The 64,500-nt window shown below is 44.2% G+C and overlaps 1 protein-coding gene across 2 annotated transcripts; it reads right to left on the bottom strand.

The window, feature by feature from the left end:
* Window positions 1-17,322: 17,322 nt before the first annotated feature.
* CORO2B (coronin 2B) lies at window positions 17,323-59,744 on the bottom strand. 2 transcript variants are annotated; one of them, XM_088452894.1, is made up of 12 exons: window positions 59,638-59,744; window positions 27,353-27,553; window positions 26,749-26,865; window positions 22,356-22,505; window positions 21,921-22,085; window positions 21,249-21,365; window positions 20,615-20,719; window positions 20,258-20,354; window positions 19,874-19,986; window positions 19,661-19,751; window positions 19,219-19,358; window positions 17,323-18,274 (listed from the first exon to the last, which is right to left on the bottom strand). In XM_088452894.1, exons 1-12 carry the CDS (start codon window positions 59,650-59,652, stop codon window positions 18,143-18,145), a joined length of 1,443 nt encoding a protein of 480 aa, XP_088309020.1. In that variant the 5' UTR covers window positions 59,653-59,744; the 3' UTR covers window positions 17,323-18,142. The 2 variants fall into 2 exon arrangements, with proteins under 2 accessions (XP_088309020.1, XP_088309021.1); XM_088452895.1 differs by lacking the exon at window positions 59,638-59,744 and adding an exon at window positions 58,986-59,073.
* Window positions 59,745-64,500: the final 4,756 nt, after the last annotated feature.

The following is a 64,500-nucleotide window of genomic DNA, read 5'->3' as shown; positions in this document are numbered from 1 at the left end:
TCAGTTCCTGAAATACATCTTTGATCTGGATGAGGTTTTTTATTTATCTAATAGAAATGTGGTGGCCTTGCTTGTGGAGGTTCTGCTAAATAGTACACACTGTAAACAGAAGTTTTCTTTGTGCTCAGGGAGGTTGTTAGGGATAATGGGACCAAGACTTGCTGTTTACATCAGAGGAAAGCAGCCTGTAGGTCTCCAGCTCAACTACAACTCCCAGCATCCGTGCTGTTTGCTGGGCCTGCTGGAAGTTGTTTATCAACAACGAGTGGCGTGTCTCAGGTTATGTCAGCCTGCTTTACGCATGGTATGTACCATGTAAATATGTATGTGACTAATTTACACAACTAATTTTTGTAGTAAACTTATTTGCACTGTATTGCACACATCCTGGCAGGAAGATGCTCTATGCTGCTACTCATATTTCTGGTCTCTCGCATGACACCCACCATCTACATTATCCAGTTATTCCACTTAGAGTCACCTACATACAAAGAAGGCAGGTGTTTATTGAGCTGAACTGTTATTTATAACAGCCTATCAATTCACCAGCAACCGGTTGGGGGAGCAATGAAAAAAACTGGGTTAATTTGAAAATCTACCATGTTTTGCCCACCCAAACAACTTGGTGGTTCAGAATTTATTTAAAAAGTGAAAGGGGCATAAAGGGGACAGGTACTGTTATTAGATTTGTACACAGCTATTTCATTGGGACAGGAAGCATTGTCTGTGGCCATAAACATCTCTGGACATTTTTGGCATTCAGCAACCGCATGTCAAAGACTTCAGCGGCTGTGGCAGTTCAACTTCCAACATGGCACATCAGGAAACAAATGTTTTTATTAATCAAGACTGAGGCCTGAGGGAGTTGGAGTATGTATGTAGTTTAAGGCAGGGAAAGGAAGGGTTGATTCGTGGTAAATTGAATTTAAGTTTTGGATTCTGAAGCAAATTTATAAGGGAGGAGGGGAGGCATTTAAAAAAAAATATTTTAATCATTCACTTCAGTCCTTGTCCCAGTTGAGCTCATTGGTGGTTCTGCACTCTTTTTTTTTTTTTAAATGAAAGGGGCATGCAGGTGATGCTGTCTGTGGCCAGGATGGCAGTTTAATAAACTATAACAATAATGTTTGTCATCTACACAAAAAGACAGCCCGCAATGCCCCAAACTTCACATAATGCAAAGAAGAGGTGCAAGATGGAATTGTCCTTGGACCCTCCCAGAGCCGGATTTAGACCTCATGGGGCCCTAGGCAAGATACCTGTTTGGGGCCCTCTTCCCTCAAACAATCCTGTGCATATATTATAGTAGATTTTGCTGGAGCAATAGACCCATATCATTGTATACACACACACACACATAATATATATATATGATTATCCTTTATTTATATGGCGCCACAAGTGTTCCACTGCGCCTTACATAGTACATAGAACTAATAGGTGACAAAAGAAACAAGTACTTTACAGTACATTACAGTGCAGGACAAGCACACGAGTTATATACATTGCTGCAATAGAGATTAAAGCACTCACAATAAGCAGCCGGGAGTTGGCAGAGACGTGTTAGGTGCCCTTATGGGGAGCAGAGAGTAGAAGAAAATGTAAAGAGAAGCACATGAGGGAAGAGGTCCCTGCTCATAAGAGCTTACATTCTAAGGGATCTGTTCAATTAGACACACTTACTGGCAGATAGTCACATACAAATGAACATAAAAAAGGCACAGTATAAACAATCACAAACATCAAGAAGCACTAAACCCCACAATAAGAACACAGTGGATTACACTGTAGTATTTAGGAACCAAGCAGTGGGTATTAATGGTGGAAGCTTTTCACTCAGCAGAAAGCATCAAAATACCAAACGTTTTGATTTAAGAAAAAATAAGGACAGTGGAGTTGGTTCAAAAGGAGAGCGTTATCTAGAGCACAATTGCCTACAATAGCAAACATGCAGTGGAGTTCAAAGCATAACATTTTAATGTTAGAAAGTCCCTTCCCGTAACTAATAGCTGGTTATCTGCTGCCGTTTGGGAGATTATTTCCCCCGGTCCCTGTAAATTGCAAGTCTGATCTCTTTACATTGCCTGAGAATAGAAGAAAATGTAAAGAGAAGCACATGAGGGAAGAGGTCCCTGCTCGTAAGAGCTTACATTCTAAAGGATATATACAGTAATATGAAGTGTGTATATTGCTCCAGTGACACCTACTGTAATATATGCTCAGTTATTACAGAAGGTGTTACTAGATCACATTATGTAATTATATATTTATACCAGGCTTGCCTACCTTCCCGATTTGGCCGGGAGCCTCCCGAATATCGCGTGGCGTTCCCCGCCCCCCTGAAAGGCAGGCCCCCAGCAGAGCAACTATAGAAACCCCTGCGGGGGAGGGGGGGGCGGTGATGTGATTTGCGCTGAATCGCGTCATCATGGCCCCACCCCCTGCTTCACAACACCGTTTATTCTGGCACTGTGAAGAGGGCGGGGCCACAATGACGGGGTCACGCCCCCAATACGTCATTGGCCGGCCACGCCCTGCGCTGTAAGCAGACATTCAGCTCCCTCCCAGAAGGAGGGAGCTGAATGTCGGCAAGCATGATTTATATATACATGGGACAGGGGGACAAAACGGAGACGGGAGGAAAGGGAGAAAAATAGGGCGAGATGAGAGGAAAGGGGGATGGACAGAAGGAGATGAGAGGAAAGGGGGACGAACAGGGAAACGGGATGAAAAGGTGAAGAACATGGCGAGACAGAAGGAAAGAGGGAAGAACAGAGTCAGTGGCGGGCTGGGCCGGGGGGCAGGGTGCCATCTGCCCCCCGGGCCGGTACAATAGTGCAGCACTAGGGCCGCCGCTGCACTCTGTGAGTATATACCAGTGACAGCCGGGGAGGTTCCTGTGCCTGCCTCCCAGCTGTCACTCTCAGGCTGCAGCAGTGCAACTAGATCGAGAAGGAGCCCAGCAGACAGATGGGCACTGGGGAAACTACAGGGTGGTCTCACGGAGGTATGTGCAGACTACATATGTGACTCAGCACATACACTAATGGCTCTGAATCTGCCGGAAAAAGGGAGGGCATGGGCGGGTGGGAGGGGTCTTAGGGGACCACCTGTTGAGCCTGAAACATTGAGAGATCTTTGCTTTCAGACGGGGGCGGGGTGGAGCGGCACTCGCTACTCCTGCCACGCCCACACCGACAGTATGGAGGCACTGGTGATGATCTCTCAATGTAATGCAGGCTCAGCAGGTGATCCCCCCCCCCCCCCTGTGTGTTATGGGAGGGGAGGATCTATGTGTGGGTGAAGCACTGTGTCAGCATGGTGTGGGGAGAGTGTGTGAGGGGGGATCTAAGGGGAAGATCTTTGTGAGGTGGGGGATCTGAGTGAGGGGGATCTGTATGGGTGCAGCGCTGTACATGTGTGAGGAGGTGATCTCAGTGATTGAGGGGGGGTCCTAGTCCCGATAATTATATTTTCTTGTTGCCAATATTGCTTGTGTGTGTGTATATAAATGGATATACAGTATATGCACCATTCCAAACTGTAACTTGTCTCCAGGTGAATGGGATGAACTTACGCAGTGCGGTGTTGTTGGATGTTGTATGACGCAATCGCAGTTTGTCAGAGTGAAGAGGAGCCGGTGAGGAAGCTGAGGAGCTGCAGCCAGCGACACAGCGCAGCAGCCAGATGCTGGTAGGAACGCAGTTACACTGTTAGCAGGACAGCTGGAAGAGAGGCAAGGGTGTTGTCGCCAGCTGCTATAGGGGTGGACTGCGTCTGTGAGGCCATGGCATTTACTAAAGGTGCCCACACACATAGCGATGTGTTCTCAATCCCGCGATGTGTACGATTTCCCCTGAACTCTCCCCAGGCAGCTCCCCGGCAGTCATGGTCACGATGTGGAGTAAAAAATGTCCAATCTGACTTAAGATCCATCGTGCATCCAGTTCATTGTGTCCCAGATTGGCAGATCTGCCCTACAGCACGGCAGATCTGAAGATGGAATGTATGACGAGCGGGGACGCGCATCGGCATTGTGATAATGAGTAGAAACTCACGATTTGGGTATATTTTACACGATTTGTCCTCAGGATTCATCTAAATCGGGTAAAAAAAATCACTGTGTGTGTGGCCAGCTTAAGTCCTGACAGTAGCACTGGCAGCAGCAGTCATCTTCCTCACGTCTGTGTGTGTCTTCCCTCCTGTCTCTCTAATTTCTATCCCCCTTCTGTCTCTATCAGCTGATATGATATTATATATATAAAAAATAAAATAATGGTATGTATCCACAGTCTCCCTACCCCCAAAATGTGTTACATGCTCCATTTCTTCCTTTCCTTCCTCTATGTCAGCGATTTTCAAACTTGACCCTTGGGACTCCACACAGGTCACATTTTCCAGGTCACCCAGCAGGTGCACAAGTGTATTCATTACTCACTTGCACATTTTAAAAGATCCACAAGTGGAGCTAATTATTTAAATTGCGATTCTGTGAGGAGACCTGAAAACATGCACTGTTTGGGGTCCTGAGGACCGAGTTTGAGAACCTGTGATTTATGTGCTCCCCAGATCCTATTTTTCTATTAGGAGTTGTGGCCTTTACTTGCCAATTGGGTGCAGCCAAACAGAGAAAGCAGGGTTGAAATAAATGTAGTTTAGGGATATAGATGTACACTGTGTGCCCTTTACTAAACTGAATTCCTTAACCCAATTATTCCCAACCTCGGTCCTCAAGGCATACTAACAGTCCTGGTTTTAGTGATATCCATGATTGTGCACAGATGGTTCAATCAAAATAACTGAGGCACTAATTAAGTCACCTGTGCTCAAGTATGGCTATCCCTAAAACCTGGACTGTTAGTGTGCCTTGAGGACCGTGGTTGGGAACCCCTGCCTTAACCACATACGGTCCCGCTGCTAAAGGAGCCGTTTAAAGAAAAAAATCTCAATTCAGGAGTGCTTTAATGCACAGGCAGTGTGACTGCATACTGGCCTAATAAGAACAACTGAGAGACGGGGTCAGAGGAATGTGCCTCTCCCCTTACTCTGGCTGTCCTGGTGCTGATGATCCATTTCAGCAGCGCCGCTATGTCAACAACGCCATAAGTCATTGCCGATGCCCATGTCTTGCTTATAACATGGACATATTCAGGTGATCTGTAGTGCTTTTTTACAGAGGGAACCACCTTAGCAGGTGGGTATGGCTGCCACCAGTGTAAGCCATGAGCAGAAAGGCATAACGCTATTACACTGCTTTCTGGTTTGGGTCCTCAGTGCACGCAGTGCATGCACGGCTGTTGGTCACTGCATATGTCACTGGTGGCTGACGGAGAGGGATCCAGAGCACCCCTCTCTGGAAGAATTTGCTAAATAGTAGCCCATAAGCTACTATAGGCTATTGGGCCTGATTCAGCAAGGAACACAGTGGCAAAGAGGCACGCAATAGGTCGATTGTTGCGTTCTGCGCATGCCTATGCATGAACTAGCAATTGAGATGGAAACTGCGTTTGCAGAGGCTGTTCAGACCCAGAGCAGAGTGATTGACAGGAATTGTCGTTTGTGGGTGGTGACGGGGGGTGGTCGGGCAAACGCAGGCCTCCCAGTGCGTTTCAGCGCCGTTACATGGGCGTCCATAAATTAGCCACTGCGACACATGACGCCTCCTGAGGTCTCATAGCGTGTGCAGTCTGGAGATGGCATTACCCTATCGGGCCAAGCTCCTAAATGCTTCACAATATGCTGGTAGAAAAGCCGGGGCCACTTAATTTGTGTTTGCCCCCCAGGCTGAAATTTGCCAGCCAGCCCCTGAACAGAGCGATATAGGAAAAGGTAGGGGAACAGAAAATAAATACCTACACAATAGCTAGTGACTCGCGAATATATACATATATATGACCACGGGGGGAGGGGGGCTGGGTACACTCTGAGGGAGAGGGCTGCAATCGAGGAGGAGGCTGGCTGCAGTGCAGTCATTGTGACTGCGGTTGGAGGGGGGGATGTTGGCTGGCTACAGCAGCACAGGCTACGGAGGAGGAGCTGGGCTAGATCAGTGCATGCTGCGGAGAGGGGGCCTGGCCGCTGGCTACACTGTGGGGACGATGGAGACACATCCAGACCCTCCAACTATACCGATTTAGCCGGTACAGTACCTCTTTTTAAAGGTCTGTACCGGCAAACGGGCTGTACCGTTTTGTACCGGTGGGCAGGGCCGCCAGTGTCCCGGGCCCGGACACTAGGGGGACCCATCCGTCACTGATACTACTGCCCGCTATTACCCCCCTGACAGACAGGCAGTGACAGCCCCACCCCCGCTGCTGCACAATAGAGTGAGTAAAGTGACTCGTCATGAGTCACTTCTCAGAAGCCCTCCCGCTCTGCCTCCTTCCTTACCTATTGGCCGGCGTTCCCTCAATATAGTTTTCCTTTGATCACTTAAGCCGGCGTGGCGTGACGTCATGATCACTCCGCACCGGCTTCAGTGATCAAAGGAGAACTTTATTGAGGACACGCTGAATGAGAGAGGAGCCGCAGGGGGTGTGTGGTGTTGTGTGAGGAGCCGCCCGAAGCAGACAGAAGAACGTAGGAGCGGGTAAGGTAAGCGTGTCACTTCTCCCAGAGTCCTGGGCCATTGATTCTGAATTCAGTCGATAGAGCACAGCCCCCTGTGGACACGCCCATTTATATATAACCACGCCCCCTTTTGAATGCAGCCACGCCTCTGTACCGGGTTTGCCCTGTGAAATGTTGGAGGGTATGCACATCACGTGATGGGGTGGAGCTGATTGAGGCGAGGAGCAGGCAGGGAATGGACCCGGGCTGCAGTGCTGCTGCTGTGTGTCCAGACGCAGCCGTTCTAACACAGCGTATCAAATTCTCTCCAGGGCTGTATATAGTGGACCCGACGGGCCCTAGATGTGCGCCTAGGTTCCCTAATGATAAATCCGGCCCCGGGGCCTCCCATCGACAAGAGTAATGCCGATGTCACACCTGCCCATTTCGATTCTTGAATGGGTGGATGAACTATTAACGTGGCAGCACACAAAACTGAAGCTCTGAACAGGAACTGGGTAGACGGATTTAAAAGTCTGGTACGAAACATCTCTCTATTTGGCGCTTGAGTTGCATCTGACCAAACATGGCTGTTATGATCAAGTAAAGCCAAGCCCACCAGGTTGGTATCTACAAATCAAGGTTGAACCATGGCATAAGAGTATTTTACAAGTATACCTAAATGTGATTTTAGTTTAAATAAATACAGTATGAAACAAAAACAAAAAAAGTGATTGTCAGAGCACCGGCTCAATTGGACAGTACTTATATGGATACAGTGGGGTACGGCCTGCAGCATAATAGTGCTTATAGGGATACACTGGGGTACGGCCTGCAGCATCACAGAGCTTATATGGATACACTGGGGTATGGCCCGCAGCATCACAGAGCTTATATGGATACACTGGGGTATGGCCTGCAGCATCACAGAGCTTATATGGATACACTGGGGTATGGCCTGCAGCATCACAGAGCTTATATGGATACACTGGGGTATGGCCTGCAGCATCACAGAGCTTATATGGATACACTGGGGTACGGCCTGCAGCATCACAGAGCTTATATGGATACACTTCGGTATGGCCTGCAGCATCACAGAGCTTATATGGATACACTGGGGTATGGCCTGCAGCATCACAGAGCTTATATGGATACACTTCGGTATGGCCTGCAGCATCACAGAGCTTATATGGATACACTGGGGTATGGCCTGCAGCATCACAGAGCTTATATGGATACACTAGGGTACGGCCTGCAGCGTCACAGAGCTTATATGGATACACTGGGGTACGGCCTGCAGCATCACAGAGCTTATATGGATACACTGGGGTACAAACTGCAGCGTCACAGAGCTTATATGTATACACTGGGGTACAAACTGCAGCGTCACAGAGCTTATATGGATACACTGGGGTACAGCCTGCAGCGTCACAGTGCTTATATGTATACACTGGGGTATGGCCTGCAGCATCACAGTGCTTATATGGATATACTGGGGTATAGCCAGCAGCGTAACAGTGCTTATATGGATACACTGGGGTACAGCCAGTAGCGTAACAGTACTTATATGGATACACTGGGGTACGGCCTGCAGCGTCATAGTGCTCATATGGATACACTGGGGTATGGCCTGCAACATCACAGAGCTTATATGGATACACTGGGGTACGGCCTGCAGCATCACAGAGCTTATATGGATACACTAGGGTACGGCCTGCAGCGTCACAGAGCTTATATGGATACACTGGGGTACAAACTGCAGCGTCACAGAGCTTATATGGATATACTGGGGTACAGCCTGCAGCGTCACAGTGCTTATATGGATACACTGGGGTATGGCCTGCAGCATCATATTGCTTATATGTATACACTGGGGTATGGCCTGCAGCATCACAGTACTTATATGGATACACTGGGGTACGGCCTGCAGCGTAACAGTGCTTATATGGATACACTGGGGTACAGCCTGCAGCGTAACTGCTTATATGGATACACTGGGGTACGGCCTGCAGCGTCATAGTGCTCATATGGATACACTGGGGTATGGCCTGCAGCATCACAGTGCTTATATACCAAAATGTGATTTTAGTTTAAATAAATACGGTATGAAACAAAAAAAAAAAGTGAGCGTCAGAGCAGCGGCTCAATTGGACAGTACTTATATGGATACAGTGGGGTACGGCCTGCAGCATAATAGTGCTTATATGGATACACTGGGGTACGGCCTGCAGCATCACAGTGCTTATATACCTAAATGTGATTTTAGTTTAAATAAATACGGTATGAAACAAAAAAAAAAAGTGAGCGTCAGAGCAGCGGCTCAATTGGACAGTGCTTATATGCATACACTGGGGTATGGCCAGCAGCGTCACAGTACTTATATGGATACACTGGGGTATGGCGAGCAGCGTCACAGTACTTATATGGATACACTGGGGTACAGCCAGCAGCATCACAGTGCTTATATGGATACACTGGGGTACAGCCAGCAGCGTCACAGTGCTTATATTGATACACTGGGGTACGGCCTGCAGCGTCACAGTGCTTATATGGATACACTGGGGTATGGCCTGCAGCATCACAGAGCTTATATGGATACACTGGGGTACAGCCAGCAGCGTCACAGTGCTTATATAGATACACTGGGGTACGGCCTGCAGTATCACAGAGCTTATATGGATACACTGGGGTACGGCCTGCAGCATCACAGGGCTTACATGGATACACTGTGGTACAGAAGCATACACTGGGGTACAGCCAGCAGCGTCACAGTGCTTATATGGATACACTGGGGGGATACGGCCTGCAGCATCACAGTGTTTATATGGATATACTGTGGTACAACACAAAAAAAAAATCTACTTTAACTTTTTTTTTACTTTTTTTTTTTTTTTTTTTAACTTCTTGACTTTTTTTTACAGCCTCTGAACGGACAGCACACCCCTGGATGGACAGCACACCCATGGATGGACAGCACACCCCTGGATGGACAGCACACCCATGGATGGACAGCACACCCCTGGATGGACAGCACACCCATGGATGGACAGCACACCCCTGGATGACAACACAGGTCCCTGGACAGAGCATAGCACACCCCTGGATGGACAACACAGCCCCCTGGATGGAACACTGTACACCCCTGGATGGACAACACAGCTCCCTGGACGGAGCACAGCACACCCCTGGATGGACAACACAGCCCCCTGGACGAAGCACAGCACACTCCACGGACAGCACAGCACAGCCTGGGACTCAGCAAGGAAATGGTGCCGATCACCGTGGGGAGGGACTTACTGTATATACAATCCAAAACCTGCGAGAATCCGATGCGGGATCAATGAAGTTTTGAATCATTTTCGAGTCATGTGAGAAACCCCAAGCAGGACTCTGATCCAACTCGGAATAGCAATATTCGGGCAGGTCCGGTTCTTTGAGAACCAGACCCATTCAGCTCTAGTATATTGGGATCGCAACTAAACAAGGTATGAGTTTTACATAGTTCTGTACTTAAATTCCATAAGGCTTCTAGCACAGAACTTTAAAAGATCTATAAATCAATGCAAATTTAGAGCTGATTACGCAAAGACTAGAGAATTCTGGAGCACATTCAGACCTGCTCGCTAGATGTGTTTGCTCGCACACAGCGTAGGCAAATCCTGCGCACGCCCCGCAAGGCAGGCGATCGCACGGCAAGGCATTAGCATGCCCACTTCCCGATCTTTCGCAGTGGTTCGCGCACACGCATTGCGATGCATATGCATGCGCAGATTGCAAATATTGGCCAGCTACGAGCGAACGCATCCTAGTGAGCGGGTCTGAATCAGCTTCTCTGTTCCCTAATAATTCTTTTTATCTTCACTCATAGAGGCTGATTCAATTAAGTGCGAATTGCCTCTTGGGATGTATCTGCGCTGAGATGTAATTGGTACTAAACAGTTTGACGTTTTCTACTTGAGAATGCACACAGAAGCTTGTCACATTGAATCTGCCCTTTAGTCTATATAATAAACTGTGAGCATGCAGTGCATGCTGCTAAGATGGAAATGACTGTGGTGCACTGAGACTCAATAAAAGTAACACATTTGTTGATTTGTGGGTTAAAAGATCATCTAATTAATTTTAGTGTTCGTTATGTATCACACTATTTAGTGTTATGCCTGCGTCTACATTTGACATCCTCGCAAGCAAGTGGTGAGAAAATAGCTTTCACCAAATGGAAAATATGCTCTGTGTCATATCTCTAGGCCAGTTACATAAATAACATAAATTATTGTGGTTTTCAACAGAACAAGCTTAAAGCTAATCCGAGTGACCTCAGAAGAATGGCTGTAGTGAAGCTTATTGTACCTATTATAAAAAGCATGTGTTGTGGAGGGCCATCTAGTCAATACCTTCATTAATTCACAGAATCTAATTAAGAATGTGTATGGAGTGTGGCTATTGTAATAACACCAGCAGTATACACTGCAGACTGCTTACACCCCATCTCCAGGATACATGTCTGCCTGTCCACAACCCCATTTCCACAATAATTACAGTTCTGTAGATTCCTGGTTCTGTTTCTTTACAGCTTGCTGAAGACAGAAGAGTAACCTGGTGTAACCTGGAATGCAGCAGTCTTCTGCTGCTACATGTATAATAGAGATGAGCGGTTTGGTTTTGGCTCGGTACTTCCCACCAAGTTCTGATCTCAGAATGAGGCAAAACATAATCTTTCACTGATGTTTATACCAGTGGTTCCCAAACTGGGTGCTGTGGCACCCTGGGGAGTTGCAGGGGTGCCTTAGATTGGAGTGTGCACTGTGCCCTCACTTGCTTAATAAATTAAGAGTTCCAGACTATAGATAGACAGTAAAAAGGTCGACAATGTCTAGATAGACACCTGATGTTAGACAGTCAATATGTCGACTGGGACAAAAGGTCGACAAGGGTAAGTGTCGATACACTTAAGGTCGACATGTAAGAAGATCGACGGGTACAAATGGTCAACAGTCAAAAGGACGACACAAAACAATAGTCGACATGATTATTGTTGGTTAGGGATAGGCACTTTCCCCGACGGTTTGGGGTAGGCAGTTATCCCGACGGTTAGCTTTAGGCACCAGGAGGGAGGGTTAGGCACTTACCGTTGGGTTAGGCACTAGAAGGGACGGTTGGGGATAGGCAAATACCCCGACGGTAAGGGTTAGGCACCAAGGGGAGGGTTAGGGTGAAGATTAGGGCTAGAAAACAAAAAAGTCATGTGTCGACCTTCTTACATGTCGACCTTTTTACTGTCTGTCTGTTAATCCACACCCATAAATTTGATTTTATCCCAATTAGGGTACATCTTTGTTAGACTTGACAATTATTTTCTAGTTAAATATGAAAACTTGGATTAATTTTGTGCATCTAAAGCAAACACCAAGAATTGGGGCAAAAAAAGAGGACTTCACTCTGGAGTGTAAAGAGCTTGTGGTAGAAGACTACCCTGGATCCTCCTTTATGCAGCCAGATATAAAATGTCTAGATTTGCTTTCCTCGGATAAAGTGGCCGTATGGATATGGAATCATTGAGGGTATGTCTACATTTATTTTTTTTACAAGCTTATTGAGGGTATGTCTACATTTATTTTTCTGTGTATAAAAGGAATGGGCGTAGGCTATGAATATTCTGTGTTTTTGTAATGAGGGTTCTGTTGTCCCTCGCCGTCATACTTTGGGCCTGATTCAGAGTTAGGAGCAGAAAAGAAAAAGGTGAAAACAAGAAGCACTTTACTCCTGGAATAAACAGATTTATATTTTGCATGGAAAATACTTGCTGCTTTTGAACAAACACTGGGCAGCTTTGTTTTTACACTAAAATTTAGATTTAAGCTAGGACTCACCCTATCATCACTTGAAATCTCTTTGAATTTTTTAAATTTGCTCCCCTGCAGTGCAACATGGTTTTACCATTTTATCAAATTATTTTATTTGCTCCTATCTCTGAATCGGTGTTCTTACCTGCTTGGCAAAAACAGAAGGCTAACTACTGAGCTTACCAGTGTCGTCCTTGTTTTCTGGGAGGGACGAGGCCAGATCCTGGCCTCTTAAGTGACCAGCACCACGGGCAAGCTGCAGGAAGCTTCAGCTCCCACAGCCTGACCAAAGGAGCAACCGATGGTTGCGATGTTGATCCCAGCCTGCGGCATCGGTCGCAGTGCTGGGATTGCAAATGCAGCAAGGACGTGTCTGACACCTCCTCCTGCATTTGCATCTGAGATGGACGGATTTGCACAGCCGCTTGTGTGCAGCTCTCCAAATCCATCCATCTCTGAAACAGGCCCCAAGGCCCAAATCTATGTGCCTGAAAGCGTAAGCCTATCCCGCCCAGTGTTCTAGCTTTAACAGATGGACAATCATCTTAAAAAACCTATCCTTGATCCTAATATTCTCTCTAACTACCGACCCATCTCTCTCCTCCCTTTTGCCTCCAAACTCCTTGAGCCTATTGTTTACAACCGCCTTACCACCTTTCTTTCATCACACTTCCTTCTTGACCATTTTCAGTCTGGCTTCCGTTCTCTCCACTCCACTGAAACTGCCCTCACAAAAGTCAGCAACGACCTACTTGCTGCCAAATCCAAGGGCGATTACTCTCTGCTCTTTCTCCTTGACCTCTCTGCTGCTTTCAACACTGTGGACCACCCTCTCCTGCTGCAAATCCTTCACTCTCTTGGTCTACGTGACACTGCAACTCTCCTGGCTGTCCTCCTACCTCTCTGACTGATCCTGCTCTGTTTCCTCTCATGACTCCTCTTTCCCCCCACAGCCTTTTTCAGTAGGTGTTCCCCAAGATTCTGTTCTTGGACCTCTCCTATTCTCCCTCTATATGTCCTCTTGCGGTCGAACAGGGAAGCCACCCCATAGAGGGCGCACCCTTCCCAGCCATTCCAGATTTCAGCGGGACAGTCCCGTGTTTCGGGCACTGCCCCGCTGTTCCACACGCGGGAGGTTGGGCACCTCCACCGCCATAACTGTGCCAGAAGAGGGCTGGGGGCAGCCCAGCTACTGACGTAGTGCTGGGCTCGCCCCCAGCCTGACGTTAATGGGAGGCGTGCCATACGGACACGCCCCCATGTCAACGTCAAAATTGAGCATGGCCTATAATTAGGCCACGCCCCTAACGGGCGCATAAGTTCTTCCTGCACAACGCGCAGCTCCCCCTGGAGCCAGCCCTGCGACTCAGAATCAGGCCCATAGTCTTAACTCTGGAGACAGTGGGGCTGATTCAGAGTTGGGAGCAAAGGCAAAAAGAGCAAGTAACTTTTCACCTTGGCAAAACCATGCTGCACTGCAGGTGGGGTAGATGTACAGTAATATGTGTAGGGAGATTTAGATATGAGAGGGGCATGTCCAAATTCAAATCTAAATTGCAGTGTAAAAATAGAGCTGTCCAGCATTTGTGGGCAACATGCAACATCAGCCAGTATTCACTCTGCATGCAAAAAATATAAATGTATTTGCACCCCTTGCATTGTAACATGGTTTGTCCAGGTGCAAAATGACTTGCTCCTAACTCAGAATCAATCCTCAGAATGCATTAATGGCTATTAGCGATCTGCATACATAACAGTTGGTGCAAAGAATGAAGGTAATGTTCTCACATAGGGGGAGATTTAATAAAGCTTTGGAGAGAGATACAATTGGAGGTAAATAGCACCAACCAATCAGCTCCTGTCACTTTACAGGCTGTGTTTGCAAAATGACAGTTAGGAGCTGATTGGTTGGTACTATTTACCTCCAATTTTATCTCTCTTCAAGCTTTATTAAATCTCCCCCTAACAACCCAAAAGATGTTTGCTTTCTTTAAACTGCACTAGAAACATGTCAGTCTGTTAGCGGAGGACAAATCACCTTTTTCCTTTGCAGCAGATTTCATAAATGTCCCTGATTACCTTTTCCTATTCTGCTGATCATTTGCGACACATTCAATTGTCTTGTTTTAAATTATCCAGTAAAAACAATTGCACGCAATAAATAGGTACTGTATGTTATAATGTTTTCTGATTTCCAACCTAAACTATCACCTATTGGTTGTAAATGGGGCAATTACTGTTATGTACGCTGAGCAAGCCAGGATATGAGGAACACTTTACTGTAATTGTATTAAAGTGACATGTAAGCTAAAAGTCTGCTTTAGCATGTATTACTAGCACATTGGGCCTGATTCACCTTTGGGAATAAAGAGAGATATAGGGGCCTATTCTTCAACACTAAAATAACGTTTTTAAGGACATTTTCCTTAAATAACGTTATTTTGGTATTCATGAACAGACTTAGCACAGGAGATATCACAGATATCTCCTTGCTAAGTTCCCCTGCGTTAATTTCCACACTCCCCATACATTAGTACATTAGTATGGGGATGTGAAAATTCTGGTATTCATCAAATTCCGAAAATTATCAATTTTCGGAATTTGATGCAGTTACTATTCGCCACTGTGAGGTGGCCAATAGCAGAATCCACTTACCTGTATCAGCGTGTGCAGGTCCCCCGACGAGTCCCTCCGGCACTCTGCTCCGTCCTCAGGCTCCGGAGGCTGGTCTGTCATGTGTGCTCCCCAGCAGAGCACAAGAAAGTTTAGAAAAAGAAATTTGTTTTTATTTTTTTTCTAATCTGTCATGTGGTCTGCTGGGAAACCACATGACAGACCAGCAGGACGGAGCCGGAGGCTGCTGCGCGGACAGGTAAGTCGGGGGGGGGGGAAGGTGAGCGGAGGGGGGTGGGGTGGGGATTGGGGGGGGTACGAAACTTAACGCATCTGTAGGCAGTGCTGCGCATGCGCTGGTTTTACAGATGTAACAGCGCATGCGCAGCACTGTTTCCAGATGCGATAAGGTAGTGTAAGCAGGGTACAGTATCTATTTCCCGAAAAGCTGTCATCGCAAAAATTACAGCTTTTCGGAATAGATACTTATGGAGAGGTGGAATGATGAATTCCACCTATAATTAGCTAGAACTCCATGAGAGTTCTAAAGCTAATTATCTCCAGAGAATTTTAATGTTTAATGAATAGGCCCCATAGCAAGTAACTGATCATCTTGGTGAAACCATGCTGCACTGCAGGTGGGGCAGATGTAAAATGTGCAGAGAAATGTAGATTTGGGAGGAGTGTGTCCAAATTGCCATCTAAATTGCAGTGTAAAAATAAAGCTGTGCAGTATTTTTGGGCTACATGCAAAAGTAGCCTATATTTACCCTGCATGCAAAATAAAATGTATGTATTTGCACCCCTTGCATTGCAGCATGGTTTGTCCTGGTTCACAGTTGCGTGCTCTTTCTCTCTCTATTCCCAAAGCTGAATCAGGCCCACTGAGTGATGTGTACCCAGCCGATATGTCGGCCCGACGGGCCGACATATCAGATGCTGAGTACACATCAGAACAAGGTAATGAACGACAGAATGATACCTCGTTCCGTCCTTCATTACCTGCAATATCATCTGGATGGACGTGCAGCACGCCGCCCGGACGATGAAGCAAGCGGCCGCAGGAGCGCGCCTATTGGGCGTACACACTGAGCGATGCAGCCGATATGTCGGTCCGATTCGGCCGGAAACGACATATCGTGCCGACATCATCTCAGTGTGTACCTAGCTTTACATGTGATCTCACTTGCACTATTAACTGGATTTTCCTTGAGTTGTTTTTACATTTATAGTTTTTATAAGGGGCAATAATCACTGATTTCACTGGACTCATTACAACAGATAAAGAAAACTTTTGCCTGCACAAATGTGAGAACATCATAATTTGTGAAAAAGAGTGACCTAAAAGAAAGGTTTGTTAATTAGGCTTAAAGAGTTTGATGACCCATCTTCTGTTCGTTTGCACTAGGGAGAATAGTGAAAACACCTTTTGAACAACCCCAAATTCTGGCCAGGCCAAGGGCAGTCAGGGCCTTTGATACAGTCACGATTGGGGACACAAGACCAACACTCCATATTGATATTTTCCAACCTTAGACTATATACTGGAAATGTATGTCTTCATTTAGGGTGTATATATCGGATCATATCTGATTTTCCATAGCGTTACAACTTTTATCAGAACGCACACAAAATATGGGGCCTGATTCAGACCCACTCGCGAGCGGCTATCCGCTCTCAAGTGGGTCGATGTTCTGCACTGAGCATGCGCACGACGGAGGGAGCTCCGTCGTGCGCATGCGCCAGACGCGACGAGCGAAGGATTTTCCTTCGCTCTTAGTGTCTCTTCAAAGGGGGCGTGCTGTCGATGTTGACTGACAGCACGCCCCCTTTGGTGGGTGTGCTGGGGGCATGCCTCCCGTCAGAAGCCGGCCCACTGACATCACTAGTGATGTCAGTGGGAGTGATTTTGGCTCTGATAGAGCCAAAATCACTCCGAGCCTTGTGGTTGAAAAACTCAACCACAGGCTTTTGTACGCAGTTTGATGGTCGCGATGGTCACGACCATCGCGGCCATCAAACTGCACGCTCGTATAGGCTGTGGGTGGTGACCCACAGCTATACGAGCGTCCAGGAGGACGCTCCATAGTTATGGAGGACGGCCCTCATTCAGAGCGTGCGCTCTGCTCAGACCGTACGGCTCTGAATGAGGGCCATAGTCTGCTATTCTACGACCATGCAATTATACCATGTGTATGTGTGATTGCCAATAAAGTATTTTCCTCAATATACATATAATATAATTGTGCAAGTACTGTACTTTATATTTGTAGTCCAATTTCACTTTGTAAGAAAAAAAATAGACGCACAACAGGGCTTAACCTTTATTTTCTGCAGCAGTGACAGATTGTTCCTTGTAATAAAGGTTTATAGTCTGTTTGGGAGGTTAATGATTTTAATACGTCACTTTGCATAGGAAGTGATTATTAGCAATAAATAAAAGGCCAACCAGTCAGTCAGGTCTGCCTGATTTAAAGTGCTCTGCTGAGAGTGAGAATAAAAGGCTGACCAGCATGGGAATATGCAATCAATGGTGAGGAGCAAGTGAATGAGAAAATGTCACAGGAGGAAGAATGGTGGAGGAAAATGTGTGGGTAGAAGAAAGATTGAGGGAGGAGCTCCCTAGTGCTTTATTTCTTAATAGCATGTCTGATATATTCTGTACATTTATTTTATGGCTCTTTGATCTCTTAAAATCCCTGGTCCATGTCAATTGTCGTGATGTAGATAAAATGCCTTGCAGATCTTGCCCCAGGGCTAGTGAGAGGGGCTGTAGCAGGTTAACTGCCTTAGTAGGCCTCATTTCAAAGTCCCCTCTCTTGACCTATGTATCAGGTTCAAAACTAGGAATTGGACACAATCCATTTACAAGGGATGTGCTTGGCTCTGGGTCTTCCATGGAAGCCCCAGGTTTAGTGCTGGAGTAATTAGTTGCATTTGGTTATATGCAGGACCCCTGTTGGATAAATGGGGGGTTGGGGTAATTAGTGCAGATGTATACACATTCCCTTACGTGCCTCAGGGAGGCATTATAGGGCCAGTTAGTCTATATACAGAAACCCCACAAGGGCAGATATATGGTTGAAGGTATCTGTCCCTAGTACAATGCATGATCTTTGTGGCGATTTTGAGAGCGGCTAGGCCTCCTTGGGACTATTCCTCAGATTCCGGAGCTCCAGTTCCAGCTGTCTGATAAGGAGGTCTCTCTGAGCCAGCAGCTCCTTCAGACGTCGGATCTCCTCCTGCTGCCGGTAGAACATGCGCAGCAGCTGCAGAGCACAGGTAAGTGAGCAGGTGAAGGGCACATTCGCAAAGCATAAGCAGTAAAGATATATGCAGTAAGAAGCTGTGTGTGTAGACATAATGGACCTGATTCAGAATCGTACACGGACGCGTCTGTAGTCTTTTGTGGAATTTTTATGCTAATGCTGCACCCGATTTTTTTCAAAACTGAGATGCCCACTTGCAGCGTCTTGCGGTTGTGCAAATCTGTCTTGGTGCCCAGAGCCATAACTAGGGGTGTGTTAGCAGTGCCGCGGCACTGCTAACACAGAGAGCAGGGCTCCATGGGAGGCACTGTCGCTGTCCCTGGAACAGCACCCTGCAGCCAGTGTCACTGCTACAAAGCCACTGAGGATACTCCCACAGTGCTGCTGTTCTTCCTGTCGCTGGCAACCCCGCCCCAATGGCATGACATCCTGCAGTTGGGGGCTTGGCCAGCACAGAGTGTCGTAAATCCCTGTTATGGCGCTGTTGGTGTCTCTTTACACATGGGACGTTGCATAGAACCTTGTACCAACTCTATTGCAGATGCAGTTTCACTGTCTCAGTATGGCGTACTGTGTGAGCGGTTCTGCATCTTTAGACGCAGCCGCTGTTAGCGACACACCCGCGTCTGCCTAGCCAGCCCCTTGTTACCTCCCATAAACACCCACTGAAAACCACACTCCCTACATTCAAATTCAATCTGCGTCTCAGTGGTGTAACAATCGAGACGTATGCCCAGTACTCACAACATCGCCCAACTGCACTCATATGGGCATAAAGTGTGACTCTGAATCAGGCCCCGTGTGCGCTGAGTGGTACTGTGTTTAGCACAAGATGCTGTGGGTGCAAGTACAGTAGCTGTATTTGGATTAGGTGAGTAAAGATGCAGAACAAATGCTGTGATAGGAAGAAGTATATGCAGAGGAAAAACTAATATAAAACTCACTTCATTTTCAGTCCGAGGTGGCACATTTTCCAGCAGATCGATCCCATTTACCACCAGACTCCTCTTATCTCTCACTGGCGCTTTGAATGTCACCTTGGATTCCTTCCGATACGCCTCTTTCAGGCTCATCAGCACAGGGTCTGATAAAAGTAGTCTGATTACCCCATCTAATCTCATGCCATCATTTCTTGTAACATTCAGTGGTGAAAGCAAATCTCTCCTACAGTAGGGATCATGTATTTTATATAGGCATAATGTAATGGAGGTACTAAGAGGTGTAAATACTGTAATGTTTATAGCATAGGGGGTTCTCCCCATATTTCAACTTATCAAATGGATTTTGACAGATTAAACCCAAGTGTAGCACCTTTAATGATATACACAGCCTCCATATGTACTACTCTCTCTACTCAGCTCTGATTGGTCCCTTCCCAAAGTTCACCTTTGTTGATGCCACTTAACCATTCCCTGGGATTGATGGCCGGTTCTGTTCCTGGGGTCATAGGGTAAATGTCTTCCTGGTAGGTTTCTGACTGCAACAAGAAAAGCTTGTGTTACCCTATGGGGGAAGCTCAGACTCCGAACCTCCTACAGGAGTTGTTCTTAGAGCCCTCAGGACATCAAGCCATAAATACAGATATGTATACAGACTCACCCTTCTGGGAACGATCATGGATATCGGCTCTATCAGATTCTTCAAGGTGACGAGCTTGTAAAAACGAAAGATCTCACATGCTGATACATCCAGCCCATGCTTTGGCATCACTCCTATGCAAAATAATATCCTTGATTCAATATTCTGTATGGGGGAGGCATTGTCTTCAGTCTGTTTGGGACCCTTTGCATTCCTTCTTCTCAATCATTTTTTGTATTGGCGCCATGCAGATGACTTTAGTAATTGTTTTGCTACTGTCTTTTCCCGCCATCATTAACTACACTACACTGAAAAGCAGAGGATCTTATTGGTTGCTATGGGTTACAATACAACTATTTGCAAAGTGTGCCTATATGCCTTCCCCAATTCTATTGCATTTCTCACCGAGTCCCTTCTGAGGTGCCGCAGAGCGAAATTCCATGAGGTATGTCAGGAATGGCTTTTCCACCGTTAACTCATAATAGCGAATGTTCCCGTCTCCCTTACATAAGTAAAAAGGGTGGTTACTTCTAAGAGCACTCCAGGAGATAAGAGAGACAAAATGAAGCAGAGGATGTTCATGAGATAAAGGGATGAAGCTGAGCTATAAAGTCTCTTTTTGGGACAATATATCTGAACCTCATGAATAAAATGCAGTAAGAAATAAATAAACTTCCATTAAGGATGAATTACAAGTAATTAAGGAATACAAGCTATGTAAAGGTATGTTTTCTACATTAGGCCAGAGAAGAGTGAACTTACCTTTCCAGCCAGGTACAGCATGTGTGTGTCCATGTCATAGAAGGGGAACAGCAGCCCTGACAGACCGTCTATTTCCTCTTCAACCAATGGCTTTGACAAATCATCCTGCATTGACAGGTTACAATATAGTAATGCAGCTATGACACTACGTGCATAGCCTAGCCCACAGGTTCTCAAACTTGGTCCTCAGGACCCCAAACTGCATGCTTTCCAGGTCTCCTCACATAATCACAAATCAAATCGTTAGCTCCACCTGTGGATCTTTTAAAATGTGTCAGTGAGTAATGACTACACCTGTGCACCTGCTGGGTGACCTGGAAAATGTGACCTGTGTGGGATCCTGAGGACCGAGTTTGAGAACCACTGCCCTAGCCTCATTTCATTGTATATAAAGGATGTTCTCAAGCAGTTAAATAAACGTCCCTTGTGCAGCAACTAAATTACATTCTTTTCCTCTTTAGGAGAAAAACAATTTAATTCCCAACATAATAGACTGAGCGAATGCCCCAGGTAGATGCCATATAATCTCCCAAGTACTGTCTGTAGCCATCAATTCTTTGTTCATTGTCACTAGCGTGCAGGAGTGGATGCAATTTGTGGCTGTACCGTGTCCTGTAATCACAGTTTTCCTCACCTGGTCCCACAATACAATCTGCCTTGTATTCCACCTGGAGACGCCTGTAGTAAGCAAACGCTTCATGTCCCCAAGGAAAACAACACGTGTGACCTTGTGGTTTTTACAGCTGGCCACCTAACAAAACAAAGTAGTAGAAAGGTTGAGTTAGATCTCATCAATGATGGAGAAAGATAGGAGCAAAGGAACAATGGGCAGAAATGAGGTGAATTCTGACTAAATAGCTGCCAACATCTGAATAAAATTTCCAAGGACACAGTCACATTGGGCCAAAATGAAATCCACACCGCTACAGAGAACTACGCCCCCAATCATGACTTGACCATAATATACCTGTACTGTTAATGAGTAGCATCAAAATCTCCTTAGGAAGCATTCATAATAACTACGGATATGTAAGACGGTATACAGAACACGGGACGTAGTACCGCGCAGTTGGTCATTATACAAAATAGATATTTGTCAGAAACAAAACCATTTTGGAACAAAACTTTTGTTCGATGCTTTTAGAAATTAAGGACAGCTGGTAAGGGTGATTAGGAAAGGGCCGTGAATACAAAGATGGGTACATACTGTTCACAAGTGGTAGTAAAAGTTTATTTGCAAAGTAGTTGAAGTCTGTAAATGGGATAAAAGATAAATTAGAAGTGTGTAATATGGTAAAGCGAGAACCTGCAGCACCCTCCCTGAGCGAGGTTCCAGGATACGCAACTTCTTGTCTTTGCAGGTGGTGGCAAATAGACTCCCGTCCGTGTTAAATGAAATACAGAGGATGACGTCTGTGTGACAGTCTATCATCTTCACTGCCTCCCCATCCTCCAGATTCCAGATCAGTATCTGATGAGACAGCATAGAAATCTCTAGTTACACTACGATCATATACTCAAAGACCCAGGTATCTATCTACAAATAGTGACTAAACATTCTATATAATATACAAAATTCTTTGGCCTCCTTATATGTGACAAGGTACACTACTATACATTTTTTAATCATTCTGAATCTTGCATAACGAAATCCTAAACATGTTACCAGCAATATTAAATGATTTAATTTATTTATTGCAGGAAATGGTATGTACCAAGCTTTTAAAGTCACAATACTGACCTTGTAGTCATAGCCTGCACTGAATAATATGTTGTTAGCTGTGGGATGCCATTCTATGAGTCCCACCCTCCGGCTGTGCCCGTATAGATCCAACACCGCCTCAGTCATGTTTCTCTTCAGTCCACCATCAGGGATTTCCCATATCCGCACCTTAGGAAAGTAAGTAATGTTAGTTAATTGTGTGTACATGTAGGAGGACTGATAATGCAGTACATAAACATACATCCTAACCATCCCCATTTTGTCAGGACAGTCCTGTTTTTCGGACACTGTCCCACCATGCTATGCTCTTCCTGCAAGGGGGAAGGGGATGGAAGGTCACTGAATGGATGCTGTGGTCGGGAAGTGCTGGGCAAGCCTCCAGTGTGAGGAGCAACAAGGTGAAAGAGGCCACGCACCCAAAGTGATGTGCAATGCGGCGTGCCATGTTGCCATGCCCCCTTTACATGCACACATCTAAGGCTTGGGCTTGATGTCCCGACTGTCTCGTGTCAAATGTTAGGAAGTATTCATAAACTCCTTGTCCTAAACCACAAGTAGCTACATACTTACTCCTAAGCATGATAGTCACATAAAACATTAAAGGAAACATGTTAATGATGCAGAGTTGAACCTAAGTGTAAATATATGCCTGTTTTCTGATGATTTGTGTGATGCCCTCGGGGGGTCCTGAGCTGGACGTTTTTTGGGGTGCCTTGCGCCCCGGACGTGAACCCCTTAGTGTTAAGGACTGCTCGTGACAGAGAAGCCGTGACATGGCCTAGCAGATTCCCATGTATTTGCAAATGTGTCCAACTAATATCTCTGAATTTCTGTTACCATATAGTCTTCATATATTGTTGCAAGTATAATTCAGTGTGCTGAGGAACAATAGTGGGTCAACCCCCCCCCCTTTTTCTACTTGGTATGACCCCTCCCTTTCATGCACCTGAAAAGTACTGCCAGATTGATTGAGCAGCTGCCATTTTTTGTTAGTATCAAACCAGGGCAGAGCACATACACCCGATTTCTGTCTAAAGGCCCCCATACATCAGAGATTGATTGCAGCAATCGTGCAATTTGCAATTGATTGTGTATAAAAATCTTTCCGTTTTTCAATCGATTGTGGCAATTATGCAATCTGCAATCGATTTGAAAAGGGAAAGATTTTTATAAACAATCGATTGCAAATTGCACGATTGCTGCAATCAATCTCTGATGTATGGGGGCCTTAACTCTGCCTCAGTCAGGCCCTAAATGTATCCACTATAGCTATACAAAATAAAGTTAGACGATCTAGTAAACCAGAAGTACATGTGTAGCAGGTAAAAAGTTGCTCATCTTATCTACTTATGTTCAACTGCATTATATAGTACACTGGGCCTGAACTACTGAGTAGTCTTATATGAAGATGACTATCATATATATATATAGGAGTAAATTCATTTTACAAAAAAACTTTTATATGATATTGGATGACATCACCATCAAGAGGACCGATGCTGTATATTTATATGGTTACCATGTCAATTAGTTATATAACAGGCTTGCCTTACTGAGCCACGCACATTATACATCATGCATATATGCATCATACATGGGTGACATAACAGAGCAGTGACGTCACTGAAGTATTATTACCCATTATTTATAATGCGCTGACATTTTACATAGTAATGTACATTGAGAGCATCATAATGATAACTTCTGGAAAATTTGACCCTAAACAGGGCGATTGACTAATTTCCTTGGAAACTCCTAAGAAATGTTTTTTTTTTTTTTTTTTTAACTTTAGTAATAAAAATTAGCCGCTAGTTTAGAAGTCTTCCCTCTGCAAATGCGCATGAGGAGGTGTTTTCTATAAAAGGGAAGAGACAGAGGAGGGGATGGAAAGGAGACCGGGCAGGGGATTGGAAGGTGATGGGGCAGTGGACGGGAGGAGATGGGGCAAGGGGATTGGGATGTGACAGGAATGGATGGGGAGGAAAAACAGAAGAGGATGGAAAGAGACCCAGGAGGGTATGGGGAAGAGACACAAGGAAATATGGGAGAAAACAGGGCAGGGGACGGGGAGGAAACAGCAGTGGATGGGGAAGAGGTAGTAGAGGATGGAGTGAAGACAGAGGAGAGAATGGGGGGACAGAGGAGGGGATGAGGAGGAGACAGGAGAGGATGGGAAGAGATAGAAGAGCGTTTGGGGTGGAGACGGGAGAGAATTGGAGGAGGCAAGAAGGGATTGAAGGAGACAGAGGAGGGGATGGGGAGGAAACCAGAGAGGATCGGAGGAGACAGGAAGGGTTTGGGAGGAGACTTGAGAGGATGGGAGGAGACAGGAAGGGTTTGGGAGGAGACTTGAGAGGATGGGAGGAGACAGGAGGCGATGGGGAAGAGACATGAGGGGATGTTCAGAAAACAGGGCATAGGATCGGGAGCAAATAGGGCAGTGGATGGGGAAGAGATAGTAGGGGATGGAGAGGTGATAGAGGATAATAAGAAGGGAGAGACTGGACAAGATGGGAAGAGATAGAAGAGGGGATGGGGAGGAGACAGTGGAGGATTGGAGGAGGCAGAAGGGGATGGGTGGAAACAAGAGAGGATGGAAGGAGACAGGAAGGAATTGGGAGGAGACTTGAGAGAATGAGGAGGAGACAGAGGAAGGGATGGGGAGGACTAGGAGATGTGGGGATGAAAGTAGTCATTGGAGTGGATGGGGATCAGCAAGAGAAGATAAGAGGACACAGAAGGGTATAGAAGTAGACAGTGACAGAGGAGGGGATGAGGGGGAGACAGAGGTGGGGATGGGAGGAGACAGGGGATTCGGAGGAGGCAGAGAAAGGAATATGAAGGAGACAGAGGAGGGGAGTGAGACAGAGCTGGACAGTGAATGTAGAAGTCCCTCTAGCTTATCTACACTGAATGAGAAAAGGAAATAACACAGGCAGCTTAATTTTGTTAGCTTTCATAGTAAATATATCATATATGTAATAATACGTATCGTACCACAGCATTTTAAGTAAAAAGGAAATTTTTCATTTTTGAACAGGAAAAAAAAAAGGTCAAGAGCAAAAAATCTGGAATTTATAAGTAAATACACTAATCATGAAATGATACCATCAAATTACATATGATCACATGAAGCAGTAGGTAAAGTTGACCTTGCTCAAATGAGCTTACAGGTGTGAGGAACATGTGAGACATAAGAAAGTGAAATTACAATTGTGGCCATGGTGGCTGAAAGTGTATGTGACTGTTATATAGCAACAGCCAGTGCTGAAATAGGCTGGTGCGACGTGCCATGGCGCAGGCCAGAGATCACTGCTCTTGCCTGTCAATTTTCTATTTATAGTCATTCTCACTTGTAGCTTCCTTTTCTTTTATCCCTGGCCGCCCCTATCTGCTCCCTGGCTGACTCCCCCTCCACCTGGCCACTTCCCCAAAGCACCTTCAGTCACCTCTTTTATTTAACACACAGATATCAAAATACTGCTCATTAGGCTACTCCCATTTCGGGCACGCTTGTGTCCCTATTTGAAGGGAAGGGGGGGGTACCAATGCTCTTTCTGGCCCAGGGCACAAAAAAGTCTAATTATGGCTCTGCCAAACCCTCCCCCGTAGCAGTGCCTAACCCACACCCCCCCAAACCTAACCCTAACCCCGCTATGCTCCCTAAACCTAACCCTCCTTCCCCCCCGCGTCTAACGTTAAAGGCGCCCCAGACTTACCTCAATCGGGCTGGCGTACCGGCCTCGGGATTAAGATAGGCGTCAGTATTTCAACACCTTTCTTAAGTCCCTTGTCAGGATTCTGATGTCGGTATTGAGACCGGCGGTCGTCTGGTCTCATAGCAACATCCGCGGCAACAACATTATCAGCTGTCAAAATAAAGCAGTAATTTTCGTCTGGCACTTCTGCATTCTGCAGTGCAGAATGCAGATGTATGAAGTAAAGTTACAGGCTGCCATCTCATTAGTATTAGTTCAGCCCACAAAACAGAGTGTACAGTAGGTGATAGGTGCACTTTAATTTGGCAATATAAGGAGTAGAGCCGTAAATAGACTTTTTGTTTACCTGTGCCATAAAGAGCATTGGCACCCCTCCTATTTTTCAAGTAGGGACATAAAACACACACCTGAAAAGGGCCATGTCCTCATGGGGAAGGGCTAGGGAAGAGATAGGGGAGGCCAGGAGATGCTGGGGATAAAAGAAGAGGAAGCTACAAGTGAGATTTATAAAAACAGAAAAATTAAGAGGCTAGAACAGTGCCCCCTGCCCTGTGTTGTCCTGTGCCATGGCACTGGTCGCACCATCCTGTAGTTACGGCCCTGATAAGGAGTAATTCATTCATAATATGAAAGGTCACACTGACATAATTTCATGATCACGACATTATACATTGCTGTATAGCATGACTTACCGAGGTGTCCTCAGAGCAGGAGGCGATGACATTCTCAATGAACGGGTTCCATTTAATATCCAGCACTGTGCCCTGGTGCCCGCACACCTTGGGATGGTTGGGCTCAATGCGACCAGTCTGGGGGAGGCACAGAACATTTCACAGGTGAATTCCCCGCCATGCTGACCTGGGGGAGGAGGACAGACAGATACACCTGTCAGTAGCTCCTCCCTCCACCTGCACACAGGCTTCCATAGTACTCCCTGGTATTGTACTGATCTGATTAACCACTATCATGCTGATGGCCTAAGTCATAATAGAACTACTCAGTTCTGAGTGTTGTATCCCAGCACTACCAGTTACCTCACAGGTACTTCACAAAGAGTGTAAGATAGAAAACTGAGCAAATAAATTCATCTAAACAAAATGTCCCCCACTTTTACTGTTAGGTTACATTGGGAGGGATTATTTGTGTCGGTCATAAATCCCTTCATTATTATTATTAACCAACCCAAAGATCAACAAGACAGATTCAATGCTTATGACACCTTTAGTCTATTGTCACTGAATATTGTTTTTGTGAAGGACAAATACTGAGTGATAAGAGGTCGATTCTGCCACTCACCTGGTGAAGGGGGATGACTAGGAAAGCTCCCCCTCCCGCACTCTCTGTAACAATCGCTAGGAACTTGGTGTTGACAGCACAGAAGGGGTTATCGTGCACATTCTTGGTGATCGGTATACATTCGTAGCAGTTCTCCCGACTCGCAACCTTGCCATACACATTCCGGAACTTAGAACTGCGATACTGTGGGCGCCATGACATCTGGAAGAGACCAACAAGGCACCTGTAACACCACAAGTACAGCCTGTTCTGTCATGAAATGTATCTCTCTTCAGCATGTTTTATGCAATGTTTAGGCAACCCTTGGCTTCCAGCTGCTAATGAACTGCCACTTTAATAGCTTGTCTCCATTCGCCTCATCACATCATGATGACACTGCATCTGTCTCCTAAGGTAATCATCAGAGAAACGGACAGGTCACTGCCTGCCATAGTATCAGCTAACTAATATCCTGAAATAATTTGTGCTGCTGTGAAAATTGGCTACAGGTTATTCTATTTCCATATACTTTAGAACTGGGCAAATAACAGACCACAATGAGATAAAGACTAATAAGGGGGAGATGTACTAAGACTGGGAGAGAGATCAGTAGCAACCAATCAGCTCCTAACTGTCACTTTCAGGCTGTGTTTAAAAAATGACAGTTAGGAGCTGATTGGTTGGTACTTTATTTCTCCACTTTATTGCTCTCCAGGTTTTGATAAAGAAAATGTGCTGACCTCAGTCAAATGCACTGTAAATCTATTTATCTATATTTAAATGTCAGTATACTCAGCGTTTGCAATACATGTGCAGTGTGATATACTGTATGTGAGATAAATGTGATAAAACATGTTTCTTCAGAATGCTGACCTCCCCCCGTAGGTATTTCAGTACATACATTTAAGGATGGTTCATCATCCCAACCTTGGAATCTAAAGTATTGGATGCAACATGAACATTTTTGATGGAGATCATTTTAGCAGGAAAATTCTACTTAACAGGTTCCTATGACAATGGTAGATATAGTTACAGCTCTGCAGTTTTTTCTTTAAGATAAAGGCGGTTTCCACTTTCAGATAATTTTAATGTATTGGCTTGTACGTGCCATCATGAAACCTTCAATGCAACCTCTGTGTTTTACAGCCATGTATTTATATTAGGTAGATGTTTATTTTTATTGCACTGGATTATGACGCTGTTTTGCTGCGCTCCTTTTGTTGGATACAATTGTATCCAGAGGGCAGCTTTTTTGTCATATCCCATGGCAATACAAATTGGATGTATTCTGTCTATGGATAGAAATGTATGACTGAAAAGCACATAAGGAAATTAAGGTGGGTACACACCTCACCAATATATCTGCAATCTGTGCAGAACATATGTTCTGCATACAGACTGCCCGATCCATCGTGACTAACGTCAAGACTGGGCGGGCATTTACATTCACCCGCCCAGTTGAGTTGTCAATCACCGCTGACCCGTGCAGCAAGTGTACGGGTGGTCGTCTGACCGCCCGTACACACAGCACGATGCACCAACATATCTGCAGATATTCACAGACATATCACTAGTACACACTGGCCGATGCACACACAATATATCGGCTGTTCAGTTGAACGGCCAATATGTTGGCCAGTGTGTAGCCAGCATTACAAAGAAAAAACAATGCAATCAAGGAACTTTCAGCTCATCATCTGATATTAAGCTGCAGCTACCAAAATGCTATAAGTCTGTGAAGGTTTAACTTTGCAGAGAAATGTCCAGTACAGATTAAAATACAAATGTACTTTTGATTTGGTAACATTGGGCCTAATTCAGTGATGTACGCAAACCTGATGGTTTACGTATATCTCCGATGGTGTGATATCTGCGCATGTTCAGATCATGTTCTGCGAGATTGCTTGCAATGCCCTGATACCACAGTCTGATTAACAGGCTGCTCCCATTTGGGGGCGGAGCTGAGGCACAATCAGGCAGCGTTTCGGAAAGCGGGGGCATGTTGCCCCATTTTCTGGGTGTGCTGAAGCCAATGGCTGGACACAGCTTCACTGGCTTCAGCAGCGTTAATTCTCAAGTCATCCTGAGTAACCTGAGGGTTACACAGATGACCGATGTTTATGCATATGATCCGATGCTGCAATTTAAGACAGCAGTCGTATTGTTGATTTAGACGCAGAATGATTGACAGGTAGTGAACGTTTGTGGGATGTAACGGGGATGGCAAGTCAAACGCAGGCGTGTCTTGTCCGTTTCAGGGGGCATGTCGCAGCCAGCGACTGCGTCCTCATACGCAGTGGTACTGGCCCCGAAGTCATCGTTCCGATGATCATTCAAGCATAGGGTTGCTCAGAGGATCGATGGCGCATCTTTGCACGCCACTGGGGGATCACAGACGTAGCAGATGGGCGACTCTGTACAAATCCAGACGGCTGCAACATTAACATAACTTCTCAAATCTGCTGTGCACAAAGACGCAGAAGACATACTAGGAAGTTGAAGTCCATTGTCGGACGTCCCAATGGTGTACGCTGGGCAGAACTTTGACCCGGGGAGCCTGTTCTGGGCCTTCCATTGGATGGATTTGGGTGAAAACTTCACAGTGGGGCGGCAATTGGTTGAGATCCCGGTCGGTCCTCATGGCAGAGTGCGCCGGGAAGAACTTTGACCCAGGGAGCCTGTTTTGGGCCTTACATTGGATGGATTGGACGACATCACAAAATAAAACTTACTCACTTGAAGATTTAAACCTGGGCAACTTCAGCTAATTTCTAATAATTACAACTATTTGGATTTACATCTATGTTTTTGCCATTTAGTGCTGATGCACATTCATATTATTTGTATCATTATTGAGTATTTTAATTATTGTGTGGTTTATGTATCAAGTTGCTTTAATTAGGTAATACACATTGAAAGGGTACTTCTGAGATTTAAGCCTTTTTATTTAAAGAAATCTGAGCGCAGGCTAATTCTATACTAATTTTGCCTAAAGAGTTCATCCTTTTTCTCTTTAGCCAGCTGCTAAAATTTCCTTAAACACTTAACTGTACCTAGACATACAGTATTGATTACAGTGCGCTAATTGTAATTCATATCGTTGTAGGTTTTAAAAAAAGAAGCAATATGATATACAAAAGTCATCTGACATGATAAATCACTGCAATATACACAGCTACGACACCACAAAGTACACATTCCACAAAACTTGTAGCTGTTACTATAAATAATGGTACAATATTTAATTTACACGTGTGGTCAAACTGAACTGACCCAGTGCTCTATGACCAGAACTATACACTGAGGGCCTGATTCATAGGCGCTCGCAAAAAGCGAGAGCTCGCTCTGAATCAGGGCGGCCACCCACAGCTTTTGCGAGCATCCAGGTGATGGTCGCGATGATCGCGATCATCGCGAGTCCCTTGTGGTAGAGTCCCGTCTGCCGCAATCCCCAGTGAGTTACCTGCTCAAATAGAGCAGCAAGCTCACTACTGACATCACGAGTGATGTCAGTAGGGCCGCCAACAAACGGCAGGCAAGGCCGGATTAAAGGGGGGGGCGACAGGGGCGATCGTCCCTGGGCCCCCACACCTGAAGGGCCCCCACACCCAGCCATCGGGGTTAAAGTGAACCAGAGGAGACGGAACCAGTTCCGCCTCCTCCGGACACCTAACCCCGGTGCCGCATGGAGACACCAGGCGCCCGCTGAGATTGTGACCAGCGGGTGCCCGTCTCCCTCCCCGCAGCGGCAGCCAGAGCCGGAGACTAGAGCTCACTCGTGAGCTCCGGCTTCCGGCTCAGGCAGTGAACTATGGGAGAGACGTCATGCGTCTCTCCCATAGTGCAGAGGAGCAGCGCCAGCCGAGCGGATCAGAAGGCAGCGGGATCGGGGCTTAAGGTAAGTATGATTTTTTTTTTCTCTTTAGCGCAAGCGGCTATTCCACTGCTGGGGGGGACATTACTCGGGGGGGACATTACTACTCGGGGCATTACTACAGGGGGCATTACTCGGGGGGGACATTACTACTGGAGGCATTACTCAGGGAGAGCATTACTACTGGGGGCATTACTCGGGGGGGGGGCATTTCTACTGGGGGCATTACTCAAGGGGGACATTACTACTGGTGACATTACTCGGGGGGGGACATTACTACAGGGGACATTACTCGAGGGGGGTGGGGGCATTACTACTGGTGCCACTACCACAGTGGGCATTACTACTGGTGCCACTACCACAGGGGACACAACTACAGGGGTATTACTACTGAGGGCATTACTATTGGGCACACACAGGGGGCATGACTACTGGGGGCACAACTACAGGGGTATTACTACTGGGGGTATTTATACAGGGGACATTACTATTGGGAACACTACTACTGGGTGTATAACTACAGGGGGCATTGCATAGGGGGCACTGCATAAGAGTCAACACTCCTGGGGGCACTACTACTGGGTGCACTGCATAAAGGGCACGTAATAGGGGCCCCCACATGTTTGATGCCCAGGGAACCCCTCAGACCTTAATCCGGCCCTGACGGCAGGCGTTCCTTCAGGAATGCCTCCGTTTGACCAGCCACCCCCTCTCCCCGCCTACAAAACGGGGCGAGTTGTCGATCAACATCGACAGCCACCCCATTTGTAGCTAGCCCTGGAGCGAGTGAATTTCTCACTCGCTCCGGGGGTCGCGTGTGCGCAGTGCCCCACCATCGACCCTCTTGCGAGCGCATAGCGCTTGCGAGCGGATCTGAATGAGGCCTTGACTGCAATCTGCATAGCAGCCCAGAAGAGCACAGGGAGGTGTAACACCAAAGTACTAATTACAACATTTTTCTGTTTGTTTTCTTTTTTTTAATAACACATGAAAACTATTTTTTGCTGATACCTTTTCCGCTTATAGAATAGAAATCTGTGGTCTTTGCATCTTTGCTCTCGTTTTCCATTTCCTTTATAATAACAATACACTATTGATATATGATAAATGACATGGTTTTGTATTACAGGGCAAAGCGTGGTATTTATGCAGATAAACCCTAACCCTGAGTGCCCTTACTAATAGCCATGAATGGAGTGCATCACATGCATTTTTTAGAACATTCTGTTCCGCAGGGCGAGGGGCAACAAAAGCTTTACTGTCTGTGCCCCCCCCCCCACCCTCCTATAACCCTTCCTACAATTTTCCTTGCAATGAATGGACCTCTCTCTCTGTAGCATCTCCCACTGACATAAGGCGTTAACTTCTTCCCTTAGTATAGTCATGCATCAGTATGACCTTAACCTTAAATATTAAAATCACCACTATTTAAAAGATCACCCTATATTTAGACAGGAAATCCTCTGCATCTACATTTACCGTATCTTCTATTTGTGTCACATTCATTACTGTGTCCTTTGTTGTCAGTCTACTCACTATAGGACTGGTCTTCCTGTTAGTGATCTTTTGACATAACGCCCTACAGAGCAGATAGGAAGACAATGCCTTGTACTATCTCACTCATTCATCATATATCACATACTGTATCTGTGTGAAAAAAGAAGCATAAATGTGAGGGAATAAAGTCAATTGCTCCAGCCAGGGAATTTGTATTTTTGTGGCACAAATGTCTGTCAGGCAAAGAACTCTGCAGTGACCCCACCCATTCAATGATACACACTTAACATCTGGACCTGTCACTCACTGGTCCCAGGAGGCCATCTCTTCCACCCTACCAGGTAAAAGTTTGGCCCTGGTGGCCTCTTTATAACTTACTGCAAAACCTTTAGGGATAACTTGAATCTGCTCCTCCTGCAGGCTCTAAATGAGGGCCAGCAGAAGGAGCAGATTCAAGCAAATTAATCCATCTTCTCACAACAGTTCCTTGAGGAACATCTCACAGAAAGGACCAACCACCCTCCTTTCCCCATTGCTCTAGTTACAACCAATCTCCCTGTTAAACTATAAATTCAAAGTTTTTTTTCAAATATTACTTCCAATCGCCTCATACTTTTAGTACCAGATCTAATCCACACTGATCAGATTGAGTTTGTCCTGGGACATGAGGGCCGAGACAACACCACAAAGATCACTGACCAGATACACATGGCCATCAGGCAAACAACTTGACTCCTATAAATGGATGCAGAGAAGGTCTTTGACTGGGTAAATTGTCAGTTCCTCACTGAGATGCTAGAGGCCATGGTCCAGTATGTCTGTGCTGAAGTCTTTAGCTGCAAAGGAATCCCATGGCCAACATTTAAATATTTAGTTCCATTCAGTATAAGTAATGGAAACATGACAAGACCACCCTTTATTCTTGCTGATCTTCATAGCTGGATCCATCAGGGCTAATCGTGACAACTCTAGGGTCCAGGTGAGAGTGTGGGGAAGGCAACATATTGGCACATTTTGCGGGCAATCTACAGTAATAGCCCTTATCGCAAATTCTGTGATATCGCTAATTATTTCATGACAGAATTCCAAGAATTCAGTCAGTTCTTTAACTTCCAAATAAATGTTGTCAAATGTTTGGCTTTAATCTCTCGACTCTCTGTCCATCCTAGGTGGCATCCTGAAAAGTTTTTTCCTTTGTCTGGCACTCAGATTGCATTAAATATCTGGGTGTGTTAATAACAAGGAATCACACCCACCTGTTTAATGGTAAATTTCATACCACTAATTCCCAGAGTGCTTGCTAGGCTTACGATGATGTGGTTTCTTCCTTTTGAGAAGAATTAACATTAAGATGAGCACCGTCCCAAAAGTTTTAGGACTCCTATAAACACTTTCAATCTACATCCTCCCAGATTTTATGGGGACTCTGGGGAGATTTCCAAAGAGGTTAGTGAATTTTTATGGGATAATCACAGACTCACCAAGTGGTGATACTTACTAGAATTCTGTAGAGGACTCGATCAAAGAATTCCAATCAATGGATTGATATTGCAGGACAGGCTTTGGGGATCCAACCCAATGTTGTTGCAAGGTTCCTGAAGCTACCTACTATATACTCTATGATCGTCTCCACTCTTCACTGTTGGCCTAACCTGCTGATCCTAACATTTATGTAGTCTTTATTATCTGTTTTCACTCTACTGGTCAAAAATCCTGATTTATCACAACCAGGTGCTTTCAGTGTATGGTCTTAAAACCGGGATTGGTATGATTTACCAACAGAGGAAGCCCGGCAGAGGTGAAGATCCCAACAGCAGCTAAGGTGAGTACAAACTAACCTAACCCCCCCTAACCCTCCCTTAGGGGTGCCTAACCCTATCCTCCCCCCCAAGTGCCCAACCCTAACCCCCTCTTCCCCGCTGCCTAAACCTAAGTCTACTGGGGGTCTGTCTAACCCTAACCCCCCCTTCCCCTGGCCTAACCCTAACCCTCCCGGGGGGCTGCCTAACCCTAAGCCCCCCCGGGAGCCCCTAACCTAACCCTCCCCCCCCTGTGGCTGTCCGTGCCCGGTGCCGTGCTTACCTTCGATCGGGATGCTGGGCGTCGGGCTCTCGACATAGGTAAAATTACAGGTGTCGGGATTTCGACGCCTGTCATTAGACCCTTGCAGAAATTGGACCGTAGGCATCCCGACTGCATACCCTTAAAACCACATCGCTTGCGATCAGGCCAAGCTGTTCGCTACCTGACATAGTCGCAAACAATGTGACCAGTCAGAAATGCCCACTGCGTTTCCAGCAGCCACCAATGGCAGAGGTACCTCCTGACTCCTCTGGCAGCTGCAGAGAGGACCAGCTGCTGGGAAAATGTAGTCGCGATGTCGCAATATTCCAATGATCAATATGCCAATATATCTCCAGGTGATATTTAAAAGAAAATTATATTAATGTCATGTGTTTAAAAAATTATAATATATATATATATATATATATATATATAGATTTTTAATACACTTGTGTTGGATAAGTTTTAAATAGATGTTCTTGACCTAATTCAATCATAAAAAAAAACCCTGACAATTTCTGAGCGGCTTTTGGAAAATATATTAGCCGGGTAAGGAGCTGTAGAGTAGTCAGTTGGAGGAGAGTGGAGTGTATGCATATCCCACCACACAAGAGAGACTTGCTCTTCCTCCTCCTAATTCTCGCCCTAGGTGAGAGTGTGGAAAAGAAAAGAAAAAAACAATTGTGAACTGGCGTCAGAATTGTTAATATGTGCTTACATTGTTTCTATTCATTTCCTCAATAAAGAGATATTAAACTGAGACAAATGCTGTATTTTCATGAATATGAATGTATCAAATGTGTCTAAACAATGGGACTACTTTAAAGAGAAAATCGTCTTTTGCAATCCAGCTCTCATGAATTATGCAGCATATTTGGAAACATTTCAAACACTTTGTATTCTGCAAATATTTGAAAAGTTTAACATATATATTTGTGAGTGAAACAGAAGACACTTATAAGTACCTATAGCTATTCCCCCTTTTCCTGTTTGCACACAGTTACAACTGTTTGTGCTTTTAACAGACAAAATAATTAGTTTGTTGGAACAATGCAAGTATGCAAATATCTAAATGTAGGTCTTGTCTCAAGGTTACAGCTTTGTATTAAAATAAACTTTGATAAACTAATAGGGAAAATATTATACGTAAATTGGGAAAGTGGATATGTCTGATTATACAGAAAGTGCTATTTATAAAACTTTAAAACCTTTCTTACAACAAAATCCCTTTCTACTACTGACTGATATACAGTTTACTACAGTTAAATCGACCTTTAGTAAATATGGGTATATTTACTAAAGGTCGATTTTAATCGATTTAGAATCGATCAAAACCGATCAACATTGATGTTTTGTTTCTGGGGCTAAATCACACATTTACTAATACATAAAACTAATTCAAAAGTTGACTGTTAAAATCGACCTTTAGTAAATATAACCCTTAATGTGGACCTGTCACTATGCAACAAAGATGAACAAAAGTGCTGCAAAATATTAAACAGTACTAGTTTAGTGGCAGAATAAGCTGCTTTGTTCAAGTACTGCATTTGCATTGCTATTCCACAATGTAATTTTAAATGAGCATTTTTGCAGAATTTATAATCTAAATAGAGCTATGATTACTATGGATCATTTACTGTGCTATGTGTTGTGGTTAGGTTTAGGGGTGCTGAGAACCGGGGAGTGTACAGGTAACCTGGGCCTCTGTAGGGGCCCGAGAGTGCAATGCAGGTGTAACCACGTCCCCATAACCATGGTGCGCACCAAAGCTACTGGTTAGGATAGATCTGAAAACACAAACTTCACCTATGGTACATGTAAGATGCAGGAACTGTATCTTGACATTAAGCACTAGTATTTATGACTATTAATAAAAATTCTAAAATATATATATATATATATATATATATATATATATATATATATTATATTATAGTATCAGCACCAAAGTTATCCAGCAAAGGTAAACTTGATGAGACCAGAACACCACCACATAGTCTAATGTCCAGAAAAATAGAATTAATAGAGTGCATGGCCACCCCTACGGCCCGTTTCGGTATTCATATAACCTTTTTCAAGGGTCAGCCAGAAAAGGTTATGTGTATACCGAAACGGGCCGTCGGGATGGCCATGCACTGCCTCCATGTGCTGCTAACACTCTTCCACACTATATGGATGAGTATAATTACATACTTATTATGATGGCTTGTTATATGGTGGCATCTTAATTGATACTCTATTAAAACTATTTTTCTGGACATTAGACTATATGGTGGTGTGCTGGTCTCCTCAAGTTTACCTTTGCTGGATAACTTTTGGTGCTGATACTGGATAAATTTGACCTGGCACCAGCAAGCTGTGTGTATAGGTGTGTGCGATCTGACATCTGATATATATATATATATATATATATATATATATATATAAGCAAATTATACGATCAATAATGTCCTTTCTCCAAAGTTTTCAGTAGGTAAATGGGAATGGGGAAAGTGTCTCTCTGAATGTTTGATCCTTCCTTTGGATAGTACTGCAATAAACCATTGAATATTTCCGAAAAGATATTATATTCAGACTGTGATCAGGTAAGTTCTAACATCCACTGCTACACCCTATGGTGAAGAGCTCAGAAATGTGGACCCCATATATAGTGAATCTTATTATTATTTATTGGCAGTTATTTATAAAGCACACACATATTCCGCAGCACTTTAAAGGTAATATTTGTCAATTCACATCAGTTTCTATCTCAGTGGAGCTTACAATCTATATTCCCTACCATATGTATATGCACATATATACACACTAGGGTTAATTTTTGTCGGAGCCAATTCACCCACCAGTATATTTTTGGATTGTGGGAGGAAACCGCCGTATGCAGAGGAAACCCACACAAGCACGGAACGATACATACAATCTGAATGGGAGTCTAATTTATAACCTCTGTAATGCCAACCACTGTGCCGACCGTTCTGCTCCAAAAAGATGATTTAAAAAATAGTCCCCCAGTACCTCCTACGGAATATTACCAAATATATTTACATTTGTAGCACCAGCATGCTCTACCCAAACCTAATGATATCAATATTTAATTTCCAAGCAATGCTCTTATTTCTGTAGTCTAAAATGATACTATATTACTACATCTTGTTCAGCTTATGCACAGAACATGATGAGATGTATAGCACTAACACTATGACAACTGAGTGGTTTCAAAGCTTGTAAAGAATAGTGAGGAAAATAACTTTTAATGCAGTTTGTGGCTCAATCACCCAAACTTGATGCACTAACAATGATACATTTATGAAGAATATATCTGCCTGGTGTGAATATAAGAAGAGGTGATGGAGGTGGCATATAATTAGTTTTTTTTAGTTCATTTTTAATGTCATTCTGTTTAACGCGCTGTGGAATTTGCTTAAACTGAAGGTAACGTAGTTCCGCCATATTAGGTATCTGTGTACGTTATTTGTGTGTTATCATTAGTTGCTATAGATCAGTATGTTTTACTACTTAGTCTGATCTCACTAAACCACTGATTTCCTCCTGATGAAGGGCTCACACAGGAAGTGCACAGACAGCGACATTATAGCCACTGGCACGCCATTGTATGCTCTTAGAAAAATGCAGCTGATGTAACACAAGAGGTACACTGAATATCAAGGACATAAAGTACCATTAATGTTATTTATTAGTGCAGTGTCAGGAACCTGGATGGTTTTTAAACGTCTAATATTTTATATCTTTTGTCCTAATTATCAGAAAATGGCTGATGCCGTGGAATTTACTGTAATATAATTCTCGTCCTGCATTGCAGAACTGATTCTGCCAAGAGTGGGAAAGCAGACTCAATAATACAGTAAGTGACCGAAGCACTCTGGATCCCTATACAGTTAAGGCCTGCCTGGTACAGCTGAAATCTAGAGACATAATTCTGTTTTGTAGGAACGTGTTAACAGGGTCTTACAAAATTGTACTACATTGTAGCTCCTTTACTCCTTTGTAGCTGTTTGTTTTGGGGTTTTTTTTTTACAATTGGGCAGCTCTGGTCATTAGGGCCAATTACTGAGTGACCAGATTTGTGGCTCCCTTAGCCACATGCTTCCAGGGGGAATGGCTATACTAGCAGGTTGCTTGGAGGACCAGATCATGAATGACTGCCAGTTGCCAAAGTCTGTCCCACCCATGCATGCGGACCTGAAAAATGTTTTTCTGACCCCAATTCCCAGTCTCAGGGTTACAGTTAGATAGGTAATTTTCCCAAAATGTAAACCCCAACCTCTTTTTCCTGACCTCCCCCCCGCCCAATTAATGGCAGCTATAACTATTCTGTGTGCATATATGCATTGTATGTGGCATGCACTACTTTCTCATGAATTATACGCAGTGCTAAGTTACTACGATTTGCATAAATCCATCCAAACTTTTCATAGTTCTAATTATTGCACATTTGAGTCTGTTGCCAGGGGAAGAGCGGAATTATCAAGGAACATTTTTTGATAAATAAACCCCTCACTTTATATATAAATAGGAAACATACACAGAAGCCAAGCCCATAAAGTATCTGTATTGTTATACAAAATATAGTTCTAGTTTAGTCTACTTTCTATAATACACCCAAAAATAAAATGGAATATAAATGGGGTCTGTACCTCCACCTTTTGGCTACAAGTTGCACTGCAGCCTTTTTCTTAGTGGGCTTTCATGCACCTGCAATCCTGTCTTAAATAATCCCAGGGGTAAAGTTACTAAAGTGAGAGTTTTTAGAAGTGAGTTTTAAAAGTGATGTTGCCCATAGCAACCAATCACACTCTAGCTATTATTTTCTAGAAGGTGCTAGTTAAATGTTACGTAGAATCTGATTGGTTACTATGGGCAACATCACTTTTAAACCTCACTTCTAAAAACTCTCACTTTAGTAAATTTACCCCCCAGTCTCTTTATAGTCTCTGCCATGCCTATGCTGTTCTGTGAAAGGGATGGCTTTTCCCCAGTGTCCGTGCTGACTGCCTAGCCCTAGAGAATAAGAGTTAGCCTGGAATGAGGCCTTCTCTAATTATTCATACACTGTGTAAGAACTCATTGCCATCAGTTCTGGGCCTGTAGTCTGAATTTAGCACAGATCTGAGAGCTGGCAACAAGCAAACCCCTTCTTGTCTTGTCCCTAAAGCTGCATGTAATGAAAGCCTTCTGATGATCGCAGTGTGAACTCTTTGCAGTTGGAAAGACAGAGAAAGATCCTATTCACAGATTTCTGCGGGACAGCAGCTGGGTGAGGGGTGGGGGTGCAGATCTGTGCCAAGCCCTGACTGTCAGCCAATCTCAGGGAAGGGATAGCAGCAGACTGCGGGCTGAAACTAACAATCTCTCTATACCCTGGAGAGTACACAACCATTTGTATGCCGGAATTTCGGGAAGACTTGTCAATTATCAATTTATTTATAGTTATTTTTTTTATTTAATTTTTCTTGGATCAGTTATTTCCATTATTAGATTTTATTTATAAAGCAGCCACAAATAATTCAATGACATGGAACACAAGGTAAAGATGGCCCTGCCCAAATGAGCTTACAATCAATCAGTACAAAGGATAATTTTGCTACCTGTACACACACTGCATGAATATTACCATTTCCATACCCTGACAGAAGAACACATATAAAATGGCACTTGCTGAAATAACTCTTGTTAAAGTGATTTTCTGTTTACCTTTAGACGACTTTATGGTGTGCAGATGCCCTTCAGCAATTCTTCTTACAAGATAGGGGGAGATGTATCAATGTTCACAAATAAACTGCGATACATCTCCCCCCAGAATACCGGCATTTTAGATCGCCAGTAACCACTGGAACAGCTCTTCCACTATACAGCTGTCCCGACGGCGCATGTACTTCCGGATGTATGATTCGGGGAGTCCAAATGCGTATGCCTGGGCATCGGCCTCTACATGTGTTAGCCGCAAGGACCAGAATCTCGTACTAAGAAGCCCATAGGCTTCTATAGCCAATGCCCTTTATTGATGGCGTTGGCTAGTGGGCAGGAGCTTCAGCATGCTTTCCTGAGCTTGCTGCATGCTGGCACATTGTAGCCCCATAGAATCCTATGAGGGCTGCTGTGCCACAGGACCACAGCAGATATCTCTGACATTAGCTGTAAACCATTTTAATATATATATGGGGATCCATATGTACTAAGCCTCAGAAAATGGCAATTTTCAGAGAATTTACTGCATTTTTACATTTGATACATACTGCTCATAGGGCCTGATTCAGTGTTGTACGCAAACCAACTCCGATTGTAAGAGACTTGCTCATGCGCAGGATCTGTACTACGCATGCACAGGTCTCCCTCTGCGATCGCTCGCAGCTCCCCTCTGCGATCGCTCGCAGCTCCCCTGAGCAACATGTCACCCCCCCGTTGCCTGGGAGTGCCAAGACCATGGTCTACTTCCTGGCCTTGGCTACAGAAGCTGCGAGGGGCCATCTGAGTAGCCTCAGGGTTACTAGGACTGCCAAGGGTTTTGTAGAAGATCCAAGGCTGCTTCTTGACTCTAATCAGGCCCTATGACTTTTTATTCCTGTTTCTGCTTTTATAATTTTACAGCATGAGGTACACTTGTTTGTTTGACTGCCCCTTGATACCACACTAAGCTACGCTCTGACTATTGTTACAAGCAATACAGAATGCACAGTAGGGATGTGCCATAAATAAACAAACCTGTCTGGAGTTATCTATATATGGATAAAAAATACAGGTGGCGACAAGAAGCATAAATGGAGGTATGTAATAAATACTGCAGCAGTGCATGGCAAATCAGGGCTCAGGTCCCTTCATTTCCTGTCCTCACTTCCTGACTGAGAAATTACAAGGGAGGAAAGTGCAGAGAAATTGATTCAATCATCTGTCATGAATGGCCTTGCGGACATAATTGGGCAAATGGTTCATTCTGCTGTCAAAGTGCATAATCATAGGTGGAATATCAATAGTTTTCTTTTAATGGACAACAAAAGACACATTATTTTCAATCGATTGACTTGGCTCCTAATGTTTAGTCTGCAAGTTTGAGGTTGTCATCTGACCCTTGTTTGAGATGAACAGACTACAGTTTAGCTGGGTACATACTATGTGATCCATTGCACAATATATCGTTCCGTCTTGGATCGGAACGCTATATAGTACGGATCGCATAGTGCATACGCCCCAATCCTGCGCATCGTCCCATTTGATGTTCTGCACAGCAGAAGGGACAATGTGATAATTGACGCTATGCTGCTAAGGGCAGCATGGAATGATACATTGCACCGTCGTACACCACATCATGCAGTGTTTACGGACGGTGCGATGTATCGTTACACCATGTCGACCCATAGGCTGGGTACACCATCGTGTAGTGTGTACCCGGCTTTCGTTTCAGTAGAATGATAAAGCAATTAATATCCTTTGCTTTCCCCCTCTACCTCATACACAAGTGATCTACCTCCATAAAGAGTTTGGAATGTGTGAAATGCACTATATAATATATATATATATATATATATATATACACAATATACTTAGTTTTGCCATAATATCCCTTTAATCCGGGACACCTATGATTTACACAGGTTCTGTGGCTGATTAAAACCAGGTAAAGTCCAGGTTTAAATGTAGCCAGGTAAAGAACCTGTGTAATTCATATGTTTCACGAATTAAGGGGGTATTATGGCAAGTCTAAAAATACTCATAGTGTACTGTAGTCTCAAGGCCGGGTAACCTTACTTAAATAACTCTATGGTCTCTATGAGACACTACATACAATCTGGTATGTATTAAGGTCTAACTAATTATAGCTGTCAGCGTATATCTCATTGACTGACCCACTTTACAGAACCCTGCAAATAAGCTTGAAAAGTAATCAATAAAATGTAGGCATTTATTAAGCACAATTCCATTCCTGCTAATAATGACATTGTCGTATGTCTTCTGTGTTACTGTACTGTGCATACCACAAGCCCTATATAAAGTGACCTAGTACAAAGCTTTCCTGAGGGTTTGTATCTACATAACATGAGCACAGCCCTCCTAGTCCCACACTTGCTGAGATGGATGTAGCTGCGAGGGGATATTTTGGGGAAAGGACATACTTGAACACATTGAACAGCTCCAGGCTTCTTTGATTGAACTACAGTAGCTTGGTTAGCAAAAGTGTAAGGCATCCTCAAAGCATTAGGAAATATAGTTTATCATTTAAAACAATACAGAGCTCTAGACACTGTTGGAGATTTTTATTATTATTAGTATTGTCATCCATGATGAAACATTCAGTAATACATTTCTATGGCCCTTTTTTAATAATATGGTGCAAAGAGAATTGATGTATATGAATTAAACATGAAGGTACATTGCCATGTTTAGTATTGCCAAGTTTTTGTTGTAAAGTAACCTACTCCAGTGATCAGAAATAACACATCCTATGGCTTGCAGCCAAACACTAAAAGGCTGTACATGTGGGCCAAAAATCTCAAATATCAAAGCTTAGCATGTTGGCTAGCGCACGTCAAACTTATCGCTCCCGTAGCTCCTGTCTAAAGTGGCCGGGAGCTATTTAATTGTTTGGGGCGACCAGCCACAAGGCTGCACTTATCGCGGAAATCAAGGCTTTTTAGCTGGTCACGAGTGCTGTGTGCGCCTTAACTGGTGTGAGAATGAGGCCATCGCAGGGCTGGTCACGCAAACAATTGAATAGCTCCCGGTCACTTTAGACGGGAGTCACAGGAGCGATAAACAATTGAATTGTCCCCCAAGGGGTGATATTATCTGTGTTTTAATGCATAGATCAGTATGTACCATTTATCTTACATAGGTGACTATAGTTGTGCCACTAAGGCCAATAAAGGTTTTGAATTTTGTATACTTACCTACAATTCCAGAGTAATGCAGGATAGAAAAGCTTCACCATAAACCCAAAAGCACAAAATGTCATATTTTAACATGGGAATGGGACAGAGAGTGTTACTTGACAGCTATATTTTATATCAAAGCACCTTACTTATTTCACATAATGTTTTATTATACTGGTCATACAGAAAGTTTAATACGAGTCAAAAATTATCTGCACTCCAGTTAAATTAAAACTTATCAACGCTCTCCGTACTAGGTCGCTGTCTCCCCGGTCACTGCTGTGCAGGTTTGAATGTGTTACATCAGATCCTTTGTGACTGCAGTGCAAAAAAAAATGGCTACCCCACTCGTGAAAGAAGAGCAGCGTGCAGTGATTGTTTTTTTGTGATCTGAGGGTGTGTCTGGTGCTGATATTTATCGAAAACTTTGTGCACAGTATGGAGAGAGTATTTTGTCATGAAGAAGTATGTATTACTATGAAGGGATAGAGAAGTTCAAAGTAGGTCGCACAAGAGTCAGCCATGAAGAAGAAGCCGGACGCCTGTCCACGTCCACGACTGATGAGGACATTGAACGTGCACGTGAACTGATTCTGTAGGATATACGAGTATTAGTGGATTATGTTGCAAATCATTTGCAAATCAGCCATGGCTCTGCCTATTCACGTCTGATGAAGACGTGAAGACAGCGATGCATTCGTGGCTCGCAGCTCAGCCTAAAACATTTTTTAATGAGGATATATACGAAAACTTGTTGACAGATGGACAAAGTGCATTGAAAAGCAGGCAGGTGCCTCCATTGTCTCCCATAGTTCTGCCCCTGCAGTAATGAATACACCTGTGCATCAACTAGGAAATGTGAAAACCAAGCACTATTAGTGTTCCCTGAGGAATGAGTTTGGGAAACATTGGTCTAATGTGTGCTCTGCTATATTGCCATGTAGTGCGATATACAGTCAGGTGCATAAATATTGGGACACTGACAGAATTTTAATATTTTGGCCTCTATTCACCACCACAATGGCTTTGAAATGAAACAAACAAGATGTGCTTTAACTGTAGACTTTCAGATTTAATTTGAGGGTAATTACATCCAAATCAGGTGAATGCTGTAGGAATTACAACGGTTTCTATATGTGCCTCCCACTTTTTAAGGGGCCAGAAGTAATGGGACTATCAACTCAAAAGCTATTTCATGGACAGGTGTGCGCTATTCCCTCGTTATTTCATTATCAATTAAGCAGGTAAAAGGTCTGGACTTGATTCTAGGTGTGACATTTGCATTTGGAATCAGTTGCTGTTGACTCTCAGTATGAGATCCAAAGAGCTGTCACTATCAGTGAAGCAAGTCATCATTAGGCTGAAAAATCAAAACAAACCCATCAGAGAGATTGCAAAAACATTAGGTGTGGCCAAATCAACTGTTTGGAGCATTCTTAAAAATAAAGAATGCACCGGAGAGCTCATCAACACCAAAAGACACAGAAGACCACGGAAAACAACTGTGGTGGATGACAGAAGAATTATTTCCCTGGTGAAGAAAAACCCCTTCACAACAGTTGGCCAAATCAAGAACAGTCTCCAGGAGGTAGGTGTATATGTGTCAAAGTCAACAATCAAGAGAAGACTTCACAAGAGTGAATATAGAGGGTTCGCCACAAGATGTAAACCATTAGTGAGCCACAAAAACAGGAAGACCAGATTAGTTTGCCAAACAACATCTAAAAAAGCCATTACAGTTCTGGAACAAAAGATCAACTTGTACCAGAGATGATGGGTAGAGAAGAGTATGGAGAAGGAAAGGAACTGCTCATGATCCAAAACATACCACCTCATCAGTGAAGCATGGTGGTGGTAGTGTCATGGTGTGGGCATGTATGGCTGCCAATGGAACTGGTTCCCTTGTATTTATTGATGATGTGACTGCTGACAAAAGCAGCAGAATTAATTCTGAAGTGTTTCGGGCAATATTATATTCTCATATTCAGTCAAATGCTTCAGAACTCATTGGACGGCGCTTCACAGTGCAGATGGACAATGACCCAAAGCAACCAATAAGTTTTTTAAGGCTAAAACGTGGAATGTTACGCAATGGCCAAGTCAATCCCCTGACCTGAATCCGATTGAGCATGCATTTCACTTGATGAAGACAAAACTGAAGGGAAAATGCCCCAAGAACAAGCAGGAACTGAAGACATTTGCAGGAGAGGCCTGGCAGAGCATCACCAGGGATGAAACCCAGCGTCTGGTGATGTCTATGTGTTCCAGACTTCAGGCTGTAATTGCCTGCACAGGATTTGCAACAAAGTATTAAATAGTGAAAGTTAGATTTAGGATTGTTCAGTTTGTCCCATTACTTTTGGCCCTTACAAAGTGGGAGGCACATATAGAAGTCGTTGTAATTCCTACACCGTTCACCTGATTTGGATGTAATTACCCTCAAATTAAATCTGAAAGTCTGCAGTTAAAGCACATCTTGTTTCATTTCAAAGCCATTGTGGTGGTGAATAGAGGCCAAGATATGAAAATTCTGTCAATGTCCCAATATTTATGCACCTGACTGTATATATATATATTGGAAGCAGGTCTAATACATTAAGTAAGAGTACCTGTTCTACATAAGATGTTATATTATTTGAACATGTTTAAGGATGGTGGGAAGAGGACAGTGGTGAACTACTCATTATGGTTATCAAGGATGACAAATTGCTATTGATTTGTGTAGATTTTGGCTTCACCTCCACTATGTTTATGAAGGATAAGAACAGACTGTCACCTCCTGACTGAGCTAAAGAGCTGATTGTTCATCAATAAATGAGCAGATCAGAAAGCAGAAAACCTGGTGTTGGCACTTTACAAAGGACTTTACATTACAACCTTTGGCTAAAATCAAGTGTAGTATCTGGACATACTGTATATGAGGAGGACCTTGTCTCATTCTCCTGAGGGGGCAGTGTTGCCTTGGTCAGTGCCACAAGATCAGTTGCTTTGATTTCACGGTGTAAGTGCCGCGTGTAGTCAGTGCAAAATGTGTCCAAAAATGCAGGGTGTAGGGTCCGCACACCTGCACTCAGCACAGAGTAATGTGCGAGAGCACTATGTACTCGCAGTCCTTGTAACAGGTTTGTATTATCTCTGTGCCCTAACCTTGCGACTGGGCAAGAAAACCTCTTGTACCCACTGGCTTAATGCTGGGGTCATCAGGCACTTTTATGTGTGTCTCACGTTGGGACTTTTGAGAGGTTTGGGTGCGATCCTTATGGACAGCCTACTCTCCACATCATCAGAGGCTCCCTCCTTCTGAGAAGAGCAGAAGAACCAGTTCAAAGAAGGAAGTTACTTCAAACATTGGGAGAAAGGAGCCCACACAAGCAAAATGCCAGTGGTGGGCCTGCAGACCCCATGCCCCCTAAAGGGCCACTAGGCTCCAGAGGAGGGGAAGAAATGGGGATTTTGTCCTTTTGGAGAGGATCCAAAAATCCAATCCCCATGCACTGTCACATCACAGCACAGGCTGACTGGAGGCTGGAGTACGCAAATGGTGAGGACGATTCCTTCCTTGGTTCCTAATGTTTATTATTTATTGCACCCATGGCTTTGGCCATACAGTTTCCTTGGTCCAGCTGGTGCCTGTGGTGAAGAGACTCTGGTCTACAGGTACTTGGGATCACCAATGTTACATAACATATCATGTCCATTACTTGTTATACTCGTTCTTTCATTCTTCCCCTTCCCACAATCTTTGTGGAAGAAATCAGCTGACAATTAAAATGCGTTCTCCCAAATAAGGTGTCTGCCACTAGTGCCCTTCAATCACATCTCTAAGTTCCCACAACAAGACTTCTGGTAGAATCTGAATGATGTGCTTATATAAAGTGTGCACAGAAAATCATAAATCGCTCGTCAAAATAATGCTGCTGAAGTGATTAGCATGTTTCCCCATCCCCATTAGCATGTTTCTCCATCAGCTACCTCTGTGCTTCAGGATCTGTTACTGTGACCTCTTAATAGCTGTATCGAACTAGTGGAAATTTCCAGACCTTGTAACATACTAAAATATCTGCAGAGATAAAGTTGGACACAGTTCAACTGAATCTGTGCCAGTTACCGACACTGAGCTTTTCAAACTCTAGATGTGTCCCCACGGAATCTCTGCAGCCCATAAGCAAGTGGAGTTAAGACTATGTGTGTCAGGTCTAACCATGTTTTTTTCTTAGGCTACGCTGCACAATAGTGCTTGACCCACGGTTCTCTCTCATCTCTCCCCATCTCTCAGAGGCTTATCCGATAAACTAAAAATCTGCTACAGATTATCTCCTGAAACGGCAGTCAGAGCGGCTTGTACAATAACCTCCTGCTCTCTGTGCCGAGAAGCAGATTTTCCCTGTGGGCTCTTGTCAGAAGTTTAAACATTGGACAAATTTTAGGGTTAGAAAGAATGCAACAAATTTGCAAAGATTTCATGTGTCGAAGTCAAATTATTGAATATGATCGCACACTATTATTGTCTGACGATCTGGTCGTCTATGGTCTGACGATGCATTTCTACGATGCTACTTTGTGTCGTGCGCTAAACTGCATATTCACAAAACACACACACTGATGCACATAATGCACACACACATATAAATGTATATATACTTATATACACAGACGCTCATATGCGCACGCACATACATACACGTGGACGCTCATTTGTATATAGTTACATACATACCAACACATCTTTGCTATATATGCGGACACATATGTGCCAGATGGTTCCCATTCACAATAATTATTAACCAGAGTTATTAAAGGTATTTTTAACCAATAATTATGATGTAAAATGTACTTAAATGCTTAAATGAGATCTAGGGTTTAGAGCATAGTGGACATGTCATATTTGGTATCATACTAAATCCCTGTTTATTTGCAGACTCCCGTTCCTATCGGCAAAGGAGTCGCATCTTGCGTCCGCTAGTTATGGATGACAGGGAGATATTGCATTAAATGTTAGTATCTATATGCAGTGTTGTAGCCAGTATTGACCAGTTGTTCGGTGGAAAAACTATACAAAGAGATCGTTGAAGAACTGAGACATGCCCCTGATGACACCGTATGAATCAACCATGACATGTTAATCCAGAAGCAAGAACCAATGGAAACCTGTAAACTAGCTCCTTTGTTAACGTAGAACTCTGTAAGGTATATAAACTGCGTACCGATTTCAGTGTTCAGACATCCTCATTGATGATCACAGACCTCTGGATTGATGACTGTATACTGGGACCAGTACACATGCAGCACAGACGGTGTAATGGTTAGCATTACTGCCTCACAGCACTGAGGTTGTGGGTTTGATTCCCACCACGGCCCTAACTGTGTGGAGTTTGTATATTCTCCCTGTGCTTGCGTGGGTTTCCTCTGGGTACTCCGGTTTCCTCCCACACTCCAAATATATACTGGTAGGTTAATTGGCTCCCAACAAAAATTACCCTTAGTGTGTATGTGAGTTGTGGTAGGGAATATAGATTGTAAGCTCCACAGCGGCAGGGACTGATGTGAATGACTAACTATTCTCTGTAAAGCACTGCGGAATATGTGTGTGTTATATAAATAACTGGTAATAAATAATAAAACATGCGTATGTATCGGCTTGTACTATTACTGATTTCTTTTTACTCTAGCTGTTAAATCTTTAACCGTGTTACTTTTTCATTACATAAATAACTTTTTGTGCTTTGGAACCACACGATTAGACTGGAAAGCAATTCTTTCTTAAGCGACTTGCAGCGCTAAATAGCGACTAGCGATTATTAGGTATTAATACATGACATAGACATGAAATTTCTTTTGTCCTTCAAAGAACAATACATTCACTTACATTTTAACACCAGAATAGTTTTTTTCTTCAATAAAAACAACACTTTTCTCAATTCTTATTCTTCTATACTGCACAGTAAATCATAACTTTATATTTGTTTGTGTTATTAATAATGAGTGTGAAATACCATAATAATTGCTCAGGTCAATCGAACTATAATATTAGCAATACAGAGCGATGCAGGTGACCTTCCACTTAACCCCCACATCTCATGGTAGAAGGGCAGCTGGGCTTCACTAAGCTAGAGCTTGTTAAGAAACAATATACCAGGCTGGAGCTGCCCCTTATCCCTCTTTTTTAATTAGCTGAACAACAGTATGGTCTAATTTCCTGTAGGGATGGCTGTGAAACGACTCACCACTTATGGTCTCCAAGGATGGTGCCATTGGTGTTTTACATTTATGGCAGGAAACCATTGACTGGAAACTATTGATGGTTTCAAACATCGATGGGCATTATTTGGTACTGAGAGTCACAGGAATGTGGCGGACCAACCAGGGAAGGGCATTGTGCGCCCCACCCCCATCATGCTGCACCATCAGTGGTTCATCCATTGACCATCGGTTGCAAACCAATTATGGTTGCTAACCATTGATTGCCGATGGCCATCCCTAATTTCTTGTCATTAAATCACTCCATTAACCTCTGTGCATTTCACCTGCCATCAACACACTGAGCATTAAATAGAGAAAACTATGAAAAAAACTCAATGTATCAGAATAAAAACACCTGTGGGTATTTCGACAATGAAAACTGATTTCCAGTGCCAGGTCCATCTGCATGTGTTGTACTTGCATTAATAGCGCTAGTAGTAAATGCATAAGAGTTATCACCAGAGAGGCCCTAAGAGGGTGATGCATATAATGAGTCTGATTCTGGGCCCTAGGCAATGCTGATGTTCATGGTAACTGACCGATTTTTCGCTACTGAGTGTATGCAAAAGTCCCTAAAACTCCTATGGTGCATACATTACTCAGTGTGTACACACAGATATACACAGGGAAGGGATATGTAGCGGCATTTGCATGAAGTTGCAGTCAGACGGCCACCTAAAGATGCAGACGCGGCCTGTGAATCAGGCCCAATGTTGTCCTGACAGCACTGACCAGGCCACACTCTCGCTCAGCCACAGCACCTGGGCACTGAGCTACACATTCACTTTAGGCGCCTGTTAGTGCAGCTGGAAGATGAGACATTGGTTGACTGTGGTCATCCAATCAATTTTGTATAATTATTACACATGACACTTCTTTTCAGGCGACAGAAGTGGCATTATTGGCCAGTCCAGCCTGCAATGTCGGCACGCATGTTGTCAGAATAGAGGATTAATTAGTATTAGTCAGTCTTGATTCAGAGTTGTACGCTATGCTGAGATTTTCGCAAATGGAGTCGCACTGCGCATGTGTCAATGTCCATTACGGTAGTGGCTCAGAATGAGACTTTATTTGAAGTGTGATTGACAGTCAGGGAGTGTTTGGGGGAGGCAATGGGGAGTGTCGGCTAGAAACGCAGACGTGTCTCAACCGTTTCGGGAGCGTGTCACATCTTGCGCCTGCGATCCTGTATGTTAGAAATATGGCTCCGCGTCTCAGTTCTCGCGGCCGTACTGCGCGACCATAGGGCTGCTCAGGAGTCCGATAATCAAAGGATCTGCAACCGATGCTGCGTAGTTGTACACAGTTGCTTGGATTTGTGATGCTGCCAGTTGGCGTTTTAATGCAATCTCCGGCGACTGTGACATTTGCATATTTTCGCAGAGCAGCTGTGTACGGGATCGCGGTGCAATAGCGGACCACTCTGAATCAGGCCGTGAGGCTATAATAAACTTAAAACATCATATTGGGGGTCATTCTGGAGAGATGGGTTACCAATTCATAACAACCATTTAGATTCTAAAGCTGCCCAGGCACATAATGATTATTCCTCGTGATCTTCTCATATTCAATTAGATACTTAAATAATCACTATATGTATAAATTATCCTTACTGTAAAAAGTTATTCAGAATATAATTGTTCAGAACTGTATATTTTGATTTCTGATTGCCTAGTGCTTGAAAGCAATTATATTAGTAGATGTGTAAGTAGATTGAACAATCTTAAGTAATTGATCTGTGAAAATATAAAATATATCTTCAGGTTATTTTCTACATGTACTTACTAGTCAATGAAATATTGTTTGTGAAAAGGTCTTTCATTTAAAATCACAGAACTGTTGTATGTGAGTATCTTTATTTATTTATCTCGAACAATTCAATAAAATAAATTGAAATGGTTACTATGGGTTGCAGAATTTTTTGTGTCCACCACAATTTGTATATCTATGCTTAATTTTAAAGTTACAATACAAATAAACAAGAATTTATAGGAGAAACAAACAAAAACTTGGACAGGGTGACAGGGGGAGGTGGAGGAAATTATAAAAACTACATGTTAGGTCATTATCTGGACAAAACAATATGTTGCACCTATAATAAGTTATAATAACTGTAAGGAGGGCACAGGATCAGCAGGTGGAATTTGGGGCTAGGAACTTGGTTAGGTATTGTCTAAATGTATCTGTCATAAGAGATGGCGGCAATCAAGCCTTGAATTGCTGCTCAGATGGACAGGTCCTAATCCTACAAGGTCTTGAACTCACGCCATAGGGTGCATAAGTACATATGTGCAGTCTTATCTGTACTAATTCTGTAACCACATGTCTAAGGGTTTTAGGTTTAACAGCCTGATTTTACAGGTTCAACTTTGTAGGAGAAAATTTAGCAGATGTGAATACATTACTTGTATTACACTAGCTTTTTAGTTATTGTTTAAAGGTAATTTATAAATTCTGGTACCTCTAGAATTTATTCCAGATTTTTCTTCACAGTTCATGCATTGTATTTATTAGGTCCAATCAAAAAACATACAATGATGACAGCTAGATATGCCCCAAAAAATCATTTATTTTCTCCACTCATGCAGTATGTACATATATAGAAAGCCCGGTACTGTGCAGACCAGGGCAGGTCTATAACTTGCTCCGGGTGCCCTCAAAATGGAGATCACTCCCCTCGATGTAAAGAGCAACACATAAGCGGCACTCCGGAGTCTCCAAAAAAGGTGAAAACAGGTGTCTTTATTCTTGAACAAAGATACCTGTTTTCGCCTTTTTTGGAGACTCCGGAGTGCCGCTTATGTGTTGCTGTTTATATTATAGATAGATAGATAGAGCGCAGTACGGGATAAGCGACACTCAAACAGTCAGCAAAAAAATATGACAAACACTTGGCGGTCTAGTCAACGTTTCAATTCGCAACAGGAATTTTCATCACGACTAGACCGCCGAGTCTTTGTCTCATTTTTTTGCTGACTGTTCGAGTGCCGCTTACCCCGTACTGCTCTATCATTTGTTTGAAGATGGCACCGACCATATTTCATTGTTCTGTTTGGACTAGTGCCGAGTATCTGGAGATATATATATATCTGATGACTTGGGGTATTTAACTCGGCAGAGGGTGAATGGGTGCAGTGTTTAGGTGCTTATTGAGGGTCCACACACGGTTTTCAAGTAAACAAACAATGCTTTTACTTCCAGCTTGTTAAATTCAGGATACAGAAAATAACAAAACACAATCCTGGTGGCCTTCCCGGTATCACACAGATATAGGCCCTGGCTTTCTCAGCCCGCAGCTTTACTGCTTCAATGTCCCACAGTCAGAGAGTTTTGTGGTCCCCACTTGCCTCCTGCAAGGTCCGGACACCGGCCTCCTGGCCCCCAATGGCTCGCTCGGCCTTCTCACTAGCTCACACCTGAGCTCTCTCCACCTGGCAGGTGTATCACCACTCAGTATTTCAACCCTGTGTGGGAGGATCTCTCCAATCCCACACAGAATCTGCTGCTCCCCAACGCCACCTCTGGTGATACTGCCACAATATATATATATATATATATATATATATATTATATATATATATATATTATAACCCACTGCATTCTGTGGAACTTTTCACACCAGCTAGATACAGATCTGCCATAGCAAGTAATGAGCTTTATGTTCTCAATGTAATTATATGGCACACAGAGCAACAATGTGCTGATACCAGGGTCACCAATAGGGAAAGGGGGCACATGTCGGAAGCACAGCAAGTCGGGGTTCCCTCCCAGCATGCCCTGCCTGTGCTACCTGTGGCTGCGGCCATTTCCACACAGGTGCCAGCCGTAGCCTCTTGCGACACACGTGCAGCCCTTCCTCCAATTATAATCTCTATCTTCTCCTCTCAACTGTTTCCACAATTGGTTTTATACCAGCTAACAGTGTCAGTGCGCGCTGGATATGGCCCTTTCTCTTGTGCAAAATATCTTTGAGAAAAACGACATAATTATGCCTCCAACTGTGTTTCCTGCTAATGTATAATCTCTCTTTGGGTAGGGCGATTACAGTAAGAACCCAGATTTAACTCCTTTCAAAATACAACCTTCAAATCGCCCTTTAATAAAAACTAGGAAATTTACCAGAACCCTCCACATCTGTTTTTCCACATGCAGCTCATGCATAGCTAATAATACTTGATGGTCAATGGTTAACTACCAATTACTTTTAAAGGTATGTTCTTTGTCTCATCTGCATAAGGTTTAAGCTACCAAGACCTTCTCACAGAAACAGTCACTGTAGAAAAGTGAGCAGTTAAATTTCAGTCTACAATCAGTCTACAATGTAAATATTGATCAGCACTGCATTATGGGATAGTAGATCTTCCTGTTACCCATTCGGTCTCACTTGAGCTATTTGTTTGCAGTGATAACAGGTATGTTATATTATGCTGACCTGAGCATTCTGTCAGAGAGCAGAGTTAAAGCAGTTGTGCATTAAGCCATGCTGCACATCTCAACTTCCATAGTGCTCTGTATCCTGTGTGATGTCCCATATTCTTCCTGATTGCTGCAGACTGACAGGTTCCTCCCCACTGCTGTATTCTCAATACTTATACACATAGAGCTATGGGTAGATACAGCAGAGCCAGCCCTAGGCATAGACAAACTAAGCAAATGCCTAGGGGCACCCAAGCCTGTCTAGGGCCGGTGGAGGTTTGGTGCGGGCACCTGCTGCCGGCTGGGCAGAGACTCTGGCAGCTGCTGCTGCAGCTGCGTAGCGTCCACGATTGGAGCTCAGCTGACAGATCTGATTGGGCCTGGCAGCAGCAAACAGTGAGCGGGCAGCAGCGGAACAGCCGGCAGCAGTTTGCAGGGGTGGTGCAACTGGACAGCGATTAGTGGTTAGAGCCAGACCAGCTCTGAGGCGTCACACAATCAGAATGAGCTTCTGCGCATGGGCAGAGGCTCATTCAGGACTGTAAGTAAATGGTCGCGAGAGGGCTGCTGCACCATGGGCCTTTGCAGCGCTCGGAGTAGTTAGTCACACCTCACGGCTCTGTGTTCCGCATCCAGCTATCATCACACACAGCTGCGGCCTGCAAGTCAGAGATGGGAAAAGCGGGTCTGCCGCCTGTGGCTTGCTGTACCTTGAGTCAGACAGCTCTGCAGGATGCGCTCAAGTAAAGTAAGTTTGGAACTGGGAGAGGGCTGGGGTGCTGTGGTGCTCACTTCTGGGCGAGGGGTGCTCTGCTGGGATAGTGGTGGTGGGTGAGGGTGGATGCTGATACCGTGCTGTGCTGGCCACACCCTTTTTCAGGATCCGAGGGGAGGGGGGCACCACCCAAAATTTTGCCTAGGGCACTAATTTGGCTAGGGCCGGCTCTGAGATACAAATATACTCCTGGCACAGTACCAAGGGGCATCGGATGAGAACCACACATTTGTGGGACAGACCTGTTCTTTTCTATCATTATCACGTATCAGGGTAGGTGGGGAAGTTTATATACCTACCAACCGTCCTGATTTCAGGTTATGAGTTATGTCCATTCACTGCTCTGCATAGCAGTGCAGTGGTTAACAGTGAGCACGCACGCATTGGCCACTAGTGTATGCTGCAATGAAAGGGTGGTAAGAGGGGAACAGAAAATGATCAATGCTGCTCAGTACTAGGTCCACCCTCTGAAAGCATGGCCGCACCCACTGTCCCAATCCGCTCACTTCCAATGTTGGGAGGTATGCCTATATTCTCTCCAAAAGAATAAAATAAAATTTTCAAAACTGCTCTGCAACCTTGTACCTCTGAAAAATAGTCTGCAATGGTCTGCAAAATCTTCATTCCCACAAAATATGGACACAATTTTGCTCATCTAAAGTTACTAGCATGGCTCTAGAAATATCTTTCTTAAGATGTTCTGTAAGAGATACTACTTCTGCAATGATTCAATATTAATAAATGTCAGCAAAGACATAATGTATTTTATTTTACATTAATGTACACACAGCTTCAATAAGATTGAAATAAATTACTGGTTAGGCAAGTAACAAACCCAAAATGCCTTTGGAATGATGCCTGGTTCCTAATTTATTAAAATCAAACTGTCCCTTTGCTAGGATAGCAGGATGTTAGAGTCAGTAAAGCAGAACCTATAACTGGGTGCGGATTTGTATTCCTGGTACTTAGCGGGCAGAGAGAAGTGCTGAGATATGTGATGTTTTATATTCTATAACAGTATATCATGCAATTAAGAGATATCCAGTTATGCATACATCCCAATTGCCGCATATCGTGGGCCTAGAAAGGCTCAAAATGTACAGAGTGTCACAATTATTGGGAGGATCTAGGCAGTGATTATTTCATCCTGGTTTCGCATATTTGAATGTTGTAAGGTATGAGTTATGTAAACTCTTCAGCACAATCACCTATAATTCCCATCCCCATTACCACGGTCCAGACAAGGTCAAAAATATAATTTTCTTTTTCGAAGATCCACAAAGCTATTAATATGAAAATGACAGTGTAATACAATGAGAGTCACTAAAATGCAAACTGTACAGTGAGCCAGCAACATTTACCATCCAGCCATGGATGAATGTGGCACTTCTCAGGTTGACATTTTCACAAATTCACAATTATTGGTCACTGTTATTCCGCTCCAGTCTCTTTAACCTATTTCATTTTGTCTAACATATAATCCCAACCATAATTGGTCCATATCTTATCTAAGTACAAGTTCATTACATTTCTCCATTCCTTCCTGAGCATGCCTGTCTCTCCCCAACACTTAACCATCACTGTCTGAGCCTGCTCTGCTCTCTACAACACTACATACACCATGCTGACAGCAATAAGCTAAATTCTCCACCACACTCCTCCATGTCTCCCAAAATGACCTCTATTCTCTATTACACTGATCCATACTACTCCAAATCAGCTCTTTTCTCTATTACACTGATCCATACTACTCCAAATCAGCTCTATTCTCCACTACACTGCTCCATACATACACAAATCATCTCTACTCATCATTACACTGATCCATACTACTCCAAATCAGCTCTATTCTCCACTACACTGCTCCATACTGCTCTAATTCATCTCTATTCATTATTACACTAATCCATACCGCTCCACATCACCTCTATACTACACTACACTGCTCCATACTGCTATATATCACCTCTATACTCCACTGCTCCATACTGCTACATATCACCTCTATACTCCACTGCTCCATACTGCTACATATCACCTCTATACTCCACTACACTGCTCCATACTGCTCTAATTCATCTCTATTCATTATTACACTAATCCATACCGCTCCACATCACCTCTATACTACACTACACTGCTCCATAGTCCATACATACACAAATCATCTCTATTCATCATTACACTGCTCCATAGTGCTACATATAACCTCTATACTCCACTATACTGCTCCATACTGCTACATATAACCTCTATACTCCACTATACTGCTCCCCACCTCCCTAATCAGCTTTATTTATTTTTTCCAATAATCTTTTTATTGAGGTGTTACAATGCATATAAACCAATATATAAATTCACTCCACCATACCCTAATAAAACGTCTCTATTATCCTTCAAACTCCACCATACCTCTCCATATCAGCTTAATTCTCCTCCATACTCCTCCCCAGCACCAAATCAGCTCTATTCTCCATGACATTTCTCAATACCTCTCTAATTCCACTGCTTTCTCCATTACTCTCCACCATATCGCCCCCATTTTCTGGGAGTGGCAAGGCCAGGATCTGCATCCATGGACGCAGATTCCTGGCCTTCCATACCGACCAGCCTGCGTAAGCTGAGGCTTACTCAGCTGGCTGGCGCCATCAAACATCGCTACCGATGGTCACGATGGTGATCCCAGGTTGGGACCTCGGTCGCAGCGCTGGGATCGCCTTATCATACTCTACTCTTGTCACTCTATTATATAATCCATAGTTCCCTGAGTGGCTTCTCTATGCTCACCCATATATCATTCAGCTATATCATTGAGCTGGTTCTCTATACTACACTTATCTGTACCTCTCCACTACTAATTCATACATCCCTAATACATCTCTTATCACATGTGCAGTCATCCAAAGCTAACAGAATTGTTTTTTCATTCCATTACACTCACCCTTACCTGTAGGTGCGCCCTTCCAAAGCTAAATAATCAATATGATTAATAGAAATCTGTGAATATCACTCAGTCATACCTCCCAGCATTATAATATCCACCAAGCTCAGGGCCTAAGTCAGAGGTGCAGGCTATGTCAATGCCGTACTCAAACGGCCGATGTTTGCAGACTGCACATGCATCCAAGTCACACTGCATGAGTGCCGATGATTACCGCCGAAAGCTGCAGAAAGAATTTAGAAGCAGAGAGAGGCAATATCAGTGGGCATTCCTCCTGGGTGGTAACAGAGGGGTGACTAGACAGACACGGAAGTGTCGCAGTTGCACTAATTTCGGCAGCCATGATCAGTGCCTCCAAAGGGCTGGTGCAATGTTCGATGACGCGACCGATGGTGCTTCTTAATACGCAAAGCAGTGGTTTAGAGCTGCAGCCAGTGAACGTCTCTGTATGGGACCCATCGGCTGCGGCTTTATCATAACGACGCAGTCACACTATGGAGAAAGACCCAGTCACGGCTGCATTAGCGTGCATCTCTAAATCAGGCCCTCAACCTCCCTAAACCAATTCTTTACTCCAGTACACCCATCCATACCTAGCTAGAGTAGCGAGTCTCTCCCCTACACATCATATAACCTGGGTCCTCTTCAGCACAAATTAAGCAGCTACTTTCTCGTTACCTTGGATCCAAAATTCCAGTAACCAATTCTTCTTATTACTCAACCATACCGATTTGCACCCTACATACGTCCCCAGCAGTTACCTCACACATACACATATATAACTCTCTGATATATCACCCAACGTCCCTATCCACCATCATATCTCTCTGCATTCTGTACCTCTCCTACGTTCAACCACGTATCAATCTCAATCTGTGTTACCTATATTTATATATGTACAGTTGTGTAATATTTTTCTCATCTGTATCTCTTCTGCATGCAAACATACCATCATCAAGCCCACGTACCTTACAATTAGTATCACATCTTCCCCCTACACATTGTCTTATTACGGATATGCAGCTCATGTAGACTTTTCCCCCTTACACTTTGACATACTACAATCAGATGTGCCTATCTCTAGCTCACAACTGTTTCCCATCTCATAGAAACTCAGCTACTCCTCTCCCACGCCCCAACGTCACAAAGCTCTAAGCTGCAGGTTGCATTGAGGCGCTTGGTTGGATTTCCATGTGCTCTCCCTACAGATGTCTATGGATTAAGCAGTGGGCTATGGAAGCCTGTCAGACACCCCTACATAGGAAGCAGCAACATCTGATTAATCCTGGCTTCTTGGAACAGATCCAAGAGATTAGGCGGGTGGGTGATTGCTATGTACTTGGATGCACGGTTGTGTGTGAGAGCGGCGTGGGAGCTGCATGTAACTCCTACAGTCTCCAAAGTACAAGGGTATATGCAGGATGATGTCCAACATACTCTGCAAGGCACTTTCCAGCCATACACTCTTTACCCTAGAGATTGTCAGCTCCTTCGGATAGGAAGCCCTTATTCTACCCAGATGGAGAGGATGCTGACACACACATCCATGCAGCCTTCTATGTATCCTCTTATCTGTACTCCTCTTTGTACTTTCCTGTCTCTCACATGCATCTGACTTACCTTGGTGACAGTCATATAGAGCTGGGGGACTGGGCGCCCGGGCAACTGGATTCTGACTGCAGATCTCTGTGCGTGGCTGCCTCCAGACACACTCACACACAATGTGCTGCCTCCCCTCCTCCTCATTATTCCCATCCTTTGCTGGCTGAGTGTGATGTCACTCTGCATCCATACTGATCAGGCAGGAAGCGGCTCTGCTGCTGTTCACTCTTTCTCTGCTGGGGCCACTACAACCGTGTAGAAAACATTTATTTGCGAAAGACAATGCTTGAAATGACATAACTCTCCTAGACTCTCAGGAAAAGCAAGGGCCTGTGCCTAGGTATAGCCCTGAGGACTGGCACACTGTGAGGACTGCCATTGTAGTGACACAGGCAGGTGAGCCCCGGTGGAAGTAGCACCATACAGGGATCACCTGCCTGTGTCACATTCATCTGAAACACTAGAGGTGACCGGAATAATAATTAGACGGCGCTGTGTACAGAATGATGCTGCAGTGCTACACGTATAATGATTGTGCAGTTTCAAGAGCAGTGCTTTATTTATATGGACAAAAGGCACAGGTACTCAGAAAATAGGAGCCAGTACTCACCTAATGTTACAAGTTGATACAAGAGTTACAGGAGCTTAAACACTGTGGAGAAGTCTTCAGATGCTTATTTTATTCATTTCTGGAATTATTTCACTGATTTCTTCCTGTGTCTGGAAAGAGTTCTAAAAACTCAAAATGACACAAATGACTACATACCACATAGTATAGTACAACCAGAAAAACAGCACGGATTAAGAGTGATTATGCGGAGCTACAATTATAGTATAACTATTCTGCAGTGCTACAATTATACTGATTATGTATTTTTAAGAAAATAATATTAATACAGTGTTGTGAGTATATTGCTAGTTATAGCGATTCAGCAGTGCTAAAAATATTGGATAGGGATTCTACAGTACTAGAATTATGATTATTCTGTACTGCCAAGAGTATAGTGATTTTATAGTGTTATTTTTCAGCAGGAACTCAGGGCTCGATTCAGACCCGCTCACTAGATGCGTTCACTTGATTGATGCGTATGCAAATTCAGCCAACTAACAGCAAGGCAGCGATAGCACGGCAAGGCATAAGCACCCCACACTATGTCTTGGCGTGCGATCGCCCTGTGTATGCAGACGCCCACCAGACCATTAATGCACATCATCTCCAGGAAGTGTATGCAACCATCGGTAACATCGGGTGCCATCAGAACCGAACGCAGCGCTTGTGGTTGACCATACCCAACCGCAAGCACTGCGATCACTTCAGTGTAAAATCCAGCCAGGTGACGTGTACTATGATGCTCCGTCTCAATTATGCATGTCCCTGGAATCGCGTTATGACGCTCAGACATGCCTGCGTTCCCACCTCCGCTCTCCCATTTTCATAGACCAACCCCTGTCACCACCCACAAACGGCTTGTACTGTCACTCATTCTGGCAGGGCGTCTTTAGACATGGGGCGAACACTTTGCGATCACATGGACTAGTTTGCGCACGTTCAGTGCGATGCACATTCATTCGCACATTGCGAACCATCGGCAGCTACGAGCGAACGCCCCCTAGTGAGTGGGTCTGAATCAGGCCCTCAGATCCTGAACCTCTCATTAACTATGCCATAATGTTCTGGCAAGGGTGTTTTAAGAGAGGAGGGGGCCCGTGCGCAGACTCAGGACCTCATTCAGAGGTGGTCGTAAGAAGCGATCGCTCTCTCTGAATGAGGGCGACCGCTTCATTTTTGAAGTGCGGCCTCCTGGTCGTTAGTTAAGCTGTGGGTTACCACCCACAGCTTAACGACCGACCAGGTTGATGGTCGCGATGGTGATCACCATCGCGACCGTCGGGGCTTACAACCAGACCCTAATGTTGGGTCTGGGCACTCGTAAACCCCAGGGAGCTTTCTGCTCTGATGGAGCAGGAAGCTCCCCACTGACATCACTGATGATGTCAGTGCAGCCGCCCACAAAATGGTAGGCGTTTATTAAGGAACACCTCTGTTTTGGAAACCACTCCCCCGGCCCGCCTACCAAACGGAGCAAGCTGTCGATCAACATCGACAGCAGCCCCTTTGGTAGCGAGCTCGGGGGCGACAAGAGTTTCTCTGTCGCTCTGGGGCTTGCACACGCGTGCGCAGGACTGACCATCGAGTTGGTTACGAGCGCATTGGCGCTTGCGACCGACTCTGAATAAGGTCCTCAGTGTGGGCCCCCTCCTCTCTCGGGCAGTGCCGTCGTGCACCAGGTGCAGTAGATTCTGGCTTAGCGTATGCGCCGATCAGATGGGCAAATGGCGCCTGCCCTGTTTTCCTGGGGACAGCAGTCCTGTGCATGTGTGAGTCAACGAGAAAATGGCTGCCGCCATTTTCCCAGTAATTTTTCAGAGCTGCACTACGGACAGGTAAGTATATGCCCCGCACATCCTGCACCTATTTTAGATGGTTCCTTATGGTCTGGGCCAAAATTTATTTTCCATAGGGTAAGTTTTATTTTAAAGTCCCCTTTGAATGCTTTATTTTCTAAATTCTGTATATATATCTATATATATATATATATATATATATATAATCTGCGAGCAGGGCCTTCCTACCTATATATCTGTCTGTTATTACCCAGTTTTGTTCTAGTAATGTTTACAATTGTAAAGCGCAACGGAATATGCTGCGCTATATAAGAAACTGTTAATAAATAAATAATAATAAATAATAATCAAAAAGAAATAGAGAATGGCACTCCCGGACTTCTTAACGATATCAAAAAAGGTATTTATATCCAAATGTTATTAATCCACCATGGTCATCAACGTTTCGGTGTTAGTAAACACCTTTTTCAAGATGTACAGAGGACAATAAATCAAAACAGTATAACACCTAGGTGTTATACTGGCAGGAGCTGGTCTTGAGAAAAGTCCGTGTATGGACTGAAACGTCGACCAAAGGCTATCGCTATCTACATGGATGTTACAATAAAATGATGAGTATATTTTCAACATTTTTAAAGAGCCTGGTGAGTGCACTTTTTTTCTGAATATATATATATATATATATATATATATATATATATATATATAATTGTTTTTCTATAGCTCTACCACCGTAGCTCCACCCACAGTTCCTGAACCTGTTTTTTCAGAAAACTAGCCCTGACTGCAACTATAGTGATACTGCAATGCTATAAAACCAGCATAGTGATCATGCAGTGAAACACATATTTTGATTTTGCAGTTCTTAGTGTATAGAGATTATGCAGTGTTTAGTGTATAGAGATTATGCAGTGTTTAGGGCCTGATTCAGATTTGGGAATAGAGAGAGAGATAGCACTTAAATGTGAACTTGAACAAACCATATTGCAATGCAAGGGGTGAAAATACATACATTTTTTGCATGTGGGGTAAATACTGGCTGCTTTCACATGTAGCCCACAAATACTGCACAGCTTTATTATTACTCTACAATTTAGATGTCAGTTTGGACACCTTCCTCCCAAATTTAAATCTCTGCACATTTTAAATCTGCCCCACCTACAGTGCAGCATGGTTTCACCAAGATGATCAGTTGAGAGAGATATCTCTCTCTATTCCCAAATCTGAATCAGGCCCATTGTGTATAGAGATTATGCAGTGTTTAGTGTATAGAGATTATGCAGTGTTTAGTGTATAGAGATTATGCAGTGATTAGTGTATAGAGAGTATGCAGTGCTTAATGTATAGAGATTATGCAGTGCTTAATGTATAGAGATTAGTGCTTAGTGTATAGGGAATTGGTATGAAATACCGCCAGCCGCATGGCCGGCGGTTCGATTCCCGTCACCGGCAGCCCGACAGGAGCAGAGTGCGACGCACCGGAAGCCCGACAGCGCTGGAAATCCCGATCGTGGATAGGTAAGTATCCACTAACCTAACCCCCCTAACCCTAACCCTCCTTAGGGGTGCCTAACCCTAACTTCCCCCCCAAGTGCCTAACCCTAATCCCCCCTCTAAGTGCCTAACCCTAACCACCCCCTTCCCCGCTGCCTAAACCTAAGTCCCCCGGGGGGGTGCCTAACCCTAAGTCCCCCCCGGGGGTGCCTAACCCTAAGCCTCCCTTCCCCTAGCCTAACCCTAACCCTCCCTTCCCCTAGCCTAGCCCTAAGTCCCCCCCAGGAGCCCTAAACCTAACCCTCCCCCCCCGCGGCTGTCCGCTCGCTGCGCCCGGCATCACTACGATCGTGATTCCGGGCGCCGGTCTCCCGGCGTCGGGGAAATGCGGGCGTCTGCATCTAGACGCCCGGCATTTCACCCTTGCCGGGATAAGACAGTCGGGAAGCCGGCTGCCGGTATTTAGGCAGTCGGCTTCCCGATTGCCTCCCGTGTATAGAGATGATGCAGTGCTTAGTGTATAGAGATTATGCAGTGTTTAGTGTATAGAGATTATGCAGTGCTTAGTGTATAGAGAGTATGCAGTGCTTAATGTATAGAGATGATGCAGTGCTTAGTGTATAGAGTAGGGGTGTGCACCGGCCACTTTTTGTGTTTTGGTTTTGGATCTGGATCTTTCTTCGTGTTTTGGATCTGGATTGGTTTTGCCAAAACCACCCTTCCGTGTTTTGGGTTCTGGGTTTTGTGTTTTGGACCTGTATTTTTTTTAAAAAAAGCATAAAAACAGCTAAAATCACAGAATTTGTAGGTTTTTCTGCTCCTATGCTATTATTAACCTCAATAACCTTAATTTCCACTCATTTCCAGTCTATTCTGAACACCTCACAATAGTGTTTTTATGTCCAAAAGGTTGCACCGAGGTAGCTGGATGACTATGCTAAGCGACACGAGTGGGCGGCACAAACACGTGACCCATCTAGG

Source organism: Taudactylus pleione, unplaced genomic scaffold, assembly GCF_031769625.1.
Source record: "Taudactylus pleione unplaced genomic scaffold, aTauple2 ptg000556l, whole genome shotgun sequence".
NCBI classification, from domain to species: Eukaryota; Metazoa; Chordata; class Amphibia; order Anura; family Myobatrachidae; genus Taudactylus; species Taudactylus pleione.
The sequence above is the reverse complement of the archived record's forward strand: the minus strand, read 5'-3'. Positions and strand labels throughout refer to the sequence as shown.

What these genes read in the sequence shown, in the direction of transcription:
- CORO2B (XM_088452895.1), bottom strand. Translation starts at nt 59,045, where the DNA reads ATGAGCTGCATATCCGTAATAAGACAATGTGTAGGGGGAAGATGTGAT. An exon ending in GGCACCTCAGAAGGGACTCG is followed by an intron (nt 19,987 to 20,257) that starts GTGAGAAATGCA and finishes TATTTTGCATAG; the next exon opens with GAGTGATGCCAAAGCATGGG. An exon ending in CCATGATCGTTCCCAGAAGG is followed by an intron (nt 19,752 to 19,873) that starts GTGAGTCTGTAT and finishes TTCTTGTTGCAG; the next exon opens with TCAGAAACCTACCAGGAAGA.